This window comes from Hordeum vulgare, chromosome 7H (genome assembly GCF_904849725.1).
Source record: "Hordeum vulgare subsp. vulgare chromosome 7H, MorexV3_pseudomolecules_assembly, whole genome shotgun sequence".
NCBI lineage: Eukaryota > Viridiplantae > Streptophyta > Magnoliopsida > Poales > Poaceae > Hordeum > Hordeum vulgare.
The window spans coordinates 1,535,362-1,604,174 of NC_058524.1; the positions used below are offsets into that span (position 1 = coordinate 1,535,362).

A 68,813-nucleotide genomic window follows, 5' to 3' on the forward strand; every position below is an offset into this window, starting at 1 on the left:
GGCACTATCGGGGGGGTTCATCCTCTGGAGGCGGTCGTGGGTTTGCTTGGCAAAACAATGGTTTTCATGCACCAGTCAGTTTGTCCCGGGGCCTTCCGGTCCTGCATACCCGAGGAGAGGAGGCTTTAGACAGAATTGGATGGGCAGAGGGGGCGGCAGAAAGCCTAAGCCTCCTGTCCCCTCTCCTGAGCAGTCGACGCATCCCATTGATTCTGTTGTGGCGTCTACGGCGGTAACAGCAAAGGAGGTCGATGCCATTCCTCAGACTGATCAGACTTTGGTGAGTACCAAAGGTGAAGTTGCTGAGAGACCTTCTAAGTGGGCCCGAAAGAAAGAGAAAATGACGTGCTATAGGTGCAGTGAGATGGGGCATTTTGTTTCTGAGTGTAAGGCCGAGCTTTGCGTCTATTGCTTGAAACCTACACATGGGGCTGATAAGTGTCCTCTTACTGTCGGCACTATGCCAGTCATGACTATATATGGGGTTTCTAGCCAAGATTTGATGTTTTTCGAGTCTCCGTCTGCTAAGGCTAATGTTCATGTTCCTGAGGCTGGCCTCACGGGTACGGTGACGGTCACACTGGGAGTGTTGACGGTGGAGCAGATAGTACAACAACTAAAAGAGCTGGTTTCTTCTACTTTCAGATGGGAACCTGTTTTGATAGCAGATAACGTTTTCAAGGTCGTTTTCCCTACTAAGGAGGATCTAGCTCGTTTGCTTAAGTTCGGTATGTGCAGGGTTGCTAGCACGAGTATTGTTCTTGAGTTTGATGCCTGGAAGTGTGAAGAGCCTAAGGGGAGGCCACTACCCCAGATTTGGGTGCACTTCGCAGGAGCTCCTTCTAGAGCGACTAATGACTTTCTGGTCGCATGGAGTCTGGGATCGCTCATTGGCAAAACTAAAGAGGTGGATATGATCTACACTAGAGCCAAAGGAGTAGCGCGGTTGTTAGTTAGTGTTCTTGATATTGAGCTTGTTCCAGATGAGGTTATTTGGACCTTTGAGGGGTTGCGTTACACTCTCCACCTGGAAATCGGAAGCCCTTCTTTGTTTGATGTTCCTGAGACTGATAAAGATACGCACATGACGGATGGAGATGATACGAGAGGTTTCAAAGATAATGCGGAGGGGTCAAAGGATACAGATCCGAGTGACTTCTCTAATCAGAATACTTCGTCGCAGAAAAAACAGACTACTCCAGCTTCAGGTAATGCCCCAAGTTCGGGTTCGGCTATGCACCACGATTTGCGGTTTGGATCTTTTCAACCTTCGTCCGCGCCGGCTAAGTTTGATTCTCGGCCGGCATGCTTTGGGAGAGGGACTAGGTGTGGGATGCCGCGTTTTTGGGCAAAAATAATCGGTGCAACAGAACATATGTGCAGCCGCAGTCTACATTGCAACCACTCTCTCTCGGCGAGTTTTTAGCAGGAGCAAGAACTGCGGCTAAGCTCGGCTCGAGCGATACATCACCGGTGATACTGCCAGAAGCTGATACGTGCATGGGAAGTGGCCAACCAGCTGGCTTGGCCATGCAAACTGCGTCTTCGCAGGCTGCACATGTCAGGTGCATGCAGGAGGATGGCGATTTTTCAAGTGGGCACTGCTAGCGCTTGGGTAAACAGGTCATCAAAGCAAGAGTCCGCTAATCTTGCTGCTACAGAAAATACATCGGTAGCTTATGGCGTAGAGCTGGCCGGTGCAGGAGATGCCCAGCTGGATTCCATCCCTACGGCTGCTGTCGATGTGCCCCAGCAGGGTATGTATGATTGTTCCACTGAGGATATGCTGTACATGCATGATGTTGGGTCCGTTGGAGATGGCAGCGATTTCTCGAGTGCTGGTCCTGATGCAAAAACTGCTGTTCATGAGCCCCAGCAGGGTACGTATGTTTGTACCACTGAGGCCATGCTAAACATGAATGATGTTGGGTACTTTGGAGGTGGCAGCGGTCTCTCGAGTGCTGGTTCTGATACAAATACAGATTCTGTTCAAGTTCGGGCCAGCAGAGGAGGCGTCCAAAAGGGTGATGCCCTCACCGATGCTCAACCAGTGGATGGTTCTCTGGAGTTTGCTGGTTCTTTGAAGGATCCAGCATGTTTGCCAATGGCGGCCACGGAATTTACATCGACTGCTGCTGCACCAAAATCTAGTCTGATCTCGGAGGATGATGTCATAGCATTCGGAGGTGTTCCCAATCCGATGAGTCCGAATCGACGGACTAGTCAACGGGTACAGTCTCAGCCAGATGTGGATGACCTGCAGATTGGACGGGCGATGCGGATGGCCAAAATGAAGGAAGTTCAGAATTCAACAGGTATGAATTTTAATACTGAACATTCTATTCTTCATTTTACTCCGCAAGAGATTTTACATAACGCTACGGCAGTGGGGGTGTCTTTGGGCGACACGAGCCAACAAGTTTCAAAATCTATCAATGACTTATTAGACTTAGAGGTTGATAGGGCTTTGGATATTATTCGAAACTTAGCGGCGGTTCGACCCATGAATGATAACGACATATCGGATTTGGGGGGATTGAATTTATTATGCCAAAATTTAGTCCCTGAAGAGGAGACTACACAGTCTCATGCAGATATCGGTCTTTCAAACTTAGTTACTACACATCTTAATGATACGGCCAAGGATATTCATGGTTATACGGACCAGGAGTATGCCTTCGATAGGCCAAAACGTAATTCGAAACGTAGATTATATCCAGTATTTGCTGTTCGTAGGAGCGCTCGATTCAGGACGGCTAAAAAATTCTATGATGAGATATGAAAGGACTTTTTTGGAATAGCAGAGGTCTGAGAGACTTGGCTAAAATTAGGTTACTTGCAGAGTCTACTTTGCAACATAGTCTTGACTTCATTGCGTTGATGGAGACGGGGCGGGATAAATTCACATCGCAGTTTTTGAACTCCCTTTCGGGAGGAGTGGATTTTGAATGGCATTGTCTCCCTCCAAGAGGAAGGTCCGGAGGGATCTTACTTGGGGTACGATGCAATACACTCCAAGTGCGGGAAGTCATTATGGGTGACTTCACAGTAAAATTTAGAATTAGAAACAAGGAAGATGGTTTTCGGTGGGCCCTAGTAGCGGTATATGGTGCCGCTCAATCAGAGCACAAGCCAGCTTTCTTGGCTGATCTGGTTCAAATTTGTGATGAAAATCTACCACTGATGGTGGGTGGAGATTTCAATATCATCAGGAGAGCTGATGAGAAAAGCAATGATAATTATGACGGTAGATGGCCCTTTATGTTTAATACGATCATAGAGAGTCTCAATCTACGGGAGATTGAACTCTCCGGTCGGAAATATACTTGGGCCAATTCTTTACGTAACCAGACTTTTAAAAAATTGGATAGAGTACTAACTAGTGTCGACTGGGAGCAGAAGTTTCCTTTAGTCACAGTTACTGCTATGCAGAGGGCTATATCTGACCATACCCCATTATTATTAGACTCTGGCCATGCTACTCATAAAGGAAAGAGAGATGCTTTCTCTTTTGAGGCCAGTTGGTTCACTCGTCAGGGCTTTTTATACATTATTGCTAGAGAGTGGAACAAACCTACGGAGGGGAACTCAAGTATAGATATCTGGCAAAGCAAGATCCGACACCTTAGACAATTCTTGAGAGGATGGGCTAAGAATGTGTCCGGACAGTACAAAGATGAGCAGGACCGACTGCTTCACTTTATAGATGCCCTCGATCGTAAAGCCGAGACTATCATGTTGGATGAACATGAAAGGGCGGCAAAATATGTGGCAGAACAGCGGGTGCGTGTTCTCCTCAGGGAAGAGGAAATGAAATGGGCTATCAGGGCCAAGGTCAAGGCAATTGTCCAAGGGGACAACAATACTAAGTTTTTCCACTTGATTGCAAATGGCAAACATAGGAAAAATAAAATCATACAACTCGAGCAAGATGAGGGTACCATAGTAGGACATGAGAACCTCAAACTATATATCACAAATTATTATAAAAGGTTGTTTGGTGCTCCGGAACATAGTTTTGTTTCTATGGACGAGTATCAGACTGCGGACATTCCTCAAGTCGGACAGGCCGACAATGAGAGTCTCTCCGCACCATTCCTAGAGAAAGAGGTGTTACAAGCAATTGAGGCAATGAAAAATGGTAAAGCTCCTCGCCCAGATGGGTTTCCAGCTGAGTTTTATAAACATTGCTGGCATATTATCAAGGACGATCTGATGTCTATGTTCCATGATCTATATTCTGGTCACCTTCAACTTTTTCATCTTAATTTCGGAACGATTACGTTATTACCGAAGAAAGAAGGGGCATCCAGAATTGAACAATTTCGTCCTATTTGTCTGCTCAATATCAGCTTCAAAATTTTCACAAAGGTGGGAACGGATAGGCTAACTAAGATGGCACATTCGGTCGTGCAATCTTCGCAGACAGCTTTTATGCCTGGTAGGAATATTCTTGAAGGCGTGGTCGTTCTTCATGAGATTCTTCACGAACTACACTCCAAGAAACTCAATGGAGTTCTATTTAAGGTTGATTTCGAAAAGGCATACGACAAAATTAAATGGTCTTTCCTGCAACAAACTCTACGTATGAAAGGGTTTGGGGACATTTGGCGTAAACATGTGGATTGTTTTATAAAAAAAGGAAGTGTCGGTGTTAAAGTAAATGATGATGTTGGTCATTTCTTTCAGACGCTTAAGGGACTTAGGCAAGGAGACCCTATGTCACCTATTTTATTTAACATAGTTGCGGATATGTTAGCGCTAATGATCAGGAGGGCTAATGACAAGGACTTAGTAGGGGGACTAGTACCACATCTAGTTGATGGGGGTGTCTCGATCCTACAATATGCAGATGACACGATCCTTTTCATGGAACATGACCTCAAAAAGGCTAGAAACTTGAAACTTATTCTTTGCTTGTTTGAGCAGTTATCAGGGTTGAAAACTAATTTTCACAAAAGTGAGCTTTTTTGTTTTGGGGATGCACAAACTGAACATCTCACGTATTACCAACTTTTTGGGTGTCAGGGCGGTACATTACCGTTCTCATATTTAGGGATCCCTATTCATTATCGAAAGTTGACCATCAAGGAGTGGAGATGTATCGATGATCGTTTTGAGAAAAAACTAAGCTGCTGGAAGGGCAAGCTATTATCCTACGGAGGACGGTTAGTTCTTGTCAACTCAGTGCTGACAAGTATGCCGATGTTTCTCTTATCCTTTTTCCAAGTGCCTGTTGGGGTAAGGAAAAGATTGGATTTCTATCGATCTCGATTTTTTTGGCAGAGCGACGAGGTCAAGACTAAATATAGGCTTACTAGATGGGACATTATTTGCAGACCCAAGGATCAGGGAGGCTTGGGCATTGAAAATCTAGAGGTCAAGAACAGGTGTCTGCTTAGCAAGTGGTTATTCAGATTATCTGTCGAATCGCAAGGGATGTGGGTACAACTTCTAAAGAACAAGTATCTGCAGCATAAAACCCTAGCCCAGGTCACTGCGCGACCGGGTGATTCCCCTTTTTTGGAAGGGTCTAATGACGACAAAGACCGCTTTCTTTAACAGAACTAGATTCATTATTGGTAATGGTGAAACTACTAGATTCTAGGAGGATACTTGGCTAGGACCACAACCTTTGGCTCTACAGTATCCGCAATTATATAACATTGCACAACGAAAACAGACCTCAGTCGCAACAGTGTTACGGCAGATTCCTCTTAACATTCAATTTCGCAGAGCATTGTTCGGAAATAGATGGGTTAGTTGGTTACATCTAGTCAGACGACTGATGGATATTAACCTCTCCGATATACCAGATACTATTCGTTGGAAGTTGACCACGAATGGTACATTCTCAGTGAAATCGATGTACGAGCATATTATTAATACGTTGCCTATCCCAAAGTCCATGCATATTTGGAAGGTCAAGGTTCCCCTTAAGATAAAAATCTTCATGTGGTTTGTTCATAAGGGAGTTATTTTAACTAAGGATAACTTGGCTAAAAGGAATTGGAAAGGAAATAAAAGATGTAGCTTTTGTCAAACGCATGAGACGATTAAACACCTCTTTCTGGAATGCCCTATGGCTAAACTATTATGGCGCTCACTACAAATTTCTTTCAACATTGAACCACCTACTAGCATTCACATGTTATTTGGGACGTGGCTAAATGGGGTTAATGTTCTTTTCGCCAAACTCATTTGGGTTGGAACTTGTGCCATGCTGTGGGCGATATGGAACTGCAGAAATGATCTAGCTTTTAACAGACTGAATTACATTAACTTTTTGCAGGTCATCTTCAGAGCTACCGCCTCGATCCGCATATGGTCCTTACTCACTCCTATGGAAACCAGGGAGCCTTTGGTTACTGGGTGTGTTCGATGGGAGATGGTAGCTCAGGTTATCTTCAACCGATATGGATGGAGGCATGCTAATAGGATTGGACTTTAGTCCAGTTTATTAGAGGGTTATTCTTAGCTGTTCCGCGGACTGAGCGCCGTGTAATTTTCGTATTTTCCTATTTTCTATCTTGGGAATCCTTTGTTTCTTTTCAGACTATTTTGTTATTAATAAAATGGCTATATGCATCACTCGATGCAGAGGCCGGGGCCTCGCCTCCATTTCGAAAAAAAAATATACTTGGTGGAACAGAAGATAAGATATTCGCCACTCAATATCACGAATGTCAATTCTTGGTGAAACTTCACATGTAAGTACTCCCTCCGGTCATTTTTACTCCGCATATTAAAATTGTATCAAGTCAAACTTTACAAAGTTTGACCAAATATATATTAAAAAATATCAACATCTACAGTACCAAATACACGTTTCATGAAACTACATTTCGTAATGAATCTAACAATATTAATTTGACATTGTGAATGTTGATATATGTTTCTATAAATTTGGTCAAAGTAGAGATACTTTGACTTCGGACAAAGCTAATATGCAGACTAAAAAGGACCGGAGGGAGTACTAGGTAGAACACCGTACCCTACCAAGTGAAGCATAATTTATTCTTTGTTGCCGATTTAAGTAATGTGTCTGGACTAGACTAGATCGTCGCGTTGTAATTGGATCGAGTAGATATAAACAAGGGTTAAAGAGCTAGTGTGAGGAAGTCGACCCGTTCTACTCAGCACTACGAAGTTGTGTGTATACTAGTCAAAACATGGAGGCTAATATTCTTCTTCCTTTTTAAGAAATGGAGGCTATTATTCAGTGGAACGGAAGAAATTTATGTTCAAAACTTGCATAGCAAGAAATTTTATTACCTGAGTTTTTGACTTTGACTTGATTATATTCATCAAAAGGAAACGGGAGGAATTTTTTAGGAGGCACCGCTCAGCGCCGGCGACCAGCACGAACAATTCGGCCGGTTGCACCTTGACCGTCAGATTTGGACGCCCTTGAACGTCAGATCTCCTCATCCTCCAGCCAACGAACGCGAGCACCTCACAGACCGTCCTCGTCCAATGCACAGCCCCCCATCCACCCCCACCCCTGGTGCGGTCGAGCGGTCCTTCTCCCGCCGCCCCGTCTCGCCGGCTGTCCTCACCGCCAGTCCTTGTCCTCGCCCGCAGTTGCAGCTTCCTTACCGGACCCACGCGCGTAGCAACTTTCGTCCTTGATTGCAGCTCCCTCGCTAGCAGTGGCAGCTCCGATAGGACGCCCACAGCTCCAGTAGCGCCGGTCGCAGTGCCCCGGCCACCGTCATGGGTCGCAACACAAACGTGATGGATGTAGCAAAATGTTATGCTGGTTGTAGCAAAATACATGGATGACATTTGTCCGCACGAAAGCTAATACTACTTGGTGGAACAAAAGATAAGATATTCGCCACTCAATACCATGAATGTCAATTCCTCGTGAAACTTCACATGTAAGTACTAGGTAGAACACCGTACCCTACCAAATGTGAAGCATAATTTCTTCTTTGTTGCCGATTTAAGTATTGTGTCTGGACTAGACTAGGTCGTCGTGTTGTAATTGGATCGAGTAGATATAAACGAGGGTTAAAGAGCTAGCGTGATGAAGTCAACCCGTTGAAGTTGTGTGTATAGTACTTCCTTCGTCTTAAAATAAATGTCGTAAAATTTGTATTAAATTAATATAAATTTTATACTAGATCAACGATATTTATTTTAGGACAGAGGGAGTAGTATTTTTTTAAGAAATGAAGGCTAATATTCGGTGGAACAAAAGCATCATTTTCATCAAACAATATTACTTATGTTCAAAACTTGCATAACAAGAAATTTTATTACCTGAGTTTTTGACTTTGACTTGATTATATTCATCAAAAGGAAACGGGAGGATTTTTTTTATTAGTATATTTTACCTGGCTGAGTTTGACTTGGATTGTTGTTCCGGCCAGAGAGAGAGAGAGTGAGACCAGCCAGAGTCAAAAGGAGAATGGTCGGCTTCTGAATTCACACGTGCGTCCGCCGCCTCGTCCGTGCGACGCGTGTCTTATTTAGACTCATGTGGTTTGCCATTTTACAACTTTACGTTTGTTGCAGATTGCGTACCGCAACACGTCCTATGCTGCAGGATCTAAATCTAAATCCCTTGAGGGCAGACGCCTCTCGCTCATGCAACACTTGTCTTATATACGCTCACCTAGCTTGCATCCTACTGTTGCGGAAAAAAAATCTAGAACAAACACTCGGTTGCAAACTATTTATGCAACAAGACTTTGTTGTAGAGAAAGAATTCTACATATATTTCCGCAACACGATCTTTGTTGTGAAAATATTATATAACAAGGAAAACTCTTCCCCTCAGCCGGTCGATTTCTACGATCGCATAGTGCAAGTAGGCGCAATGACGAGTTTCTGCAACTTGGTCTCTGTTTTAAAAAATTGGAACAAATATCTTTTGTTGCAAAAAAATTCTACAGCGTGACCTACGTTGCAAAAGTTTTTTGCAACATGATCTTTGTTGCAAAATTTCTGCAACACGATCCTTGTTGCAGAAAATATTCTATAACAAATTCTATTGCAAAAAAGTATACGGACGTTTTCGCAACATGCTCTTTTGTTGCATTTTTTTTACAACATAAGCTATGTTGCAAAAGACCTATCAGTCGTTTTTTAACCCGTCAGTCGGACGACGTAGCAGCGTGCTTGTTTTCGTAACTGAAACGTTGTTTCAGGATTTTATGTAATGGACTGAGGGGACCGAGCTGGTGATCGAACGATGCACGCGTATGCATCGAACAGTTAAAAAGATGATGGATGGTTACTACAAATCAAACGATGGATGCTTAACAGTCCCCTTATTTTAAACGGAAGGAGTATTTGCCAGAATGAGTAGGACGGAGCAACCAAGCTAACCGCCAACCGGCCAACGGATCCAAAAACTATGGACGGACCCAATCTTCTCCTAAGCTAAAACATCAATTGCACGTCAAATACAAGGATTGACTGGTAGCATGCACCTCCATATCGATTGACTCTGCATGTGTAAAATATATAATTATACTACATTCGTTCTTAAATATAAGTTTTTTAGACGTTCACTACGGACTATATATAGATTTGTATAAACATGCTTTAGAGTGTAGGTTTCATTTATTTTGCTTCGTATATACTCTTTAATATTATTTTTTAAAGACTTAACACTAGTGGAGAACGGGCCTTTAGTCCGGGATCGCCAACCGGGACTATAGAGTGGGGACTAAAGGGTCTGATCTTTAGTTTCGGTTGGCCACACTCCGGGACTAAAGTCCCTCCACGTGGCCTCTAAGTGTGTCGGGGGCTGGAGAACCTTTAGACACGGTTCGTGTCATCAACCGGGACTAAATATTTTGTGTTTTTTTATTGAGTTTAGGGTTCATAGTTTATTTTTCCTTTTTATTTTGTGTTTTTCATTCATTTTTTTATTTCAAACATATTTTACGTTATTACATAATGTATACGTTGATGCATATATAATATAATTTATCATACGACCATACACACACAAACATATATATATATATATATATATATATATATATATATATATATATATATATATATATATATAATTTGGTGTATATATAATTTCTCCTATACAATTTGGAGATCATTACATGTAATGGTATTCTTCGCTTCTAGGTACGACCTCATTAAAGAAAAATCCTACAACTTCCATTTGAATTGCTCGTATGCAGTTTTCTGGTAGGAGCTTCTTCCATATTTCATCAATCTTTAAATAAAGGAGATCAATATAAATACATTAGTTGTATATATATTAGATCATCATTAAAAAAAATATGAATAGTGTTTACGTACCTAATGATGTTGTTCATTAAAGCGCCGACATTAGATCGCCATGAGAATGTTCTCGCAAACGTAGTATGCGCATAAATTAGTCCCCTGTTACTGGCTCATGCACTTTGCGAAAATAGAATTTAATCAGATAATAATCAAGCAAGACAACGGTGTTAAAACTGAAATTAAATAGATGTACAGACCTAGTTAGTATTACTTAATTAATTACCTTAACCACTTTCCAACGCAGCTCCGGTTGCCATTCACCCCTAACCTCTTTGATGAACCGTTTCCAAACCTTACCCGACAAAGAAAATGAATAAATGAGTTATTAATTACTCCCTCCGTCCCAAAATAACTGTCTCAACTTTATACTAGCTCTAGTACAAATTTGTACTAAGCTTAAGACACTTATTTTGGGACGGAGGGAGTACTTGATATCAGGAAATGAACGAAAGAGGCTGATATAGCTAGTGCGATAATGATTGAAATTACATGCGGAGCATTTTAATTATGTTGGCATAATATTTAGGATTTATATTTAGTGAGTCATCAAATTTAACAATTCCAGCATCAACTCTAATGTTTAGTAGCATCCAGTGGAACCTATGCACGTTTATGTAAGCACACATGCATAGCTCATCAACTACACTTAATATTGAGTAAGCAAAATAAATTTTGTAGTACAAGACAATAACACTCATTTGAAGTTGTAAGGCCATAGTATTTCTATTTTGGTATTTTGTGCCTTTAAGAACCTTGCAAGTTCCTCTCCGAGTTTTCGGGGTAGTCCTCTATCAATTTTTCATTAAGGGTATATGGGTCAATAAACCCAATGCATAAAGTCGCTTTTTTTGTATTCGGGAATCTTCATTCTACATAATATCAAACAAAAGAATATATGAGGATTACACGCAATGAACGAGCTGAGCTAGAGACTTAAATTATAGAAAGAAATCACTTAGAGATAATAACAACTGACGATAGATTTGTCGAGTGCATCTTGATTGTATAACTGAAACAATTCCTCAAACTCAATGTATATATCGTTTTCATAGAAATAATGCTCTTCCTTGACTTTCACCTCGAGGTGCAATCATCTGTTGATAACTTCTTTCATGTACCACTCATGCAATATTCACATTTATGTTGTTAGCCGCGGGACATGCTCAGGTTTGACCAGAGATTGCCCGACGACATATGGCTGTGCTACTTCATCCACAAGGATATCCTCGATGCCTCGAAGTTGATTAAAACTTAGACTGATGTCTGTAGCAGCGTGACTCATCACCTTGAGGGGGGGGGGTCGATTGCATTGCGTGTTCTCTGAGGTGGGGAACCGTTTTCCCGCTTTTTACTATTTGTAGGTCTCGACTCCTGCATTTGTTTTTTATGTAATATCCTAACACAGCGGTCATTGTCAGATGGCCTATTCGCCACATGTGACGGGTTGTTGAAGCTGCAAGGTCTGGAACTCTGTAGCGGGGATTTTCTTTTTTTAGCTTCTTCTTTTTTTATTTTCGTTGTGTGCATCGTAAGGCTATTAGAGCAACTCCAATGGGCCGACCCAGACGGACGGCGATTTCGTTCGCTTTTTGTCCGTTTGGGTCGGTCGCCCGTCCGACGTCCGCCCTGTTTTAGATATGGGTCGGCAGCGCGCCCAATGCGCCGACCCATATGTGCTGGCGTGGCCGGCTGACCGTCCTATTTTGCATGAATTTGCATAGTTTGAATCAAATAACATAATTTGGACTGAATAAAATAGCATAGTTATTACAAGTGGAATAAAAATAACATAGTTCTCACATCTCACATAGTTTTGCAAACGAATAAAGATAAATCTATTGGTTGCCAACATGAGCCCACATATGCTCAACTAAATTATTTTGCTGTTGCACATGAGTTCCCAATCACGCATGTCTTGATGAAGTTGGGTGAACTGTTCAAATGTTGTCGCTCCTCCATGCTCAGGCACAACATTCTCACCCTGAAACTGAAATCCTTGATCGTACAAACGTTCTGGGCGATCGTCTTCTACGATCATATTATGCATGATCACACAAGTAGTCATCACCTCCCACAGTTTCTGTGTGCTTTAGGTATTAGCAGGATACCGAACGATGTCCCATCGAGATTGCAAAACACCAAAGGCACGCTCGACATCCTTCCTAGCACTCTCTTGCTCTTGGGCAAATATTTTCCTCTTCTCTCCGATAGGGTTGGGTATTGTCCTGACAATAGTGGTCCACTAAGGATAGATACCGTCACCCAAGTAGTATCATTTGTCGTAGTTGTGGCCGTTGACAGGAATGCTCGCCGGTGGGCTGTTGCCTTCGGCAAGCCTAGCAAACACCAGCGAGCGCTGAAGCACGTTGATATCATTGTGCGATCCGGCCATGCCAAAGAAAGAGTGCCAGATCCAGAGATCTTCAGACGCCACGGCCTCTAGTATGACAGTGCAAGCCCTGACATGGCCCTTATACTGCCCTTGCCAAGCAGAAGGACAGTTCTTCCACTCCCAGTGCATGCAGTCTATGCTACCAAGCATCCCTGGAAAGCCCCTGTTGGCATTCATCGCCAACAAACGGGTTGTATCTTCAGCAGTCGGCTCTCTCAAATGCCCAGGGCCAAACACGACAATAACAACCTTGCAAAACTTATACAGGGACTCTAGGCAAGTAGACTCGCTCATACGGACGTACTCGTCAATGAGATCACCGGACACTCCATATGCAAGCATGCATTCGGATGGCGGCAGTGCATTTCTGATAAGAGGAAAAACCTATCTTGCCAACGACATATTCTTTGCACTCGAAATAGTCATCATAGCCGACCACCCTCTTTCTAATACGATTGAAAAGATGCCTACTCATATGGAAACGACGGCGAATTATTTGATGTTTGAACAACGAGTTTGTTGCATCAAAGCAGTCCTTCCAAAAAAGGAAATGCATGCTCTCTCGGTTGCAATTCAACGCCGGAAGGTGACCCGGAATGGAGCCATGGAACAACGGCCGCTCGCTGTTGAGGTGGTGATGGACCAACACGGCAGCCAATATCTCATCCTCGTCATCGGACGACGAATCGTCGGAGTCGCAAAGGAAATTGTGAAAAAAGAACTCGCCGGTGGAGTCCATTTTGTACCTTGGCAAACTGTCGAACAACTTGCCGGCGTCGACGAAGGAGACGACCGGCGAAGGGAGTCGCAGCGCGTACGGACAAGCTAGCTGCCCTGCTGGCGTTTGACGAGTGTGCCGGTGAGGATCTGGTTTGGCGGCAAGGCGACTTCTTGGTCGGGGGCGGGCTGTGTGCTGGCGGTGGGGGTGGAAAGCAGTCGGCTCCCCGGTGGCAAGACGACAACGATGGGCGACGTGAGAGTGGGCGGCGTTGCTGGGCGGATGTGGAGGCGCCGGTGGCAGAGTCGCTGGCAAAAATGGGCGACGGCGTCGGCAACGAAGTAGGCGGGCGAGGGTTGGATGGGGGAGGCCAATGTGGCACCGACCAGCGGGCCCGGGGGAGGAGAAGGCGAGTGTGCACGCGTCCATCACGTGTCCTCGCCGACGCAAATCCGGCTCAAAAATGGACCGTGAATGAGTCGTCCGCGGACGAAAACCGGACGCGCGTCCGTTTGGGTCGGCGCGTTGGGCCGCCTTTTGTGTCCGTTACGACCCAAACAAACGACGGCGGACGAAATAGGTCGCCCCAGTAAAGTTGTTTCTAGGTCATTGCGTTGTTGTAGAGGCTGGATATAGTATGTTCATGATATTAATATATTTCCTTGGAAAAAAAAATCACTGCTGCCGGCCATGTACCTACCTACCCATCCTACCACACCATCACCCGCGTGGAGGAGGAGGAGGAGGAGGAGGAGGGGAGAGACCCGTCGCAATAAGGCACGCAGCCACGCCGCGCACGCCATTAATACATACCCACCGCGTCTTCCTCCCCACAAAGAGAAAGAGGTACCACCACAACCTCGTGCTCCGTCCAGACACCACAACCTCGTGCTCCTCGCCCCGCCCCGCCCCCTCCACTCCAACCACCCACCCACCCACGCGCCGGCAGCAGCTACCGCTAACTAAGATGGCGGACGCCGGAGGGGAGCCCGACCACCTGGCCGGGGAGAGGGCCACCGCCCACTTCGACGTCGACGCCATGAAGGTCGCATGGGCCGGCTCCCAACACGCCGTCGAGGTCGCAGACCGCATGGCCAGGCTCGTCGCATCAGACCCAGTAAGCAATCAATTCCCCTCCCTCGGTTCCCTACTCCCCTCCCCATGGACGGACGACCGCCATAGATCTAGATTCGACTCGATTCGGTTCGATTAAATGCGTCTGCGCGTAACTGTTCCCCCCACCTACCACCACCACCTCCCAACCATGCATCACCATGGGATGGGACGAGGGGAGGGAAGGGATGCTTCCGATTCCGAGCAGCGACTTGTACTACATAGTATTCAGTACCCTTACAATTATCCATCAACAATTCGTCACCCTACCTGCGTTTGTTAATTCACTTCGATTTGACTCGAGAGATCTGCATAATAACATCCTATTGGACGGATTGATTCGCTAAGTCCACCGCACGCACGTTCGCTACTACTGGCTGTCAACTTCAGCCATGATCGCACACAGCTTTTGGATGCTCTGCTTCGCACCAGGAATATGCTCGCTCATGCACAACTTTTTCATTACTCCCTCTGCTTGCCGCTTCCTCACTTGCACCAAGTAGCGTTCATGAGCATGCTTATTCGGTTACCAGGAAACGCGTATGTATGCTCTGCTTCTCCTGTTCGAAGCTTGACGATAGTCCACTCATAGCATGGCCAATGGCAGGTCATATACTGCCACAACTACCTACTTATTTCTGCCTTCCCAAACGCTCTTCTTAGCAAACGTTTAACACCCAACCAAACCGTCGCCTGGTTTTGGATTCAGCATGACTTTATCAGGTTGATGACGCATGTTTTGTTGACGTGATGATGGTAGCTGGCATAAATGCTTCACCTATATTGAATTCCTTCACACAAAAAATCTATCTAGGTGTTCCGCAAGGATACCAGGACGATGCTCTCCAGGAAGGAGCTCTTCAAGGACACGCTCAAGAAAGCGGCACACGCGTGGAAGCGCATCGTCGAGCTACGTCTCACAGGTCCCCAACCTTTCCCCAGCATTTATTTGATCTATGTATGTACTCCTGGCTCATGTTTTGCCGTCTTCTTTTTTGTGGATAAACAGAAGAGGAAGCAAACTTGCTAAGGCTATACGTCGACCAGCCTGGCTATGTCGATCTCCACTGGGTATGTCTTCCATTCTTTATATACTCATTCCTCAGTATGTACAATGTTCACACATTAAGCTGTTCTTCACTTGTGTTATGTCTTATGTGCTGAGGACGTGCTTGAGCTAGCCAGGCTGCTTCCCATATATATGTTGAATCCTTGGCCGCCTCGAGCCTTCCTAGAAGTAGTTTATTTTAGAAAAACATACCACATTGGTCAGCAGATAGCTTCATCTACACTATTGAACTTTGATAAGCTTATCCTCAGAGTGCTTGAATTATCTTTGATATCTTGATGACTGCAACTGGGAATATAAATTAACTTATTTTCTCAAATTGGCAACAACACTTAATGCGATGTTTCTTTTGCAGGGCATGTTTGTTCCTGCCATAAAAGGGCAAGGGACTGAAGAGCAACAGAAGAAGTGGTTGCCAATGGCATACAAGTTCCAAATAATTGGATGCTACGCCCAGACTGAACTTGGCCATGGTTCAAATGTTCAAGGTCTTGAGACAACTGCCACATTTGATCCAAGTACCGATGAGTTTGTTATGCACAGCCCAACTCTGACCTCAAGCAAGGTAGACACTTTGTAAACCTGCTTATTTATTTTAGGACTTTGCTTCCTTAGTTATATTTCCTCAGCAATCTGGTGAAATTTCTCAAGGGCCTCCTTTTGCATGGCTAATGATTTTCCCTCTCCAATGTGCAGTGGTGGCCTGGTGGCTTGGGAAAAGCTTCCACTCATGCAGTCGTCTATGCTCGCCTCATAACGGAAGGAAAAGACTATGGCATACATGGTAGAGCCTTTTGCATTTTTGGTGACGTTTAAGGGGCTTTTCCTTTGCGAACTGTAACTCATGGACATCCACATTTCAGGTTTCATTGTGCAGTTGCGAAGCTTAGATGACCACTCTCCCCTTCCTGGCGTTACTCTCGGTGATATTGGTGGAAAGTTTGGCAGTGGGGCGTATAACAGCATGGATAATGGTGTTCTGCGCTTTGACCATGTGCGCATCCCAAGGGATCAAATGTTGATGAGGTTGGTCCGTTGGCATGCTTTTTGTTCTGCCACTTTATGTGTTTACCAGTATATCTTGTTAGTTTGCTGTAATCCTCCTAAAATATGCCATGGTTATTTCTTCTAGGCTTTCCCAAGTTACAAGGGAGGGAAAGTATGTGCACTCAGATGTACCAAAACAGCTGCTATACGGGACAATGGTTTATGTCCGTCAGACAATTGTCGCAGATGCTTCCAAGGCTTTGTCACGTGCTGTTTGCATTGCTGTAAGGTATAGTGCTATACGGAAGCAGTTCGGTTCCCAGGCTGGTGGCCCTGAGACTCAGGTACTACAGTCGGCCTTTCTGATTGTCATTCTCAAGTAATCTGTTACTCTTGCCAACATCCGTAACTAGAAGTAAAGAAATTTGATAAAATGTAAAGACAACCTCTCACTACCAACAAGTGGCTAATGTATTTACACTGTTTACAGGTCATCAATTACAAGACTCAACAGAGCAGGCTCTTCCCTTTACTGGCTTCAGCTTATGCATATAGATTCGTGGGCCAGTGGCTGAAGTGGCTATACACGGATGTCACACAGAAGCTGGAAGCTAAGGATTACTCAACACTGCCTGAGGCTCATGCCTGTACTGCTGGGCTCAAGTCTGTGACAACATCTGCCACAGCTGTACGTGCAATCAATTAATTCAGCAATGCCTTAAACAGTTATATGTGTTTGCTCGTTTGTACTGATTTGTCCAAATGGAACCTTCCACTTTATTCAGTTCATCTTTATCATTTATTGTTTATACCATGTCAACCAAGAACTGAACTCTAAATTTCCCCTTTTGTTTTCATTTTGCTACTAGATCTTGTCAATGTAGTTGTGTTGATGAAGCTCCATTGGAACATACAAAATTTACAGACTGTCTTGTAACAACTTCTAATTAGGATTCCACATGCATGGTCTAGCCAGTTTGTACAATGGATGCATTTCACAATTTGTTGTTCTGTAATAATAAAGCTAGTCTCTCTGCTATGCAGGACGCGATTGAAGAGTGCCGAAAGCTCTGCGGTGGACATGGTTACCTGAACAGCAGTGGGCTCCCTGAACTGTTTGCGGTCTATGTTCCTGCCTGCACCTATGAAGGAGACAATGTCGTTTTGCTGTTGCAGGTTAGTGTCGTTTGGCACCTGATCCGCTTTAACCTGTTTTTTGTACCCCGGTTCAGTATTGGCCAGTAGTAGTATAATCACAACCTTGGATCCTCTCTGCAGGTTGCAAGGTTTTTGATGAAGACTGTCTCTCAGGTGGCCACTGGGAACCAACCTGTCGGCACCGTAGCTTACATGGGCAACATACAGCACTTGATGCAATGCAAAAGCGCTGTAAGTACAGGTATGCAGCTACATCTTCAGGCAGACTTCTCTTTATAACATAACTTCTGCAACTGCCTGAGACGTTTTGTCTGGAGCTTCTTTTTGGTGAAGCGATTGACCTTGTGATTGATCGTCATACTGATTCATGCATCAATGATTCTCTGCAGCCGAAGACTGGCTCAATCCTGCTGCCGTAAAGGAGGTGTTTGAAGCTAGGGCCCTGAGGATGGCCGTGAACTGTGCCCAGAACATCAGCAAGGCGCCAAGCCAAGAAGAAGGTTGGTGTTGCACATAGTCAGTAATTGAAAACATCAAAACAGCTGAAGACTGGCTTAACCTTGGGTGTTTTTTGTAGCATCTCTTAGTGAATTTCTTGGTGCACTCACTGACATGGATGATCTCGTTCCTTTGCAGGTTTCTCTGAGCTCTCACCTGATTTGCTCGAGGCTGCCGTGGCTCACGTCCAGCTGATCATTGTGACCAAGTGAGTTGTCGGTCTTAGGCTGGGGTTGATGCATATCTAGTTTCTGGAACAATCCAATCATTCATTTATCTTCGGCCTCCCCCTCTCTGCCATAGGTTCATCGAGAAGATGCAGGAGGACATCCCTGGCCCTGGGGTGAAGGAGCAGCTTCAGAAGCTGTGCAGCATCTACGCGCTCCACCTCCTGCACAAGCACCTGGGCGACTTCCTGTCGACGGGGTGCGTCACGGCCAGGCAGGGCGCGCTGGCCAATGAGCAGCTCGGCAAGCTCTACGCCCAAGTAAGAATCCGTGTGGCGGCAACGTGTCCGACATACACAATCGGTGAAGCTGCCTGCCTTTCCACGGGCCGAACTGAAGTGAATGTGATGGTTTGTGCAGGTGCGTCCTAATGCCGTGGCGCTGGTGGACGCGTTTGACTACACAGACCACTACCTGGGGTCGGTGCTGGGGCGGTACGACGGGGACGTGTACCCGGCGCTGTACGAGGAGGCGTGGAAGGACCCCCTGAACGAGACGGTGGTGCCGGACGGTTACCAGGAGCACCTCCGGCCGCTGCTCAAGCAGCAGCTCAAGCTCTCGAGGCTATGATATGATGGACCCTTCATCTCTGAATCTGTCTGCCTATCCATGTTGGGCTGTGGGTGCGAAGCAGTAATTAAAAGGTAGAGTATCAAGGAGAGCGTGATTCGTTGTTATTCACTTGGCAAGGCACTGTTGTTGGTAGAAGAATAAAAGGATTTTTACTCCCTCCCTCCTGGGTGGTATATTATTAATAGGGCTAGTACGGTTGCTGTGGTTGTGATTCGGTTAATACTACTTTGCATGTTTAGCAAATGTGTTGAGATACGTACTACTAGTAGCAAAACGTGTGGATGGATGGATTCTTTTCTACTGTGTACAAGGAGGAAAATGGCAAGAATAATTGAATGGTTTGTCTTAGATTTCTCATTGACATGATTGCACTTGAAGGGCATTATGCTTGCATACTTAACTGAGTTCATTATCCCCACATCTATCGCCAACTCCACGACTCTGAAATTCTGAATCCGCTCAAGGATCCATAGTTTGGGCAGGACAATGGAGATGGCGACAGATGCCGGGACGTACGTAAAATGGGTACCATAGCTTTATAGAAGAAAAGAATTAAACAAACCAGACCATTACAGCTTAAATTTTTTTTTAGAGTACGTAAAATGAGTACCATAGCTTTATAGAAGAAAGAATTAAACAAACCAGACCATTAAGCTTTCTGCGAACAAACCATTACAGCTTTCTGCGAACAACAAGAGTAGCAACCACTCCACATCTGGTATTCCAAAGACAGCCAACAACAACCACACAACTACAAAGCAAAGAGTTTGCCCAAAAACGAAAACCTCGCCACGTCTCTACCGACATCGATCACCTTCAAAGAACAGTAGCACCCACCAAATTTTCCTTATCAACGCATCATCCCTCCTTAATGCCTAAAAGGAGGTAGCAAGAGGATGGCATGACTCGATCCAGCTCAAAAAAGGCACTCTCTTGGATTCACCAACGACTACCGTACATTGCACCGAAGAAGAACAATCGTGGGCCATGGCCAGCACCGGAGAAGCGCAACACATGACTCCATGCCATGTCTCTCGACACAATGCTCCCAACAGAGGAACGACGTCAAAGACGCCGCCATCGTGCCAATCCTGCACCGATTCAAGGCTTTCGCCCGGAGACAACTGCCAACACCAAAGGAGTGAGTGACATGACGACACACTCGACGATGCCTCCAACAAGGAAATGACACCCACGGGCATCACCGTCACCGACCCGATCAAGACCGGACAAGATTTTCATCCATAATGTAGCGCATCTCCACACCTCCAGGTAAGGCAACCTTGCCCAATGAAGCCTTGCACCACCGACACCGTAGCAACTTGCCATTAAAGCCGTGCAGTCGAGGTCCATCCACACCCGCGCTGCCGAGGGAGCATGCCACCGCAACCACCATCAAACCAGACGAGGAACCGCAACCACATACCATGCCGTGCGAGGGCCAGGACCACCACCCGTACCAGGGGACTGCCACGCACAGGAATCAACACACAGGCCCAAACCAAAACCAAGATCGGATCTGGATCTGACCCACACCACACCTCCACCGACCGCTCCAACGCCAACGCCTCCGAGGGCATCATCGCCCGTCCATCATGCGAAGACGGCCAACCGCCCGCTGCTCCGCGCGAAGGGGTCCATCAGGGGCGCAGCCAGCACCCCTGCCTTCGATAGTCGGGCGCGACCGCCATCGCCGGCGCCGACAACGGCAGCGGCGGGGGGGAGCAGATCTGACGACCTCCTGTACTAGGGCCTCGGGGGCCTCCGGAGCCGCACGCGCGTGCGATCCGGGAGGGGAAGCAACTGACCCCCCCCCCCTAATAATCGGTCTGCGTCTAGGGTTATGCCGGGACAATGAACTCAATTAAGAAGATGACGATAGATGACAAGACCCATATTATATTGAAAATAAACAATGGCACAACGAGAAATTACAAAAGGCACTCAGGGGAACCAATCTTGCCCTGTTGCCACCCTGGTCTTTCTTAACATCCCTGGTGGTATATTATCAATTGAAGATGTCGAGAAGTTAACATCCCTGGTCTTTCGACTCTCTCATATGGGATGGGAAAACAAAGCGAAACGATAGCTTCGACAAACGTTTTGAAAATTTTCGCCCCGAAACAAACATTCGTGGAAGTCTTTGCAAAACAAAAAATAAAAAATGACATTTTAAAATGGTCTATAAAATACTTTTTCTATAAATTAATATAAAAATGTTTAGATTATTAAAATTCTTTCTTTGATTCGAATCAAGACGTGACCTCTTTATATAATAATGTTTGTATAGGAGGAAGTGATTAAATTCAGAACCAGGCCAGATGGTTCATATAATACTCCCCCCATAAATTAATATAAGAATATTTAAAACATTATTTTAATAATCTAAACATTTATATATTACTTTTTCGTTTTTAAATATAAGACCTTTTGAAAATTATATTATAGTCTACATACGATGCAAAATAAATGAACCTACATTATAAGATATTACTTCCTCTTATACTACTTCCTTCGTTTATAAATTTTTTAGAAGGTCTTATATTTTGGAATAGGAGGGAGTAATAATAATAATGAAACAAAGAAACAGGTTGGATAGATTTGGCGGTTAATTAACAGCATAAAACTCTTCCCGCCCCAATCCCATCCACCCCCTTATCCTCTCCTCTCCTCTCCTTCCTCGTCGCCATGGCCGCGGCCACGGGCATGGCCGTCGCCGTCGCCATGCCTACTCCCCTCCTCTCTCCGCCCCCCGCCGCCACTCACCCCTTCGCCCTCACCGCTCCCGCTCCTCCGTCCACCCGCCCACGTCCACGCCGTCTCCTCGTGTCTTCCCCGGCGGCCCACTCCGGCTCCCACGGGGCGCCGTCAGCGCTCTCCTCCTCCTCCGGCTCCGGCACCAAGGGGGGCGGCGCGCTCACCTTCCAGCAGGCCATCCAGCGGCTCCAGGAGTACTGGGCCTCCGTCGGATGCGCGGTCATGCAGTGCAGCAACACCGAGGTCTCTACTCACCCGACCGTACCACCAAATCACAAACTTTTTCCTCTCTTCTACTCCTACTCCTACTTGTATTCGCTAGCTAGGTAGCTTCACCAGCAGCAGCATCAATCAATGGCTGATAGATGTGACGATTCTGAATTTTCCCAATCAATCCATCGAGCAGGTCGGCGCCGGGACGATGAACCCCCTCACCTTCCTCCGGGTGCTGGGCCCTGAACCGTGGAACGTCGCGTGAGTAACCCGACCCTGCATCTTATCCATCCAAGTTCAATGCACATCTCCTAATGCAGCACCGTTCAGACAACCGAGTTACTACTGAATATACTAAGTAGTACTCGTAGATGCTTGCAGTTCAGATAATGCATTTGCCCCCATTTGTGATTTTGCTAACATGACGCTCTCTGTTGAATTGAAATGAAGCTATGTGGAGCCGAGCGTGAGGCCCGACGACAGCCGCTATGGCGACAACCCCAACAGGCTCCAGCGCCACACCCAGTTCCAGGTTAGTTGCCAACATTGTTCTGTCCCACCACACATTTTTATTTTTGCTTGCTCAGGCTCGAACCAATTACTGATTGCTGACCATGCCTTTTGGCCAACAACAGGTGATCCTGAAGCCTGACCCGGGGAACTCGCAGGATCTCTTCCTGCACAGCCTTTCAGCGTTAGGTATCATCATTACTTCTTCTGAATCTCACTTGGCTTAATTCAGCTCTATCGGGAGCATTATCTTTTTATCTATTTTCTCAACAGAGGAAGCCAGTGGTTGCCTATAAGCGGTGTTTTCTCTTTTCTTTTCTTATCTCAGGCATCAACGTTCCCGAACACGACATCCGTTTCGTCGAAGACAATTGGGAGAGTCCTGTAATGTTCTTTCCCCTTTTTCTTTGCTCTCTTCATTGACTTCTGCACATGTCCTACTTTAAATGAATTCTGATGAAAAATCATACAACATGTCCACTTACTTATACCCATAATGACAGTCGTTGCAGTGAAGTGCTCTCCAGTGTTTTTTTTTTTTTTCCCGAGTCGTTTCAGTGTGTTATTTCACCTGCTTGATGTTTCTTCCCATTATCGACAGGTTCTTGGAGCTTGGGGGCTGGGCTGGGAGGTTTGGATGGACGGCATGGAAATCACGCAATTCACATATTTTCAGCAGGTAAAGCTAACCAGATATGTACAAATTATGTCCTTCTCTTTAAGGTTGCTGCGTATGTCCTGCTTGAAGCACCTAAATCCCTTCTAATCTTAGATTTTTATTTATCCTCATAAAATTTCATCACTCTAGTCTGGAAGCCTCCCCTTGCTGCCAGTTTCTGTCGAAATAACATATGGACTTGAGCGTATCCTCATGTCACTTCAGGTAAGTCCACTAGTGCGGTTGTATATTTTACTCCATACGTGTAGAGTGTTAGTACAGTTCAATTTATTTTTCTAGATCTTGCCTCCTTTATCTGTACGCTCATGTGAAAATCCAATTTTTTTTCTGACATCATAAATCATAAATCTAATAGAGCAACCAAATTTCTCTTCTAAACCCCTCAGTTTTTTTCTCTACTAAGATATTTTCCAACTTACTCTGCTAGGCCGTATGCACATTGAAAGAGCTGACCTTACTTTGTTTTAGATGCTCTGACAGGGAGTAGATCATTTCAAAAAGATTCAGTATACCGAAGGAATTACGTATGGGGAACTATTCCTCGAGAATGAGTATGTTTCCTCTCCACAGTTTTGAAACTATACATGCTCTACTTCATTATTCATGTTCTTGTATTTTTCTTTCTTATCTATCATTCTTGTTGTTCCTGTTGAATTAGATGAGTTGACAAGTATCATTGTTCCAGTCTATTACGACTGTGCTTAGATCTTAGGACCTCGTTTTTCTGGTGTCCTTGTGCAGGAAAGAGATGAGTGCATATTATTTAGAGCACGCAAACGTTGATCACATTCAAAAGCACTTTGACGATTTTGAAGAAGAGGCTCGCTCTTTGTTATCACTTGGGCTGCCAATTCCTGCGTATGCTTGACTGATATATTCTTCCTCTTCTTCTGCACTTTCTGTGAACCCTTAAGAATTGATAAGGTTGTCTTTGATTTGCAATGGATTAGGTATGACCAGGTTCTGAAGGCCTCTCATGCTTTTAATATTCTAGATTCTAGAGGCTTTGTTGGTGTAACTGAGCGTGCAAGATATTTTGGACGCATGCGGAGGTATTTACTTGTTTTCTTTCTCTGTTTTCTCATCATTGATCCTGGAAAATTTTCTCAATGCAACAAAATTTGTTTATTACCTAACCTCATCCATATTATATTTTTCTTATTCTGTGGGAGGCTCTCCCACTGTCTTAAAAGTTCAGAAAAAAACAATTTTCTTGTTCTAGTGTTTTATTCAAGCAGCAGATCTCTAGCCGCCAGACAGTAACAGATCGCATCTCACACGTTTCCCCCTCCACTCCGCTGCCCCCGCGCGGGCGGCCGAGGGGCTCCAACCCTAGCCGCCGGTCTCTCCCCATCCCACCCCTCCCCTCCGCCGCCGCTGGAGGAAACCGCCGGGCTAAGCCCAGGCGGATGACGGCGGTGGCGGAGGAGCCTCTCCTTCTCGCGAGCGTGGGTGGCGCGGGGCATCCAGGCGCGCAGATGTGCGTCCCTAGATCCGAGACTCTGCGCGGCGGTGGACCGCTCCCGGCGGCAGATGCAACTGCTGCATCTGGTCGTGGCGTTGTCTCCTCGGATCAGCGACGGCATGGAGGGACTTGGTTGGCTGGTCAGTTGGAGGCGTAGTTGGCCCTTTGGTCAGATCTGATCTGGCCTGAGTGGCTAGCTTGCTCTGCGGTGGTGGAGATCGGTGGTCGCCTGTGCGCACGATGTGAGACGGAGATTTGTCGAGCGGATCCGGGAGAAATCCTTGTTCTTGGCTTGTTGCCAAGTCCGGCGATGGCGACACTCTTCTATGTCGTCACCTTCTTGGGGGCATCGACGTGGAGAAGTTCAAGACCTCTATCCGCTACCTCCGGGGGAAACCCTAGATCAGTAGATCGGATGACGGCGGCGCGCAGGTGTCGTTTTCCTCTTGGGGACGTCATTCTTGGAGGTGTACATGGGCTTGAGGGACCAGTGCACGGCTTTTTTGGTGGAGCGGTGCTTCATCTTACTCATTGATGGCGGTGGATCTCGGCAGCGTGGCGCAGCGGAGACTCGGTGTCTGATGCGTGGAGATGGACTCGTGCAGGAGGTGGAAGCTCTCTGGCGTCATGGTGGCGTAGATGGCAGAGAGGTCTAGCAAGTCGGTGTGTTAGTTTCTTCTCTGAAGACGGATTGGTGGAAGATGACGGCAACGACACATGAGAGTGCGTCGGACTGGTTTGTACCCTAAACCCAGTATGTGGCTCGGTTGGGGCCTCCGGCTTTAGATGTTAGGCTTTGGTGCGATGTCTGTTTGGTATATTAGGCTCGGATTATTGACACACCTTCATCAAGTGGTTAGGAGTAGCGATAGTTGTTGCTAAGATGGTGGCTTCGGACAAACTGATGTACTACTTGTAAGGTCTTTGTGAATAATTAATAAAATGGCTGCATGCATCGTCCAGATGCAGAGGCCGGGGGTAATCCTCCTTTTCTAAAAAAAACCCATTCTTTATTCTTTGTTGGCATTTATCGAGTAATTTCCTGTTTTTAGCTTTAATCAAAATATAATTCTAACCCTGGTGCCTCTTTTTGCGCAGTCTTGCTCGTCAATGTTCTCAGCTTTGGTTGAAAACACGAGAGGACATTGGTTATCCACTGGGCACTTACCAAGAGGCTAATCTTATCTACCCCCAAGTCTCTGAAAAGCTTAGTAGAAAGGTATCTAATTTAAATTGCTATGTATTACCGAATGTTATTTTGAAACACCTGTACATGTCAGAACATCCAACAAACACACCTTCTGACCTTGGCCTTTGGTTTCTGTCATTTAGGAAGTGCTGGGGCAGGCACAGACATTTGTTCTTGAAATAGGAACAGAAGAGTTGCCACCCCATGACGTGGTAGAAGCAACCGAACAAGTAAATCTCTATTTCAACAGTGGTTTTGCATCCTTGTACAAACAACATGGTGACACTTGCTGAACATTTAAATTACGATTTTACTTTCTTTCCCTTTTGATCTTCCCCAGCTTGAGAAATCTCTAGTTCAAATACTAGGGAAGCGTAGACTGAGCCATGGGAAGGTGCACACCTATGGGACTCCACGAAGATTAGCGGTATCACTACCATCTTGACTCCTTTGTATCTTACAGCTAATTTCTGAACCTGCTTTCAGTGGATTATTTTTATATCATATTAAACCCAGGTGCACAGTTTTGAACTTTTGATGCTCTGAGACAAAAATAAGTTTTGATGAGATCGGATATCTAGTGCAAACTGTATGATGGAGAAGCATGAAATCAGTCAGTAGGGTTATCTGTCCTTTCTTTAGTAGCAACAGAACTGCACACAGAGTTAGCAATATATCTGTATATATATGTATATAAGGGTTAAAACGATGCATGCAGCCACTTTATTTAAGCAATCCAAAAAAACATCCAGAGGTTCCGAACAAGCTCCAAAATGACAAAGAAATCCACAAAGAGATAATAAAAATGCCAGAACCGGCTAAAAAATAGACATAGATGTCTAACCATCTATCCTATTACTGGACCGCCATTCAAACCGGTTGTAGATATCCCGTGCTACCCCATCTCCCATCGGATAGACCCAGTAACCAAAGGCTCCATGGTTTCCGCAGGTATGAGTAACGACCATATACGGATCAGCGCCGACGCCCTGTGAAGTACCTGTAAGAAATTGACATTTGATAATCTGTTAAAGGTCACGTCATTCCTGCAATTCCATATAGCCCAAATTAATGCACATACTCCTATACGAATATGTCTGGCAATAGAAATGTCTACCCCATTTAGCCACGTCCCCAACAACCTATCAATGCTATCCGGTGATATGATATTGAAAGCTATACAGACTGTTTGCCAAAGAATTTTAGCAAGTGCCCATTGCCCCCCCCCCCCCCCCCCACATGAAGGCTTTGATACGTAAGGGAACTTTGACTTTCCAGATGTAATTGGACTTGGGAATAGTTGTTGTATCGATGAGGCTTAAATACATAGACTTTACAGAGAAGATGCCATTGGGCGTTAGCTTCCAAAGAAGCGTATCAGCCTCCTCCGATAACTGGACATCCATGAGTCTTGTAGCTAAATGCAACCATGCCTCCCATCTATGACCTATTAAAGATCTCCAGAACTGAATATTTAGAGGATTAGACTGTGATATTGTGGCAACTGAATATTTAGAGGATTAGACTGTGATATTGTGGCAACGTATGCCTCCTTACGTTGAACAATATTATAGAGAGATGGATATTGTATGGCTAGAGGCGTATCCCCCAACCATGTATCCTCCCAGAATCTCGTTGACTTACCATCACCTACAATAAATTTTGCTTTTTGGAAGAAGGCTGCTTTCACTGTCATCAAGCCTTTCCAAAAAGGTGAATCATTGGGCTTCACGGTAACTTGAGCTAGAGTTTTAGTTTGTAAGTACTTATTATGCAAAATTTGTACCCACATACCCTCTGTCTTCACAGAAAGTCAGAACAACCATTTGCTTAGCAGACATCTATTCTTTACCTCTAAATTTTCAATCCCCAAACCTCCCTGGTCTTTAGGTCTGCAAATAATATCCCACCTAGTAAGCCGGTACTTCTGCTTAACTTCATCACTCTGCCAGAAAAAGCGTGATCTATAAAAGTCCAATCTTTTTCGTACCCCGACCGGTATTTTTTTGTTGTTGTATGGTGATGAATAAAAAGTTGATACACATTAAGAAGAAGGAATCTATCAAAGAGGAGATAACTTGGTAGACATCATCTACCTATGTTTGCTTTGTGAAACTATAAGTTCAACTTTGATTTGCAGGTTGTTGTTGAAAATCTGAGTATGAAGCAAATGGAGGAAGAGGTTGAGCTACGTGGTCCACCAGTTTCGAAGGCATTTGACCAAGAGGGAAAGCCTAGCAAGGTTAGCTATCCATTGAGAAGCTGTACTTCTCTCTGTCATCCTTCTATTGCTTATTCTTTGCGTCCTCTGGTTAGCTGTGCTGTTTTGATTTCGAATATTTCTCCATTCTTATGTAGTCTGATTTGGGACAATGTTTTGGAAGTCTTCTCTCTGTTCTAATTCAGTCCGAGGGATTTTATGATTTTTTCCCTGTTCTTTTTCAGGCTGCTGAGGGGTTTTGTCGAAAGAATAATGTTCCCGTAGATTCTTTGTATAGAAAAATTGACGGTATGCAATTCAATGCTTTTGACTTCAAAAAGTTGGTTGCTCATTTCTAGCTCTATGTTTTTTTTTTTTCTGAATTTTCCTTGATGTACCATATTAGCATTTGTGTGTAGCTTATTTCTGAATTTTCTGGTTTCTGGTTTCTGTGTAAAACCACCATGTAGGATCCCTCGTTGTTCTCATTTTAGGTTCAGCTCTGAGTTGCTTATTATGCATAAACTGTTTGGTTCCAAACAACCGGGGTAGTATTTGATTAGATTAATCCAAATAACTAGCACAAATTGTAGGCCTTGTAAGTATGTTGCCTAATGAAAAGATGTGCAAACACGCTTGTATGTCTATGTTAATTCTGAATTACTGTATGGCTGTGCTGAGACTCTTCGCTGGACTAAATGTCTATATTGATTCCTGTTCCATGATGAGGTCTGAAGTTGGTTGAGTTTTTTTTCCAGGTAAAACAGAGTATATATATGCCCGTGTCAAAGAGTCTGCACGCTACGCTGACGAGGTTAGTTTTATTCTTTATATTTTTGGCAGATAATTGTATCAGGAAAATGCAGTGAGTAGGACCTTTGGTTGTTGATAAAAGCATATGATTCCTTGACTATTCCTTCATTAACAGCATTTGATAGGAATGAGCTTTTGTGTGGTGGGAATGAGATGATAATTTGTCTGTATTTCTATGTGGTACCTGTCTGTATTTCTGGTCAAGAAATCAACTTAGCCTGATTATATGGTACCTGAAGTTAGCTTGTTTAGCAACTCTTGGGAAATCCTCTAGATAAAGCAATTTATAGGTACTTCATCACTCAGCATTAAGGAGCCAAATTCCACAGCTCACAATAAACTTAATGCTGTGCTTGTGCTGCCGCGTTAGTTGAATTGACTATTGATGATTGGCAATAATTTAAATAACTTGCTCAGCACCCGGGATAACCTCCTAAGAGGCTAGTACAGAGGTGTTACAACCGGATCAATGCACGTCCCAGGAGGGTGGCAGGGTGACCCTAAGCCATTTGGCCCCTGCCTTCGCCCAATTCCTGGACTTGTCCTTGATCGCATCGGCGAGCTCAACTAGCGATGGGGCTACATGGTCAAATACGCACGTGTTCCTATGTTTCCAGATCATCCAAGGCACGAGAAGCACAGTCGAGGCCAGCGCTTTGCGAAGCGGGTGGGGTGTGGCATCGCGAGCGCGCATCCACCAGTCCTGAAGCGTGGCGTCCTGGTCGGGCACCGGTGCCGGGAGTCGCAGCCAAGACATGGTCCCGTGCCAAGTCTGCTTCGCGAATGGGCAAGAGAGCAGCAGATGCTGTATCGTTTCCGGTTCTTGGTCGCAGAGAAGGCACCGAGGGTTATGCGTTAGGCCATGTCGAGCAAGGCGCTCGGCAGTCCAGCAGCGATCCTGATTAGCGAGCCAGTGGAAGAACTTGACCTGCGCAGGGGCCCAACCCTTCCAGATCAACTTCCAGGACCGGCAAGAGATGGACCCGTGAAAGGTGGCTAGATAGCAGGAACTGGCTGAGTAGCTGCCGCTGGCTGTCCATTTCCAGGAAAGCGTGTCCGGCTCTGAGGAAAGGGTGATGCTGGACACCAGTTGCCAAATCTGGAGATACTGCCCAATCTCCTGAAGGCCAAGAGTGCCGTGAATGTCTCTCGCCCAAGCATTGCCGGCGATGCCCTGAGCCACCGTCCGGGACTTTCTGCGATGCTTGGGGATGCAAGAGTACAGCGAGGGCGCGTGCTCGCGGATGGAGAGGCCGAGGAGCCATCGGTCCTCCCAGAAAAGCGCTGTCAAACCGTCCCCAATCTGCATGGTGGTGGAGGCATAGAAGAGGCCGTGCTCCTTGGGGGTGAACTGCAGGTCCAGGTCATGCCATGCGCGGCTAGAGTCTGTCCGCGAGAGCCATAGCCATCGGAGCCTAAGGGCGAGCCCTGTGCGCTCAAGGTCGCGGACACCCAGGCCGCCGTACTCAAGCGGCCGGCATACCCGGCGCCAGTTCACGTGACAGTGCCCGCCGTGGGCGGCCTCGCGTCCTGCCCAGAGGAACCCACGCTGAATCTTCTCAAGCTGCTTCAGGGTTTTCTTCAGGGGCGCAAGGGCAAGCATTTGGTGGATGGGGATGGCGCTAAGCACAGACTTGACGAGCGCCAGCCGCCCAGCCTTGTTCATGAGCCATGCCTTCCACGAAGGGAGGCGGCCGGCCACCTTGTTGACTAGAGGTTGCATCTGAGCCGCGGAGGGGCGGCGTGTGGAGAGGGGGATACCCAGGTACGTGATGGGCAGAGCCGCCGTCTGGCAGCCAAGAATCGCTAGCGAGTCGGCGGTCGACTCATCTCCATAAAGCGCAGTGGCAGAGCTCTTGCCGTAGTTCACGTGCAGGCCGGAGGCGGAGCCAAAGACCCCTAGGATGCCCTTCACGGCGAGGACCTTGTCGGTCGAGGCGTGACAGAACAACATCACGGCATATTGTAGTTATTGGCTTCCATTTTCTCTGGCCCTGTTCAACAATTGTAGCATGTGAAATGCAGGTCTTATCTGAAGATTTACCTACTATTATATCTGGCATTTCATTCCCCAAGTCAATGCGCTGGAACTCAAATGTACGTGTAGATCACATAACAGGTTTAATTCACATTCACATGCTATTTAAGTTCTTTCTATTCAGTAAAATTTTGGGGGTTGTTTCACTTGCAGATTGTATTTAGTCGCCCTGTACGCTGGATCATGGCACTTCACGGAGATCTTGTTGTGCCATTTTCTTTTGCTGGCATCTCAAGGTAATATTTTAGTGCGTTATACGCTTAATTTATATTTTTGTAGTGTGATGATATTCATAAAAAATAAATGGAATAAAAGTCCTATGCCTTTTGTTGTGTGCTCTTCCGTACAAAATCTTGAAATCACCATGATTTGCTATTGGGACAGTGGGAGCCAGTCATGTGGCCTTCGTAACTCCTCTTTGGCGAATTTTAAGGTACAGATTGGGCTATCATGTATATAAGTTTATTTTGGACTCCAGTTCTGACTTTTATTTTGACATAAATATTGCTGTGTAAACTGTCAAGTACCATATCAAGTTATCCACATTGTATTGTCAAGATCAATATTGAAAGGCTTTAGTTCCATCTCCCTTTTCAGGGTAATAATATCTGTGCTGGCTCTTGTAGCGGGCAAAAACCATGTTAATTACAGTAAAATCTAACCAGTTCATGTTCTTGACAGAATCTCCCTCTTTGTTGAGAAAAAAAAAGTGCTACTCCAATGAACTAACAGCTGCGTCCTCTTTGGAGTATCTTATTTTCTGTAGAGGGATTTCGCTCTTAGGTGTGTGACAGACTAACAGTTGTGTTTGCTGTGTCCATTGTTCAGGTGGAAACTGCAGAATCATATCTGCACACTGTGGAAAAAGCTGGGATCGTGATTGATATGCAGGTTAGATAAGCAAATATAAGGCTTTCATACGCAGTCCGAGATCTCATGTTATTTTTGTTGATCATTGAACACATTCCCTTTTGGTAGGTTTCATAGCAGAATGTTATAATTTTGTGTGCAATCTGTTTCACTTGAGAATATTGCTGTCTGTTGCTAACTTGTTTAGCCTACAGAAAACAGGGAAAACATGCATTCGGCCCATTAATACTTTTATTAGTTAATTAGTATTCCAGGTTTCATTGTGCCTCAATTTTTATATAACACTCCATTGCAGGAGCGCAGAGCAAAAATCTTGGATGACTCTAGTACATTGGCTAAAGGAGTTGATGGGGATTTCATTGCACCTGATAGCATGCTGCAGGAGGTAGATGATTTTTTTGGCATATTTTTTTGGTTGACACCGGAAGTTATCCTGAAACATTTGAAACCACAATGCAGGTTGTCAATCTTGTGGAGGCACCTGTGCCCATTCTTGGACGATATGATGATTCCTTCCTAAAACTTCCGAAAGATGTGTTAACAACGGTATGCTCAGATTTGGACGGTGATACCTATAAAGTGCACTAAATTTTGCTGGTTCTGATGATGCAGTCGCAAAATAATAAATCCAATCACATGTTCTGTTGTTTTCAAAATTACTCAACTGAAAGGAATTATCTCATAATATGCATGTTCTCTAATGAAAATTATTCGACTGAAAGGAATTATCTCATAACATGCATGTTCTCTACAGGTTATGCAGAAACACCAGAGGTATTTTCCTGTAATCTCCAAGTCTACAGGCGATCTGCTACCATATTTTATTACTGTGAGATGGCTTCTGTACCTCTATATACTTCACAGCAGGGTAGTGATTACCGTCTTTGTTCTAATTCTGCGTTTATTGTTAGGTTGCCAATGGTTCTATTAGTGAAGAAGTAGTCCGTAAAGGCAATGAAGCCGTACTCAGGTTATGCAAAGGCCCAATGAAAACTTTCTGAATCATTATTTTTCTGTGCAAATTTTCGTTTTAGAGCCAAAGTTTTGGCATGAGCAAATACTAGCATAGTCAAGTTACCAGCATTGTTTTTGAATTGTTCATTTTTTTTACAAAAAAAAGAAGTGTTCTTTTGTTGCCATCTGCCCTTTTGTTTGGAAAGGGAACTTTGGTCAACCGTACATCCTGAATTGGCATGCAAATACAGGGCAAGGTATGAGGATGCTAAGTTCTTTTATAAGATGGATACACAAAAGAATTTATCTGAATTTCGAGGCCAGCTCAAGAGCATTCTCTTTCATGTGAGTTGTGCTTAATTTTCCTTTAGATTCTTGTGTTTTTCTTATTCTTTTTCGAAAAAGCGCAAAAGACTTTTGCGGTTCATTGTATTGAAAAGAAGGTGTTTAGTACAATCCTCCTAGGAGGCATATTTACAAGGTGAACACATGCACACTAGTGGACGTCCCATGTTTGTGGCAAGATGGCCCGGAGCCCCAAGGCGCCCGCTCTGGCCCATAGGCCGGCCTCTTCCTTAATCGTAGCCGCCAGGGAGGTAGCCGACGGTGTGGCACCCTCAAACACGCATCCGTTGCGATGCTTCCAAATCATCCAAGGGACGAGCAAAGCAACGGAAGCCAATCCCTTGTGCATAGGCTTAGGGGTGTCCTGCCGTGCAGAGCACCACCAGTCGTGTAGAGTGGCATCGTTGTTGGGCAGCGGGCAAGAGAGGCGCAGCCATGAGAGGATCTCGTGCCACACTTCGCGGCTGAAAGGGCATTCCAGGAGAAGATGATGAATCGTCTCCGGAGCCTGATCGCAAAGAGGGCAGCGCTGTGGGTGTGGCAGGTTGTGCCTCGCGAGGCGGTCGGCCGTCCAGCACCTATCAAGGTTGGCAAGCCAGTGGAAGAAGCGCACCCGAGGCGGTGCCCAGCACTTCCAGGTAAGTTTCCAAGCCTGGCATCTCGCGGAGCCGTGGAAAGTGGCGAGGTATGCGGACTTGGCGGAGTACTCGCCGTTCGCGGTCCACTTCCAGCGAATGTTGTCTGGTGCGTCAGTGAGGACGGTTTCGGCGATCGTGTGCCAGAGGCGCAGGTATTCTCCAATCTCCGGGATGCCAATCATGCCGTGGATGTCCGCGGCCCATTGGTTCTCGTGAAGGCCGTCCGCAACAGTTCTTGACTTGCGACGCCGTTTGGGGATGAGATAAAAAAGGAGAGGCACGATCTCTCGGATTGCACACCCGTTGATCCATCGGTCCTCCCAGAACAGGGCGCGCTGGCCATTGCCGATAGCCATGGTGGTAGAGGCGAAGAAGAGCGCGCGCTCCTCGGGCGCGAAGTGCAGGTCTAGGCCGCTCCAGGCCCTGCCAGCATCGACTCGGCTGAGCCACTGCCACCGCATGCGAAGGGCGAGGCCAGTGCACTCAAGGTCGTGGACGCCGAGGCCCCCAAACTGGATAGGCCGACAGACGCGCCGGCAGTTGACATGACAATTGCCGCCGTGGGCCTCGGCGCGACCAGCCCAGAGAAATCCTCGCTCGATCTTCTCCAGGAGTTTGATGGTCTTCTTTGGCGGCGCAAGCACGAGGAGCTGATGAATGGGAATCGCGCTCAAGACAGCCTTGGCGAAGGCAAGGCGGCCGGCTTTGTTCATTAGCCAGGCCTTCCAGGAGGGCAGCTTCCCAGCGACCTTATCGACGGCGGGTTGCAGTTGGGCAGCCGTGGGGCGACGCAGTGTGAGCGGGATGCCCAAGTAAGTAAGCGGGAAGTCGACGATGGGGCAGCCCAGGTGCGCTACAACATGAGCAGCGTCCTCGGTGTCGCAGCGGATGAGGGCCGCAGCGCTCTTCTAGAAGTTCACGTGCAGGCCCGAGGCACGCCCAAAGAGCTGCAGAATCTCCTTCACCGCCGCGATATCGTCCGGCGACGGGTGGCACAGAAGAATTACGTAGTCGGCGTAGAGGGATATGGCGGGGATGGCGCGGCGCGGATGCAGCTGCTGCATGACTCGGAGCTCGACCGCGCGATGGAAGAGCCTGTCCAGCGTATCCACAGCAAGGACGAAGAGCTGCGGGGAGATGGGGTCACCTTGGTGCAGTCCACGGCGGTGCCAAATCGCTGGTCCAGGGTTGCCGTTGAGGAGAACCTTGGTGCTGGCCGACGACAGGAGAAGGGCGATCCAACCAAGGAAGCGGTTGCCGAAGCCATGGCATCGCAGCACCTCGAATAGGAAGGGCCACGAGACGGAGTCGAAAGCCCGTGCTAAGTCAAGCTTCAGCAGCACTCGAGGGGCACCCAGCTGATGCAATAGCCGTGCGGATTGACGCACTAGGATGAAGTTGTCGTGAAGACTTCGCCCGGGGATGAACGCGTTTTGGACGTTGCTGACGAGGTGTTGAGCCTGGGGGCTAGGCGGATCGAAAGCAGCTTGGCCAGGACCTTGGCGACGATGTGAATTAGGCTTATGGGCCTATAATCCCCCAGGCCAGTGGCCTCGGCGCGCTTGGGGAGGAGCGTGATCAGCGCCTGGTTAAGGCAGCTAAACCCTCGTCCACGCAGCGCGTAAATCTGGTCGAAGACGCATCGGAGGTCATGCTTGATGATCTGCCAGCAGTATCGGAGGAACTCCGCAGTGAAGCCATCGGGGTCGGGCGCCTTGCGGGACGACATGCTTTTGATGGCTTGCCAAATCTCATCCTCGCTGAATGGCGCGTCAAGATCTTCTAGGTTTGAGGGCTCGATGAATTGTGACAGGTTAATGGTGCAGTCACGCTGCATGTCTGTCCCAATCCGGCTGTCAAAGTGCTCGAAAGTGGCCGCGGCCATGCTGGCAGGATCGGTAATAGCGGCGCCGTCGACAGAGATGCCATGGATCCGGTTCTTCTGCTTGCGGCATGCACACTGGCGGTGGTAGAATGTCGTGTTCGCGTCGCCATCTCTGAGGGAGGCAATGCAAGCGCGCTGCCGGGCGATCGTCCGCTCGAGGGAGGCAAGGCCAAGGTAAGAGAGCTTGAGTTGACGACGCAGCCAGTCCTCCTGTGGTGATAGGGCCCGTTGCTCTTGTGCGGCGTCGAAACGGAGCAGCAGCTCACGTGAGATCGCGAGCTGGTCTCGCACGTTGCCAACGGAGCGCGCGCTCCAGCTAGTGAGCTTGCGCGCTGTGGCCTGCATGCGCCGCATGAACCGCTGGAACGGGTCGGCATCGTCCACCGAATGCCACGAGGCCGCTACGATCTTCGGGAAACCGGCGAGACGAGTCCAGTACTCCTCGAAGTGGAATCGTCGACGCGTTGCTGGGAGTGGCGAGCAGTCGAGCAAGAGGGGGGAGTGATCCGAGACGACCGAGGCCAGGCAACGCAAGTGGCATTTGCCATGCCGCTCCTCCCAGTCCGTGGAGCACAACACCCGATCAAGATGGACCAGGGTGGGCGGGTTCTGCTCGTTGGACCATGTAAAGCGCCGGCCGCTGAGATAAATCTCCTTGAGCGCGAGGTCGTTGAGAACGCGACGGAACCGCCCCATCATTCTCCGATTGAGATTGCCGTTGTTCTTGTCTTCGTCGCGATAGATCATATTGAAGTCCCCGCAGATGAGCCATGGCCCGGGGCATTCGTCGCGGACGTCGCGAATCTCCTGCAGGAAGGCTATCTTGGCGTTGTTGTCCTGGGGGCCATAGACGATAGATAGCCACCATGGCAAGCTCGTGCTACCAGTTGTGCGAACCCGGGTGGAGATGGTATTGGTGGTGAACATCGGGTCCGTGATCGTCACGTCCCGGCTCTTCCACGCCAGTAGTATCCCTCCACGGGTGCCGTTCGCTGGGAGATAAACGTATTCATCAAACTCAGAGCCCAACGTCTCAAGGACAGTCGACGAGTAGACGAATTCCATTTTAGTCTCTTGAAAGCAAGCGATCAAAGCGCTGGAAGTTACAACAAGCGAGCGAACTGCCGTACGTCTGGCACGGGTGTTGAGGCCCCGAACGTTCCAGTTGATGATTTTGAGGCCGTGGTCCATTAGGCAGAGGTCGACAGATGGGCACGCGACGACTCAGCTAGGCCTCTATCGGGCTGCCCGATATCACCGTGGTGACAGGCGCCGTGGACGGGTCGGCGGGCAGCGCGCGGCCAACGAGCGCGGCAATGGCCGTCAACACAGCATGCGAGAGGGGCGCAGCAAAGACCCCATCATAAGCCTTCATGGCCTCGACGGAGATCACTTGATCAGTGCCGATGATGCCGAGGGTGCGCAGTATCTGAACCTGCGCACGACGCTCAGCGGTGGGTGGCACGCTGGGTTTAGTCTTCACAGCGGCGGCAGATCTTCCTCTGCGCGGCGAGAAGTTGAGGGGCTGTCGGCGACATTTGCATCCGGGGTTGGGAAGGGCAGAGCAAGTTTGCTTAGTTGCCGCGGCGAGGAAGTTTCCAAGGGTCCAGGAGCTGACAGAGGCCGGCTGCCTGGCACGTCGCAGGGTGATTGGCGGCGTGGCAAACCGTCCTGCGCTGCGCACGAGAGTCGCATGGGACGCAGGGGTGGATTGTGGCGTGGACGGGCTTGGAGAAGCGGGCGTGGGCCTTCGCAGAATGCTCCTGGGCTCCTGGGCCGCGGGGGAGGGGCAACCCAAGTCAGCGTTTCCGAGAGGCGCGGTGGAAGGCGAGATGCATGGTGTCCCAGCACTCGCGTCCCACGATGGCGAGGAGAGGTGGCCATGCAGATCCGGCAGGGCCGCAGGGGTGGACATGGGCACTGCATCCTGTGTAGTAGTGGCGGGGCCGGCATGCAAAGCAGTAGGTGACAAATCAGCCACAGGAGCTGACGAGGGCGAAGCATCGCTTTTCCCCGACAGCGGATCAGCCTCAGGAGCCACAGGTGGTGAGGATGGGCCGTCCTGATCCCCAGACGCGCAGACATTGGACGTGGTGGGTCCATCGCCCGAGGGGGTGTCTCCCTGTGCGCTAGGCGACGCGCACGACCGGGGCTTTGCGGGTCCGGCTGCAGGAGGAGGGCGGGCGGGCGCCAATAGGCAGGTGCCAGCTGTCGTGGTGGGAAGGACCAACGGTGGGATGGGCGACCCGGCCGGCCTGGGATCCGCTGCAGCTGCAGCTTTGGCCAGCGCCGCCTGAATCCTGGCGCGCTTTTTCTTTCCCCCACGCTTTCCTCTTTTGGCTTTGCGACGAGGCAGGTGGGTCCCAGCCTGGGGCCATGCATCCATGCATCTGGCACGGGATGGTACGGGCGGGGGCGCATGCACAGCCGGGGCGGCGCGGGGCGCCGGCCAGCCAGGGTCGACCGCCTCGCCATCGGCCCGTAGGCGGCCCCTGGAGCAAGTCCAGCCGGCAGCGTCAACTGCCATGCCGTCGGCGCGTCCATCAGGGGCGGAGGTTGGTCGGCGACGTTTCCGGCCACGGCGACGTTGCTGCCCGCGTCCACGACCATGGCGTGCGGGGTCAGGCATGCTGCCATGAGCCTCTCCATCTCCAGTGCCATTGCCATTGGTAGCATCATCGACCACCCTGGGAAGGGCGGCGGATCGCACCAGCCGGATGGAGATAGGATACTCCAGGGTGCGGACGGCCGGAGGCAGGTCAGTCCGGTCGGCGGGGACGTGCTCGACAATCTCCAGGATGGCATCCCTACGAATGGAGGCCAGGTCTCGCACGCGCCCGGTGAGCCGGAATACGGCAAGGTCCGCGCGGGAGCGCGTGTCTGGGTGCAGCCGCTCAACCCAACAGCCAGTCCCGAGGATGTGCTCGGCCGTGGACAGGTGCCACGCCTGCGCCGGGATGCCGCGGAGCTCGAGCTGCACAGAGTATGCAAAGCTCCCAGCAGTGGCGTGGGCGAGTTTGCACCAGGGGCGGAGCAGCAGGGAGACGCGGGCGGCGTTGATGAGGTGGTCGCCGGCCATCCGATCCATGATCAGCCGCGAGGAGAAGATGATGAGGAAGTCCTCCGGGGCGTGCTTGTGAACGGTGAAGTCGCCGGGCTGCAGGTCGAACATACCATGCAGGGAAGCCTCCACGTCGGCCGGAGAGACGGAGGGCCTGGTGCCGGTGGTGGTGGCCACCATGCCACGCGCAAGCACCTCCTCCGCTTCCTCCATCTCGATGGAACGAGCGATGGTGATACGCGCTGGCGCAGGGGCGGGCGGCTGGGGCGGTGCGGCGTTACGAGGCTGCGCGGCGTCGCGGGGGAGTCGAGGAGGAGGGTTGCGCAGCGGGGAGTTGGGCACCTGCCGGTGAACCGCCTGAGGCTGCGCACGGTGGTCGCCGGGCAGCCGTGTCTCGCAACAGTTGGACTCGTGGCCGGAGATGAGACAGCGGCGGCAGCGCACGGGGTTGGTGCAGGCACGCACCCGGTGTCCGCCTTCCAGGCACCTGAAGCACAGGCCGGCGACTTCCTCGGGCGACGGGCTGCGGCGGCGGCGCTGGGAAGGAGGGGTGGCCGCGCGACGCACGCGCGGGTGACGGTTCCTCCTCCGCGGCTGCTGGAATCCATCGACGTCGAGTACAGGGCCTCCAGACGCACGGTGGACTTCCGAGCGCGGTTCCAGGCGGGCGGCGGCAGGAACGCGGGCGGCCGGCGCGGTCGAGCGGAGCGGCACCAGGGCCGAGGAAGCAGGGGCCGGGCGCGGCGCGGCCGGCGACGGGGGGCCGTGCGGGGCCGGCGGGGTGCTGAGGACCTCGCGGTAGGAGCGCGAGTCAGAGGATTCGCCCGCAGAGCCGCTCCAGCGGATGCGACCGTCGGGGCTGGAGTCGCCGGAGCGGGTGTCGGCGAAGACCATGGCCGGAGGGAGGGGGAGGAGGAGGGCTACCGGTGGGGATTCGACGACGGCGAGGCTGGTGGGCTAGGCTAGGCTAGGGAGCGAGCGGGGAGCGGGGGCGCAACATTACTATGAATTCCTGTTAAATTCTCGTTTTTCTTATTCTTATTCTATCTACATCTCATTGTATAGGAAAAACTTGGTACGATGCTCGACAAAATGGCGCGTGTTGAAAATGTTGTTGCAGAGTTGACCCTTGTTCTGGGAATAAATGAGAGAATGATCCCAGTTCTCAAAGACGCAGCTACCTTGGCTATGTCAGATCTTGCCACCTCTATTGTTACAGAATTCACTTCACTTGCTGGAATTATGGCACGCCATTACGCTTTAAGGGATGGTCTTCCAGAACAGGTTGCTGACTCTTTTCAAATGTGATACATTTCTTGGCAGCTCTTAATAGGGTAAGTTAAGCGGTTCCTCAACTTTGGCTGACTAAATTTTCATGTCAAAGATTGCGGAAGCACTGTTTGAGATAACACTTCCAAGGTTCTCTGGTGATGTATTTCCAAAAACAGATGCTGGTATAGTCCTTGCAGTTGCTGATAGGTACTTCCCTCACATATATTGCCATTGTTATTCAGATGTTAAATTAAAAAAAAATAAAAAGTTGTTAAAATTAGAAACCTTGACTTGATAATGATATTTTTTCAGACTGGACAGCCTAGTGGGTCTGTTTGGAGCTGGATGCCAGCCAAGTTCTTCGAATGATCCATTTGGACTGAGAAGGATCTCTTATGGACTGGTAAGGGAAGTTGAAACTGCATATATCATTGCATGTAAAATGTTCTCATAATATATGTTATACAGGTCCAAATATTGGTTGAGAACAAGAAGAACTTTGACCTCACGAAGGCCTTGACCTTGGTGGCAGAGGTGCAGCCTATCAGAATAGACGGTGACATTATAAATGAGGTCGGTATATATTTCAGATTCATCACTATGTAGTATGTTGATGATACATAGTTTTGGCAACCCTGATCAAACTATTCTTAGGTAGTACAATTTGTAACACGGAGGCTGGAACAACTTCTGGTACGTATCTCCTTGACCTGTCATAACAAATATAGTTACACAAGATTCTTGTATTCTACCCTCTCGGATGGAACCTATATGTGAGTAAATTGCATGTCCTTTTCAAATGACTTATTATTTCCTTATCTTTTATCAGGTGGATGAGGGAATTAACTGTGAAATAGTTCGGTCGGTGCTCATCGAGCGTGCAAACTGCCCTTATCTAGCATCACAAACGGCAGCTGAAGTAAGAAATCATATAGTGCTAAAACTTGAGATCCTTCAATTCTTATGAGACCTTCATGAAATTTATTGAAGCGTCTTGAGTTTTTTTGGTGATGATCTTGCTATGTGGACATTTCCAGATGGAAGCTTTTTCAAGAACCAAGGATTTCCCAAAAATCGTCGAGGCATATTCAAGGCCAGTTCGAATTATACGTGGAAAGAAAATAGAGTCTGCTTGGGAGGTACTAGCTGTTTTCTACGTCGATACGTATCGTCATTACAACTCAGAGTGCAGCTTGAATTATGAAGTAAGCTTGCCGATGTAGTATCCATCAATGGCCTGCTTCACCGTGAATGCGACACGCAGGTCGATGCAAGCGTATTCGAGAAAGACGAAGAAAAAGCCCTGTGGAGTGCCTACTTGGAGGTTGCTAATAAGATCCATCCTGGTACACAAGCCTATCTTCATTCCTCAATGCGGCAAGCTTCAGATCCACGGTTCATACAGCTCCGCTCACATGTGCTCTGTTCACCCCTCTTGCAGGCGTCGACGTCAAAGCCTTTGCCGAGTCTTCTTTGCTCTTGATACAACCCCTGGAGGATTTCTTCAACAACGTTTTCGTCATGGCGGTGAGCACAAATCTATGCATTTCAAGATCTCATGATTTATTTCATTTTTACCATTAAAAGAACAGTTTATATATGCACATTTACCTTGGCTAATTAATCTTGTTTTTATCTGGTGATGGCCCATGAAACAGGAAGATGAGAAGATCCGTAACAACCGCCTGGCGCTGCTACAAAAGGTTGCGAGTCTGACAAAGGGGATAGCCGACCTCTCGGTTTTACCAGGGTTTTAGTTATCCTTTGAGCGAGCAGGCGGTCGAGTTGGAGCGTGCGTCCTATTTTTGAAGTTTTAGTTATCTATGCATTTTCTTCTTCTGTGTTGTGTTGCTGACATTATAATCTTCTTTATTTGGAGGGTGGTGAGCGGAAAATAATAATACTTATTTGGTATTCATCTAGACCTAATTATTTGGCATTCATTTAGATCTAATTATTTCCTTCCTCTGTGTTGTGTTGCTGATATTATTATCCTCTTTGATTGGAGGATGGCGACCGAGAGAAATCCCGAGGGCAGCCATATTGAACTGTTGCTTCCTCCGGCAACAATGTCTGACTTACTTTTACCTATGTATGATATGGTTGCCTGTAGTATAAAAAGCTTAAGATTCTTCTTAACAATAATTTCTTTTGGACCTTCGTACTGTTGGATTATAGATGGGCTTAGATCCATATAAGATGATAATCCCTGATTAATCTCTATGGCCCATGTGAGTGTATGGCAAATGATGGAAACTTTAGTACCATGCGGCTACAATAATAAGAGTGAGACCCCTTTACAAAGGTTGCTTTATCACTTGCCATTGAAAGCTTGGGAAGATGAGTTGTACACGCGCGCTTCTCCTTCACCGTCCGCCATGGCTCACTTCCTCACGACGAGCACGCATGCCGTGGGTTGCGTGGATCCGGCCATTTGGTACTCCATTCCACTCATTGTGCACCGGAGAATATGAGACTCCAGGAACACTATGACATTCAGGCAACAAAATCGATGAAGAAAGCAGAGCATAAACGGGTCGCCTCCTCATGGCGTTCCTATCTCTTATCACAACTATACGTGCATATGTAATTCACCTTTTGTAGTCGATCAAAATTGATGAAAAAGAAAGAGTATTGCAAGTGCAGTAAAAGCAGGAAAAACACGTCCGGCCTTTCCTTATTTCCGGTTGGACGTTGTTCAAACGACTGTAAAGAAAAATAAACAACTGGAAAGAAAAATCATAATTTTACACTCTTAGGGCAGATTAATCTATACCAAACTACGAGTAAATACACTTTCATAACAGCTGACTGAAAGGGTCCAAATTGTTTTTTATTCAGAGTTTGAAAAATCTTGAACAAAATTAGAGGGAAAGCTAGAGACTACATTCGATGTTCGAAAAGTAACCGAGAGTTCTGTTTTACTGTAAAGATAAAGTTGGATGATGGAGATCAAGATCATCAGAACGCCCGTAGGAAGCGTTAAAACATTATTGGAACACAAACATGAAGAAAAATGGGATGTTTCTGCAGGCACTTTCTCTCCAACTCTTTCATCCTTGATTATATTGGACCAGGAAATTCAGACTGAGATTGAGGCACAGCCACAACTGCATGGAAATATGAAGAGTCATTCAAATCATAGAGCAAACTTGATAAAGAAAAAAATTATACAAAGCGAGTACGTAACTACGTACTCCCTCCATTCTTAAATATAAGTCTTTTTAGAGGTTTCAGTAGTATGTAGACATACTTTAGAGAGTAGATTCACTCATTTTGTTTTGCATGTAGTCCCCTAGTGAAATCTCTAAAAAGACTTATATTTAGGAACGGAGGGAGTACAAGGTAAGTAACTTACTCATATCTCGCATGCATGCATCCAACCTTTATTCAGTCGACCGACTCAGCAGCCCATCACGGCGCACAGAATCCCGTTGACCCAGGCGGTTGGCCGTGTGGCAACGAAATTCCACACAGGCGGTTGCCCATCCGGGGTCCATGAATGAAGCTCAACCACCTCCTCATCAGTTGAATCGTTTGGACGCCCAATAACAATCAGCCGGTCACCACACGCTCGGAAACCCATGTCCCAGCAATATCTGTGCCTAGACTGTACAGGCAATTTCCCAAGAGTGATCCACTTGTTGTCCAGCTTATCATACCGCTTTAAATCATTATTCTCAGTGTAATCAGCAGCATAAAGCTCGTTGTTCACAACCGCAAGGAGCAGAGGAGTTCCATAGACTGTCTGGTTGAGCCCCAGAGACATGTTGTTGATGACTCTCCATGACCGCAGGTTCAAGTCATACTCCTCACCGCATGTCAACCGCTCGCGGCTACTGCTGCTAAGACCACCGATGACATAGAACTTGCCGTCCATGAAGGCGCCAGAGCATCCGTACCTGGCCCTATGCATGCTGGGAAGGGGTGTCCAAGTATGTGTCTCCGAGTCATACATCTCTGCCGAACTCAATGCATTAGTAGTACCAGAATGAAGATCAAGGCCTCCCGCGACGTACGCCTTCTCACCGACACTTGCTGACCCAAACCTGTACCGCGGGGTGTTGATCGCATCAGCATCAGCCAGCCCTGTCCATGAATTGGTAAGGATGCTATATCTCAAGGCAACGCTTCCGTTTAATGGGCTCCCAAACACCAGCAGCTCGGTTCCTACAGCGATCGGCTCCCAGAAGTTGTAGCTTTGAGCCGGTGGCATCTTGGGCACGTGGATCCAGCGCCCAGTGGACGGGTCATAAGCGTCCCACTCCGGAGGATCGTTACCGCAAGAGAGGTAGAGCCAGTGCTCTGCGACTCCATTCTTGCGACGCAGGCGGTAGATGTCCCCGTTGCGAACCACCGAATTGAATTCACGGTTGAGGGAGGCGATGACGCCGTAGTCCCGCCTGGGCACAAGGTGCAGGCAACGGAAGAAGAGTTCCCGACCTATCACATCAATGGTATTGCTCCACGAGACCACGGTCTGCTCCTTTCCACCCTCCTCTACACCTGCCAAAAGCCAACACTTCATCCATCGTCTTACTAATTTCTACGAGTAATTTATCACCTCATGACGAAACGTCTCAATTACAACTGAAAAGCATACCTGGAGGATTCAGCCGCGAAGAGGACTCTGATGGTATCCTGCAGGTTACAACAACCATTTAGAGCATGAATACTCAAATCAGGTTTAATTGAATAACTCAACAGCAACAAAAGTAATTTACAACAGCAACAAAAGTAGTACCTTTTATCGCCATGGGAACCGGAATCCACTAATTTCACCTCGATTACAGGATTGCTCAGATGATTGCTAACTATACCGGTCCTGGAGACATACTGCAGATCAGCAGCCGCACCCCCAAATTTAGTGGAGACCTCTCTAAGGCCTGTCATATGCTCGATGCTGATTAATGCATTACCATGTCGATATTGTCTCCATTGTTCACACACCGAATAAAGTTCAAGTCGTTGGTCCATTTGGGGGATGGCGTCAAAAACAAGCCTGAGCTTCCAGAGATTAGGCATTGCGTCCGCCTCAAATCTTAGCCAAGCTATTCCACTCATGAACCTCAGCTTCAAGTACTTGAGAGCTGTGAATCCAGCAGCCGTGCCAAAGATTATCTTAACATTAGGTGACTTCTCCACATACAAAGACAGGGCAGTGAGGGCAGGCAACCGGCTAAGAATACCAGCATCATCTACTGACAGTCCATCCACTGCAATCTTCACAATGCATAGGTTGTCAAGTTGGATATTCCACAAATGCAGACCAGAAAATACGAAGGGGCTGTGCGATGAGACCTCAAATCTCTGGATATGCTGGATAGGATTCATGATCCACTCAACTCTTGCTTTTGAAGCGTCACCATAGCTAACCGAGGATCCATGGGCCACCACTTTTACAGTTTTCAGGCTGTCATGTTCATACATTAAATACTCAAGAGCACACATGCTTCTGTGCAGTTGGTCTAAATCTGAAGAAGGCGATGTACAAATGCAAAGATCCTGCAGGTGGTTCGGCCTGCAAAGGCTCATATCATCACCGACAGACCAATCCAGCAGATTTGTGTCAGGAGGAAGACTGAGGTGCAACAAACGTGTGAGATATATAATGTCCCATGGAACGTAAGTGCCTCTTGGTGTATCCATAACATCCAGTGTTTCCAAACACTGCAGCCCTCTCATCCGCTTCGGAAGTTTTATGCAGACATCACAAACAATCTTCAGATATCTCAGATGGAACAGTTCTGATACTCTAGAGAGGTCTATGGACAGGTCTTTGTTACCATGAGAAAGACCGGATAGCTGAAGGTTGAGAACACGAACAAGCTTGAACTCTCCAATACAAGGCATGCACTCTACCAATCCAAAAAATCCAAGTGACCGTACTTGTGACTTTCTGATGTTTGATGGTATCTTGGCATATTTTGCATCACCGAGTTGGAGAGATAGCCGATGGACCTTATGAGAAAGCGTCAAATTCTTTCGATTGTAATCTACTACCACAAGGAAATTCTTTTCAGCAGACTTGTGTACAATAAGATCATGCACCACGGCATAAACTGTGCATGACACCACCTCATTGTTGAAGTTGATAGACACAGGTTGGATGAATCTTCTATCAGCAAGTTCATCGAAATACATCCCTGCAACTTCCTCTATGTCTTGCCCTTCTCTTGCACAAAAAAACCGTTCGGCCACCCATTGCCTGACCAGATCACGTTTGAAGATTATGGAACCCACTGGATACATACTAAAATAGAGCAAGCATGTCTTGAGATGATGAGGAAGGCTGTTGTAGCTGAAGTTCAGTACATGTCTCGTTCTTTCTGAAGTTGAATTTGATGAGAAACAAGACAGTAATGAATCATGTATGTGTGTCAATAAATCCGTTGATACGGAAGGCTGGTTTGCTAAAAGACTTGCTATGCTGATGGTCGCTAGCGGCAATCCACCACATATTTCTACAATTTGGCTTGAACTTAGTTTGAATTCTTCAGGGCAGTCACTTTCAGAGCCAAAAATCCTGTCAAAGAATAGTTTCCTTGAGTGACCATCATCCAAAGGTTTCATCTCAAAAACTTGTTCTGGGTGATCGCAGCAACATGCTAGTGCAACATCTTCAATCTGTGTAGTTGTTACTATTCTGCTGCCTTGACTAGCCTTGGGGAAAACCTGATTAATAACGTCCCATGCCGATGTATCCCATAAATCATCAACAATAATTAGATACCTGCATGCCAAGAAAGTCCACACATGTCACATCTATGTGTCAGGCAAATGGCAACAGCACTGAGATATGCTAGAAAAGAATGGACTAGCCTGAAACTAAATGTTACTGCCAGCATCATTTGCTAGCATCATTGTAAAGCTTGTCTGAAAAACATCTTTTCAGAAATTGACTATATATCATCATGGCTTTTTTTTTTGAAAAACAACAGATCAACCTGTAGCGATTTAATGTAGTACATGCGATTCTAGACCATGTGGAAAATAAGTACATTATTTTCTAGCTCACTGTAAAGCTTGTCTGAAAGACATCCTTTAAAAGATTGACTATATATCACTCATCATCGTGCCTTATTTTTTTTGTGGAAAACAAAGGAGGAACCTGTAAGGAATTTATGTAATACTTGTGATTCTGGACATTCATGGATACAACTAGTACCTCTTCCCATGTAGATAATTCCTGATATTGTCAGCAGTAATGCAAAGTTCATCAGAAGCCTTTTGGCTTGCTTGGGGCTGCTTCCTATGGATTTGTGATAGCATGTCATTCAAAAGCTTCTTTATATCAGGCTTTTTGGACACCTGGATGAAAGCTCGGCAATCAAATTTTCTCCCAATTTTGTTGTACAACACTTTGGCAAGCATTGTTTTACCAAGACATCCAGATCCATGAATGGACACCACCTTGAGCTGCTCATTCTCATCATTAACCAGCTGAGAGTTGATAAACTTGCTCATCCGACCATCAATTACTAGGCCAGAACAAGTTTTCTCACAAGGTGGTGGAGGCATTGGCATTATAGGCCCAATGGCAGAAAATCTACATGCCACCGAGGTACTATAATAGAGGACTTGGTACCTTTCGTACCGTCGGATAGCCTCGAGGGCATAGATCCTGAATTCTGATACCTTTTCAATCATCTGCTGGTACCACTTGAGCCTCCTGGGAGCACGAATGACATCAACACAAATGGTTTTGGGGATAACGTGTTCTAGCACATGAGGAATGACATACTCAATTTGCTTCTGCCACTTGAGCTTCTTGGCAATCTTAGTAAGACCCATCTTGCGAACGGATCTGCATTCCAGAAGCTCAAGGGACACATGGTTGTCAATATAATCAAGGATGTCATAGGATAACTCTTGTGCCTCTTTCATCCAGCACCTCACCGCCATGGGAGGGTCCTCCACCTCTAACAGATCTTCAAGGTATGCACTTATTTCTTCAACATTATCTTTTAGGAGGTGAAATCTGTCATGGAGCCCCTTGGCTAGCTTGCATCCTTGAGGACCTAGCATAATGTCGAGCTTGTTAAGGAGGGATCCCATGGCGCCCAGTGAAACACTGAAGGGGGCCTCCACCTCTCCGTGCTTGCCTTCCATTGAAACATCTGGATGAAAGATAGACAAAAAAAAAATGTTCACTAGCACATTGAAACAGGAGAGACAGCAGAGAGAACAAATTGCAGAAAGACATGGAGTAACACTTTGATTGGTCATAAAGTAAAAGATTAAATGTTGCTTTGGAGTTAAAGTTTGTCAATTAACTACCAAATTAAAGAACTAAAACTTCCTCCTACCTAAAGAAAATAACCGTGTAACTAAATACAGAGCACATGCCTAGCTCTGCAGCTGAAGGGACCAAGGAACTCACAAAGTGTTTATTTCCTTTGACGTGCAAGGCAGGAGCTCTGCCGATTTCAAAAAGAGAAGAAAAACATTCAGAGTGATCGGGTTTATAAGGGAACTAGGCCGGCAAACACAACAACTACAAAAGAAAAAGAGAAAAGAACAACCACCAACGACAACCCAAGCAGACCATGACCACCTAGCATGCAAGCTTTTGAGAGAGGTCGAATGCAAGATCTTCATCAATAGCTTCAAGAAGAAAAACAATGTCCGAGTATGTCGCTGTCACCAGCATCACCCACCCTGGACCATAAATCTTTCTCCCAGACCCTCGCACGACTACCCCACCGAAGCACGAAAATGGTCACCCTATCCAACAACCTCCACACCACTTCCATCCAAACTGGCCACAACCATATATGCACTCTTCGAAAATGCCTCCACGGAGGAGAACGCCCACGAGCGGCAATATCAATGACAAAGACCCCCCCCCCCCCATCGAAGAACAAGGCTTTCGGCCAAAGTCTTATGCTTTGCCACCTCTGACGTTGGTTGACGCCAGGCCGCTGTGAACCTTACTTTCACAAAAATGTGACAAGAGCAAACCAGACCAAGAGGAATAGAAAGTTGCAATGGCCACCACATCATGAATTATCGTTGGCACCACAAACACCACTGCTACTACGACGGCTTTGTTAAATTACCACATTAAAACAGGAAATGTCTGACGATGAATATTGGGAGTGCGAATATTGCGGCGACTATCAAGTTATCTGCGACGCGCCGCACCTGCGAGACGACAGGTTCTTCAGCATGAAGCTTGACGAGACCTTTAAAGTTTGTATGGTACGCAATGATGACAAGTGTTTTTTCGTAATTAAGCATGCATGACTTCTATTTTTTTTTGCTTCAACGTGTAATTTTTATTTTATACAATTCGACTAGTTCCTTCCTTGTCATGCAAGAATATATGTGTTGGAGAGGCTCGGTTTTGAAGACCACGAGCGTATGGAGACGAGGAGCGCTAACCTGAGGACTATACATGGTCACACATTTGTGATCAAAGTATTTAATTCAGTTTTTAACACAGAAATAGGGTGCTCAAAGTGGGAAAAATCTTTGCAATGCAAATGGATTTCAGGAGGGTATGGAAATAACCTTCGATCTTTGTCCTGAAGATAATATGCCAGGCAACATCAACATTTGGGTGGTTGTCGATATGCTTCCTGTTTTACCTCCATGTGGGTTCCTCAACCATATTTGTCAAGTAATTTGCATTCTATAATTAAAAATAATTGGTGTTCATCCATATACTAAATTTGTCAAATTATAATTTACATCTTTAGCACAATTGCTTTATATGCTCCAGCGCTACTGCTAATATGTATATCAAATATTAGCTTCAGCGTTACTGCTAACAGATTAGCTGTAGCGCAATTGCCGCCTTTCTTCTACTAGTGCACCCGCACAGCGAGCTAGACGGACAAATTAACCATTTGTTGGGACAAACCCACCGGCGACCCAAACGTCGGACGAAGGTAGATGAAGGAGACACCATGATTTTTCCGGCGACGAACGCCGCGGCGCACCAACGCCTGTATCTTGGCTTTATTTCTGACAACGACTCGAACACATACATGAGGTACACACACACGCACGCGGCACAATCCAGAAGAACTCTCACGTCGACCCGACACACATCACGGTACCGACGGAGACTACATCTTCTAGCCCCCTCACATTTGGCTCGACACACCCCGTTGCTCGACAACACACCGAAACACGGCTACACACACCGGCGCACATACGCTCCTCCCAGGGGCTACATCTTTTTTCTTGCTAGACTCCCCTGATCCTAACAAACTCTATCACAACTGGTTTTATAGACAACCTGGTACGCAGCACCCACACACCGAGCTTCACGCGCACGAATGCCCTGACGATCCGGTCTACCTTGATCGTGAGCCTCCTGCTCATCCGCGAGACGTGGACGCCAACGCCCTTCCGTTGCGCCAACGCCCTTCCGTTGCACCCGCTGCATCCCTTCTCCATCGCTACACACGATTGCAGAGTCAGCCACATACCAGCCCGACACAACCTGATCACAAATGCGGCCACACCAGCCCTCGAGCTCGACCTAAACAATGATCCAAACACAAGCATGAACTTGTGCAGCTACAGCACTACACATACGCATGGCTTATTCCTAACGATCAAATTAACCATTCACTACATCAGGCAAACGATCGATCCAGGCAGCAAGCACACGTGCCAGCCGAGAGATCGATCCGGCCGAAAGCCGACGAGCAATCTCGGCTGTACTCTCCTCTGGTGCGGACGGCCGGGACCGGGAGGAAGCGGTCCAACCGGCGACGTACGTACGCGAGTAGCGCGTGCATCAGCGGCGACCATGCCGATCGTCTTCTCCCATGCATGCAAGCTCAGCATCAAAACTAATGTATATCTTCTTCCATCTAGGAGTATATCTTTTTCCGTGCTGGTCATCCGAGTAGAAAGGAGAATTATCTCTTGTATATTGATCCTTCCTCACCTCTCTCTTATATACACATGAGTTGGTTACATGGCCCTATCTAGGTGGCACGCAGGCCAGGGCATGGGAGTAGTGGATGATATATACATGGAGTGTAGCTACAACACGTAGTGGTACATCATGTGTTAACACCCCCCCTCAGCCGGAACTCCATGTGGATGGATGTTTAGGCTGGTACGAAACTCCTGGAATAGCTGTGAGGGAAGCCCTTTCGTGAAGACATCAGCATATTGGGAGCTTGAGGGGACATGGAGGATGCGAACTTCACCAAGGTTGACACGGTCACGCACGAAGTGAAGATCTATCTCAATGTGCTTCGTACGTTGATGTTGCACTGGGTTTGTGACAATGTAGGACGCGCTCACATTGTCACAATAGACCGGCGTGGAACGTGTGGGAGGACGGTGAAGCTCATGTAGGAGTTGGCGGAGCCAGCATGATTCGGCAACACAGTTAGCAACGCCACGATACTCCGCTTCGGCGCTGGAGCGAGAAACCGTGTTTTGCCGTTTGGATGACCAAGAGAGCAAGTTATGGCCGAGGAAAACGCAAAACCCCGAAGTGGAACGACGGGTGTCCGGGCAGCCAGCCCAATCTGCGTCTGTGTAGGCGAGGAGATCATGCGATGATGATTTGTAGAGTTGCAACCCGAAGTGAGTAGTGCCGCGAATGTACCGTAGGATTCGTTTGACGAGCTGCATGTGAGAATCGCGCGGCGCATGCATGAAGAGACATGCTTGCTGAACGGCATAAGAGATGTCAGGGCGTGTGAGTGTTAGGTATTGCAGGGTACCGGCAAGGCTGCGGTAGAGAGTTGGGTTGTCGAGGAGGTGACCAGCATGGGCGGAGGCTTTGGATTGTGTGTCGACAGGGGTGGAGACGGGTTTGCAATTGAGCATCTTAGCACGCTCAAGGATCTCAAGGGCGTACTGTTGTTGGTAGAGGAAGAGGCCGGAGGAGTTGGGGGTGACGTTAATGCCGAGAAAGTGGTGGAGCTCGCCGAGATCAGTCATGGAGAACTCCCGTTTGAGGGAGGTGATGACATGGTGGAGAGTCTGAGGTGTGCTGGCGGTGAGGATGATATCATCGACATAAACCAAGAGGTAAGCAATGGAGCTGCCGTGGTTAAGGATGAAAAGAGAGGAGTCACATTTGGAAGAGTGAAACCCAAGAGAGAGCAAGAAGGACCGAAAGCGATGAAACCAAGTGCACGGGGCCTGCTTTAAGCCATAGAGAGACTTATGCAGAAGGCAGACGTGATCTGGTTTGGCTGGGTCGACAAAACCAGAAGGCTGAGCGCAATATACCGTTTCCTTGAGATCGCCGTGGAGGAAGGCGTTTTTGACATCGAGTTGGTGTATCGGCCACGAGCTGGAGGTGGCGATGCTGAGAACAACCCGAATGGTGGCCGGTTTGACAACCGGGCTGAACGTTTCGTCGTAGTCGACCCCTTCCTTTTGAGTGAAGCCACGAACCACCCATCGTGCCTTGTAGCGCGCCAAGGAGCCGTCGGTGTTAAATTTATGACGGAATATCCACTTGCCAGTAACCACGTTGACACCCGCAGGTTTGGGCACCAAAGACCAAGTCGAGTTTTTGATTAAAGCATCATATTCATCACACATTGCGTGGTGCCAATGGGGGTCCTTGAGGGCGGAGCGGTAAGTGGGAGGAATGGGCGAGATGGTGCTGGTCGTGTGGGACAGAAAGAGGCGACGTGGTTGGTAAAAACCAGATTTAGCTCGAGTGCGCATTTTGTGGGAGTTGTGCGGCGGTGGAACGGGCTGGGCATTAGCAGGTAGACGTGGCACACGAGGAGTGGATGGCGCAGGAAGCGAGGGAGATTGTGTGGGGCCAGGGGCGGCAGAGGAATGTCCGGGATCCGAGGTGGATTCGCTGGCAGAGGCGACAGGGGCGGACGGCTGGCGTGTGGGCGGAGTTGATTGGTTGGTGGCGGCAGATTCGGTGGGATGGGGGCGATCCGAGAGGAGTGGGGTCAGTACGGAAGGCGAGGGAGATTCGGTGGGTGGGCGCGCGTCGGGAGGCGATCGAGGGGAAGGTGGGGCCAGGGCGGGCTGGCGACCCGTGATTGGCGTGCATGGGGGTGTAGCACCGGTCAGGGGCGGGAAAACCGGGTACGAGGTAGGTGGGAGAGCAGGAGAGATGCTGGCGGGATTTTCTGTGGCAGGGGAGTGATCAACCGAAGGTGTGGGTGTGTTATCATATGGAAAAACTTGCTCGTCGAAAACAACGTGACGGGAGACAATAACTCTGCGGGAGGATAGGTCGTAGCATCGGTAGCCCTTGTGCTCGAGGGGGTAACCGAGGAAGACGCAACGGGCGAAACGAGGAGCGAGCTTATGTGACGACGTGGCGTAAAGGTTTGGAAAGCATAAGCACCCAAACACGCGAAGGTGATCATATGTGGGGTGCACGCCGTGAAGGAGGAAGTATGGGGTTTGATCGTGAACAGCATGAGACGGGCGACGGTTGAGTAGATACGTGGCGGTGTGAAGGGCTTCGACCCAAAAAGGAGGTGGAAGATGAGCTTGGAGGAGAAGGGTTCGAACAATATCATTTGTAGTGCGAATGAGCCGCTCAGCTTTACCGTTTTGTGGCGATGTGTGGGGACAGGAAAAGCGGTAGGTGATGCCATTGGTGGAGAAGAACGAGCGTAGGGTGGAGTTGATGAACTCGCCACCATTGTCGCATTGCAAGGCCTTGACGATCACGTTGTATTGGGTGCGTATGTAGGAGAAAAGGCGAAGAAGGGTGGTCGATGTGTCGGACTTGTTGCGTAGGGGAAAGGACCAGGAGAAATGCGTAAAATCATCCAACACAATTAAGTAATATTGATAACCAGAGAAGCTTACAACGGGACTTGTCCATAAATCACAATGAAGGAGCTCAAAAGGAGCAAACGTGCGGCTATGAGAAGAGGGGAAGGGAAGGCGAGGTTGGCGGCCTAGTTGGCATGCCGGGCACGGTGAGTGCATGGGTTTATTACAAGGAGAAAGAAAATCGTTCGACGCTAAGGAAGAAATGACATGGGGGCTTGGGTGGCAGTGGAGACGGTGGTGGAGAGGGCGGTGCGCCAAGCCTTATTGTTGCCGAAGAAGGGATAGAGGTCGCCGGAGCTAGCGGAGATCATGATGACCCTCCTGGTGCGAAGATCCTTCACAAGAAAACCAAAGGGATAAAATTCAATGGAGCACGAGTTATCTTTGGTGAATTGCCGAACAGAGATGAGACTTGTAACAATATGGGGAGAAAATAGAACATCTTTGAGGTGGAAGTTGTGGGGCGGAAGGGTGGTGGAGCCAGAGGCCTGGATAGGGAGGTGGGTGCCATTGCCAACAACAATGCTAGACGAATGATGCTTTAAAGAAGAGCTCGAGAGGTCGATGTTATCAGGGTTGCCGGTGACGTGGGATGAAGCGCCGCTGTCGAGGTACCATTCTTGCGGTGCGGATTGGTCGTTGGAGAAGTTGTTGGCGCTGTAGGCAGCTTGCAGCATGGCGAGATGATCCCACGACGACTGCTGCGGGGAAGGTGGTGGTGTGTAGCCGGGCACGCGCATCGGATACGCGTGGGCGTGGGAACCGGGGGCAGGACCGAGCACGCCAGCAGAGTTGGGAGGAACCCAGCCAGGGCGCGGGTTGGGAATGGCCATGCCATATGGAGCGAAGAACCCCATGTAGGGGTTATAGGGCATCGGTGGAGGAGCGCCGCGGCCCCCGTGATCGCCGCGGCCACGGCCACGGCCGCGCCCGCGCCCGCGCCCGCGTCCACCCGAGTCGGCGCCGTCCTGACGATTGCCGGAGCCACGGCCCGGTTGGGAACCAGAGCCACGGTCGTTGGGGCGGAAGCCAGAGGAGCCGCCGGAGGCTGGAGGGGGACCGGAGGGAGCACCGCTCCCGGTGACGGCGAGGACGGTGACTGGTTCGTCGGCGATGCGTTGGGCGAGGTTCTCCTCGGCGAGCTTCAGGCGGGAGAAGACCGTCTCGAAGGGAGGAAGAGGGACGGTGTCCCCGAGGACGACGCGGATGGTGTCGAGGCGCTTGTCGATGCCGTGAAGAAATTGAGTGGTGAGATCCACCTCAGTGACCGCATGATCGATGTCAGCCAGCCCGACGGTGAGAAGCTTCATTCGACGGGCGTACTCGGTGACGGAGAGGTCGCCCTGCCGGAGATTGCGGTACTGCCGGTTGAGCATCATATACCGGGCGGCGCGATTGGCCAGGAAATAGTCACGGATGCGATGCCAGAGATCGAAGGTGGTGGTAGCCCCGACGACGTGGTCGACGAGGTTGTCGGCGAGGGTGGCATAGATCCAGAGGACGATGTGGGCGTCGATCTCGCGCTGTTGGGGGGTGGCGGTGGCGGGGAGGGGCTGTTCGATGAACTGGGCGACCCCGTAGCGGATGAGGACGAGCAGGAAGAACGACTTCCATTTGTGGTAGTTATGGTCGTCGGGGTTGAGGAGGAACTTGATGTGGTTTTGAATGCTGTCGAGGAAGATTGGATGACGCGGAGCCGGCGGTAAGGAGGACGACATGGAGGCTGGGGGAGAGGAGAAGAGGGGCGCAAAGTGGGAGGGTGGTGAGGCGCCGCTGTGAGATGAAGGAGCAGTGCCGAAGATGAAGGGGGAGGCGGCGGCGGCAGTGATGCCGTCGCCGGTGGCCGAACTGGAGGAGAGCGCCGGCGAGGGGGCAGAGCTGGTGCCCTGGGAGGCGGCGGCGGCTGGATCGGCCATTGGGTTGGAGTCTGATACCAAGTAGGAAGGAGAATTATCTCTTGTATATTGATCCTTCCTCACCTCTCTCTTATATACACATGAGTTGGTTACATGGCCCTATCTAGGTGGCACGCAGGCCAGGGCATGGGAATAGTGGATGCTATATACATGGAGTGTAGTTACAACACGTAGTGGTACATCATGTGTTAACAATCCGAGCTGCGGCCACACAGCCGGCCGGAGACTAGTCTGGCTGTCGGCTTCATCTCATGTCGTTCAAGACGACGACGCGCCGGGCGGGCTGCCCTTCATGTCTAGCCCCCGGCCCGGTGCACTACTCATCGACGGCGACTCACGAGGATCACGACGTACCGGGGCCGTCATCCGTGCACTACTCATCGGCGATGACGCGTCGGGGTTGCCGTCCGTGCGCAACCCCCGGCGCGGCCTCCACGCAAGGCGACGATGTGTCCTGACGGCCGTCCGGTCCCGTCGAGTCCGTCGGCAACACCATCTCGGCGGGTCTCGGCGACATCCGTCGTTCGTCACGACGTCACCTAGCGTGTCCTTCCTTGCACCTACACCATCAGCGGCACCTAGCTAGCGCGTCGCTCCTTCTACCTACACCATCAGCGGTGCCCTACCAGGCGGACTCGGCAACATGGTCTGTTCGACGCGCTGATGACTCGTCGTAACTTCAGCGGCGACACATCACCTGGCCGTGGCCGGGACAATCTCGCCCGTCCGAAACCTTTGTGAGTTCGGGGAAGAGCAACCACACATCCAACACAATGTTAAAAGTATAGGGGCTAGTGGGTCACACCGATGGAGTCCACCTTCGTCATCGATTTTTGTAGCCACCTCACCTCAAGAGCATCTTCAACAGCCGCACAATTTCTCAGAGCATCTTCAACAGCCGCAAAAAAAGACGCGCGTGCTAAAAAACGACAGTTTACCGTGCGCGGGACTGAAATGCGCGCTCCAGCGGCGACGGAAAAACCGCGCGCGCGGTTCCCACGTGCGCGAAAAGGCGGCAGCCCGCGCGTCCATAAAAGGCAGCGCGCTGCCCTGCCTCTCGCGCCGCGTTCTCTCTCCCTCTGCCGTTGGCGCCGCCGCCGCGTTCTCCCTGCCTCTCGCGCCGCCGACGAGCCACCATGCCGCCGCGCCGCCGTTCTGCGTCGGGCTACCGCGGCGTTCGCCAGCGCCCCAACGGCGGGTTCTACGCCGAGATACGCTCCGGCGATCTCCGTCTGAGCCTCGGCACCTACGACACGGCGCACGAGGCCGCCCGCGCGTTCGACGCGGCGGCGTGGCGCCTAGGCAGGCCGCGACTGCAGATGAATTTCCCCGACGTCCGCACGCTCCAGCAGGCATTAGACCTGGTCCCGCCGCCTCGTCTAAACTCCGCACAAGACCGTGCGGAGCACACTGCGCTGCAGCGCCGCCTCCTCGTCGCCCAGGAGGACGAGCGGGTCATGGCGGAGTGGCGCCGGCGCCACCCGGAAGACGTCGCCTACGAGCAGGAATACTGGGAACGGCGCCGCGAGGAGGACACGCGCCGGCGCCGCGAGGAGCGGTTGGACAGACGTCGTCGGAAGGCTTTGGCATGTGCGCAGGCCGACCTCGTCAATGCAGGCGGGAGGTCCTTCTTCACTGAAGAAGATGAACGTTGGTTTGACATCTGACTGTGAACCTCCGACGACACCGACGATGATGGTGGTGCAGATGACTGGAGCGACTAGGATTAGTATTTTTTTTATCGAACTATCTAGCACCAAACTATCTATCTATGTTTTCGAACTACCTATCTAGTTGCTATCTATGTAAAATAACTTTGTATCTTTTTTATTTAAATGCAATCTATTTATTAAAAAAAATTATGCGCGCGCTGCATTTTTGGGCACTGCTGGAGCTGCGCGCGCTGCATTATAGCGCGGCTGTTGGAGCCATCGCTGCGCGACGCGCAAAACCAGGCGACCAGCGCGCGGCAAACTCGTTTTTTAGGCACGGCGCGAAGTGCGTCTATTGGAGATGCTCTCACAAGAGGCCTTCATTCTTATATATAGTACCTCCTTTGTTTTTAAATATAAGTTTTTTTAAATTTTTATAATACGGACTATATATAAAGTAAAATAAATGAATCTACATCCGTATGTGAACTATAGTGAGATATTTAAAAAGCAAGTAGAAGATAAGAAAGTTAGCTTCCATCCAGCGAGTTTTCTTACGTAGCACATGAACTATTGCTTGCCAAAAATGGACAGTAGTGTAGATGCATGTATTACTGCCAGTAGTTTCAGGTTCAGCACGAGTTATGCCCTTGATAAAATTGTCAAGAAAATAATGCAGCATTTATTAAGAAAAGGGAAGCGGTTCTAAGCAAATTCTTGTGTGCATCCGACTATATATGTTATATGTAGATGCGAAAGAGTAATAAAGTGCAACTCAACTAAAAAAGGAAGGAGAGAAACCAAGAAGAAAAGTGTTTACCTTGGGTTGGATAAAAAAGGACGACCCTCTCCTGCTCCTCCTCCATAACACCATCAGCCAGCATCTTGTTGCGGGACTGCCTGCATTTCCAGCAGGGCGCGGAGCCGACCCTCTTACAGGCTTGGCAGACGAAGGCGCGGCACGGCCTTGGGGCGGCGTCGAGGAGGGGCCGCAGCCCGCCGGTCTGGTGTAGCTTCCTGACATCGTCAGGGCCGCCCACGGGCCGTCCGCCGACGAGGAGCTGCGGGAGGGAGAAGGCGCACCCCCGAGCCGCGAGCAACGACTTGAGCTCGCTGCGGTGCGCCTTGCTCATGGACACGTCGCGCTCCTCCATGGTCAGGCCGTACCCACGCAGCAGGGCGCGCAAGGCGTAGAGGTCGGCCGAGGTGCGCTCTCTGCGGCGAGACGCCGACGCAGACGCCGTGTAGAGAACCACCTCCGGCTGCAGATCCTGCTTGCCGTGCGGCCGGGACGACGAAGAGCTGCCGCCGGGGTCATACATGTCCGGCGGCCTCATCGATCCGGAGTAGAGTGTGGATATCTAGGGTTCCGACGGCCTGATCCGAAGAAGAGTGTGTGTGGCTATCTATCTAGGGTTCCGGCGGCCTCATCGGAAGAAGAGTGTGTGGATATCTGTAGGGTTCCGGCGAGAGGAGAGGAGAGGAGAGGAGAGGAGAGGAGAGGGAGAGCAGATGGAGAAGAGCGGGATGTCGTGGCTCTGCCTGTCTCCTCTTTTTCACATGCGCCGCACTAGCTTTTGCCTCTCTCTTTCCTTTTTGGTTTGGCCCAGACATGCATGCAAGTCATTCCTCACACGATATGCGTCATTGTGAATTACCCATGCATGCTGCGTTACCTGTGCGTCTCCGTCCAAACAATGGACAATCTCATTGGATTCTCGATCCTACAAAAGAACACCATTTTTTCCAACTTCATACAGTGCGTCCGTGTTTTTCAAGATTTCAATTTGATCATACATGTAACCAATGAGATAGATTACGAGGGGAGCAAATTTTATACCACCGAATTCATATCGAAATTTTTCGATACCAATTCAGTCATAGTATAATTTTTGATCCCACTAACAATCGGAACTAGCGTATGGTCAAGTTTAAATATCGAGCAACGCAGACGTATTACAATATTGTAAAATAAAGGAAGTATATGCTGCACGAGAGGTGAACATGTGCGTGCGTGTGGCTGAGTGTGTTGCCTGTTTTACCACATCAACTTTGTATGCAACTCATATGATTGTGACAAGAAATTTGAGGTCATGAATTAATGCATGGCTCGTCTTGGTCGTTCACATTGTCACGGCATTTATCATTCTACTGTACGGTGTACTGGTACTACTCCCTTCTTTTTTGATTTATTTATATGGCTTAATCTCTCCTTGTCCAACATGTCCATTATGATTTATCACGGCATTTATCATTCTGCTTGTCCTATTGCGTGAAAAAGAATCTCTGCTTGTCCAACATGTGCGTGTTCTTTTGAAGCGGGGATGCAGCCGGCAGCCGGTCACATGCATCTAAGTGACTGGGCAGTAAGGCCTCGTCTTTTATCACGTTATTTTAAAAGTATTAATAATTTAGAATATAAATATGTCAATGCTTTATTTTTTATGAGTTATATTTATGTTTAATAATTTGAGATAATGTATGTATATGATTGGGCTAGAATATTTTTTGTCTATGATCACGTGCAAGGTTTGTATGTTATCTAATATATAACCTCACTCTTTTTCTTAATTAAGAGCATCTTCGAGAAGGTGTATGTTCAATCATTGGTATAAGAGCAACTCTAGCAGGCCCCGCATCCCGCCCCGACCCGTAAAATAACCGTCAAAATGCGGGCCGGGGCGAAAAAACCAGCCCGATCAGACCCCACAACCCACTCCGGCCCGCAAAAAAATTTAGGGGCCGCGGCAAAATCCTGACCCCAAACCGGGAAAACGCGGGTTTCCCCCTTGCGGCTGCGGTGCCCTGCATATATGCAGAACCGGTTGGTGGGGGACATTTCATCCCACGCTTTCTCTCACCAACCACCTCTCCTCTCCCCTCCCTCGCGCCGCCGCCGCCCGCCGCCCAAGATTCTGGCGACAGCAGCCGGCAGGAGCACGCCGGAAGGCCGCCACGCGCACGAGGCCTCCCTTCCCTTCCCCCCTTCATCGGCGAGTCGCCGCATTTGCGGATCTACGACACTTCATAGCGGGCCGCCGGATTTGTCTTTTTCCGGCCGCCGGTTACTGCCCGAGGCGATGGAGTGGTCGGGGAGCCTCTCCCGCAACCCAGGCAAGGGCACATCGCCGCATGCAGTCACGGGTTCGTTCGCTCGCCGCTGCCGAAGGTTTGTGGGCATGGACTCGTCCGACCGTTTGATAACCAACACGTATAGGGGATCACAACAGTTTTCGAGGGTAGAGTATTCAAGCCAAATTTATTGATTCGACACAAGGGGAGCCAAAAAATATTCTCGAGTATTAGCAGTTGAGTTGTCAATTCAACCACACCTGAAAGACTTAGTATCTGCAGCAAACTATCAGTAGCAAAGTAGTGTGATAGTAACAGTAGCAGTGGTAACAGTAGCAGCAGCAAGTAACAGCAACAACAAGTGTGACAGAAGTAGCGGCAAAGTAACTAGCAAGGACCAGTGTAGGAAAGCTCGTAGGCATTGGATCGGTGATGGGTGATTGTGCTGGATGGCATTCATCATGCAATAGTTACAACAGAAAATGATACGCAACTAGCTCCAGTTCGTCAATGTGATGTAGGCATGTACTCCATAAATAGTCATACGTGCAAAGGGAAAAGAACTTGCATGACATCTATTGTCCATCCCTCCCGTGGCAGCTGGGTCCTAATGGAAACTACAGATATTAAGGTTCTCCTTTTAATAGAGAACCGGAACAACGCATTAGCACATAATGAATACATGGACTCCTCATACTATGGTCATCACCGGGAGTGGTTCCGGCTATTGTCACTCCGGGGTTGCCGGGTCATAACACATAGTAGGTGACTACAACTTGCAAGATATGATCTAAAACACACATATATTGATGAAAACATAATAGGTTCATATCTAAAATCATGGCACTCGGGCCCTAGTGACAAGCATTAAGCATAGCCAAGTAGTAGCAACATCAATCTCAGAACATAGTGGATACTAGGGATCAAACCCCATCAAAACTAACTCGATTACATGATAAATCTCATCCAACCCATCACCGTCCAGCAAGCCTACGATGGAATTACTCACGAACGGTGAAGAGCATCATGGAATTGGCGATGGAGGAAGGTTGATGATGACGATGACATCGATTTCCCCTCTCCGAAGCCCAGAACTGACTCCAGATCTGCCCTCCGGAGGAAGAACAGGCGGTGGCGGCGACTTCGTATCGTGAAACGCGATGAACTCTTCTCTCTGATTTTTTTTCCGGACGAAAGGGACTAAATAGAGTCGGAGAGGGAGGCTGCGGAGCCCCGATGGCTCCACAAGCCTGCCAGGCGCGCCCTAGGGGGGTAGCCGCGCCTGGTGGGCTTGTAGGCTCCCTGCTCCGTGGCCTGGTGTAACTCTTGCGCCACTATTTTTAATATATTCCACAAAAAATCCTCATAAATTTCCAGGTCATTACGAGAAATTTTATTTCTGCACAAAAACAACACCATGGCAATTCTGCTCAAAAAAGCGTTAGTACGGGGTAGTTCCAATCAAATCATGCAAATTAGAGTCCAAAACAAGGGCAAAAGAGTTTGGAAAAGTATATACGATGGAGACGTATCAACTCCCCAAGCTTAAAGCCTTGCTTGTCCTCAATCAATTCAGTTAACAAACTGAAAGAGACAAAAAAAAACTTTTACAAACTCTGTTTGATCTTGTTGCTGCAATTATGTCTAACTCACATTCAGATTTTCAGCAAGATCAAAAGCTAAACACATAAGCAATAACACTTAGGTCTCAAGGTAAACTAATATCAATGGCATAATCAACTGGCGATCAACAATAATAAGTTTCAGATGTCAACACTTCAATCAAAACAATCATGAAGCAATATGAACAGATGGCATCTCGCTAGCCTTTTCTGAGACCGCAAATCATAAATGCAAAGCACCTTCAAACATCAAGAGCTGACTGAACATTGTAATTCATGACAAAGAAGATCCAGTCACAGTCATACTCAATAACAATTAATAGCAAAGCATAAAGACGACGGAGGTGCTCTCTAATTGGTGACTTTTGTAAGAAGGGGATGACACAACAGAAAAGTAAATAGATAGGCCCTTCGTAGAGGGAAGCATTGATTTGCAGAGGTGCCACAGCTCAAGCTTTTAAGACAGAGACAAATAATTTTGAGTGGTATGTGATACGTCCATTTTGCATCATGCTTTCATGTTGATATTTATTGCTTTATGGGCTGTTATTACACATTGTGGTACCATACTTATGCCTTTTCTCTCTTATTTTGCAAGGTTTACCTGAAGAGGGAGAATGCCGGCAGCTGGAATTCTGGACTGGAAAAGGAGCAAGTTTGAGACCCCTATTCTGCGCAACTTCAAACACCGTGAAAATCAATGATGATTTTATTGGGAATATATAAAAAATACTGGGCCAAAGAAGTGCCGGAGGAGCGCAACCAGGGGCCCACAAGCCTGGTAGGCACGCCTTACCCCCTGGCCGCGCCTAGGGGGCTTGTGAGCACCCTGGTGGCCGACTGGCTCCCCTCTTCTTCTACATGAAGGGTTTCATCCAGAAAAAAATCAAGGAGGAGCTTTCGGGAGGAGTGACCACCGCCACGAGGCGGAACTTGAGCAGAACCAATCTAGAGCTCCCGCAGGACGATCCTGCCGGGGAAACTTCCCTCCCGGAGGGGGAAATCGTCGCCATCGTCATCACCAACACTCCTCTCATCGGAGGGGGGGGTCATATCCATCAACATATTCATCAGCACCATCTCCTCTCCAAACCCTAGTTCATCTCTTGTAACCAATCGCCATCTCGCGACTCCGATTGGTACCCGTAAGGTTGCTAGTAGTGTTGATTACTATTTGTAGTTGATGCTAGTTGGTTTGCTTGGTGGAAGATTATATATTCAGATCCATTATGCTATTCATTACTCCTCTGGTCATGAATATATCCATGTTTTGTGAGTAGTTGCTTTTGTTCCTGAGGACATGTGATAAGTCTTGCTATAAATAGTCATGTGAATTTGGTATTCGTTCGGTATTTTGATATGTTGTATGTTATCTTTTCCTCTAGTGGTGTTATGTGAACGTCGACTACATAACACTTCACCATATTTGGGCCTGGAAGAAGGCATTGGGAAGTAATAAGTAGATGATGGGTTGCTAGAGTGACAGAAGCTTAAACCCTAGTTTATGCTTGCTTCGTAAGGGGCTGATTTGGATCCACTAGTTTAATGCTATGGTTAGACTTTGTCTTAATTCTTCTTTCGTAGTTGCGGATGCTTGCGAGAGGGGTTAATCATAAGTGGGATGCTTGTCCAAGTAAGGGCAGTACCCAAGCGTCAGTCCACCCACATATCAAACTATCAAAGTAACGAACGCGAATCATATGAACATGATGACAATTAGCTTGACAAAATTCCCATGTGTCCTCGGGAGCGCTTTACCTCCTATAAGACTTTGTCGAGGCTTGTCCCTTGCTACAAAAGGGATTGGGACACTTTTCTGCACCGTTGCTACTTTTCTTACTTGTTACTTGCTACGTATCTCACCTCACCACACAACTACTTGTTACCGACAATTTCAGTGCTTGCAGTTATTACCTTGCTGAAAACCGCTTATCAGATCCTTCTGCTCCTCGTTGGGTTCGACACTCTTACTTATTGAAAGGACTACGATTGATCCCCTATACTTGTGGGTCATCAGGACTCTTTTCTGGCGCCGTTTCCGGGGAGTGAAGCGCCTTTGGTAAGTGGAATTTGGTAAGGGAACATTTATATAGTGTGCTGAAATTTATTGTCACTTGTCACTATGGAAACTGTTTTTTTGAGGAGTTTGTTCGGGGTATCTTCACCACGAACGGAAGCACGGGTTGTTGCTCCTCAACCTAAGGTACCTATTGAAAATATATTTTATGAAATTCCTTCGGGTATGCTTGAGAAACTGCTGGCTAATCCTTTTACAGGATATGGAACATCACATCCAGACTTGCGTCTAATCTATGTAGATGAAGTTTGTGGTTTATTTAAGCTTGCAGGTTTGCCGGAGGATGAGGTAAAGAAGAAGGTCTTTCCCTTATATTTGAGGGATAAGGCGTTGACATGGTATAGGCTATGTGATGATACTGGATCATGGGACTACAATCGGTTGAAATTAGAATTTCATCAAAAGTTTTATCCTATGCATTTAGTACATCGTGATCAAAATTATATTTATAATTTTTGGCCTTGTGGCAGGGAAAGCATCGCTCAAGCTTGGGGGAGGCTTAAATCAATGATATATTCATGCCCCAATCATGAGCTCTCGAGAGAAATTATCATTCAGAACTTCTATGCTCGGCTTTCTCATGATGATCGCACCATGCTTGACACTTCTTGTACCGGTTCTTTTATGAAGAAAGATATTGACTTCAAATGGAATTTATTGGAGAGAATTAAATGCAACTCTGAAGACTAGGAGCTTGAAGAAGGTAAGGAGTCAGGTATGAATTTCAAGGTTGATTGCGTTAAATCCTTTGTTGAAACAAACACTTCTAGATATTTTAGCGCTAAGTATGGACTTGACTCTGAGATAGTAGCTTCTCTATGTGAATCATTTGCTGCTCATATTGATCTCCCCAAAGAGAAGTGGTTTAAATATCATCCTCCTTTAGAAGTCAATGTAGTTAAACCCAATCTACCTGAAGAGAAAGTCATTGCCTATGATGATCCTATTGTTCCTAGTGCTTACACTGAGAAACCACCTTTCCCTGTTAGGATCAAGGATCATTATAAAGCTTTACCTGTGATACGCCGAGGCTACATTAGACGACCTACACCCCCTGAGCAAATTAGAGTTGAACCTAGTATTACTATTATCAAAGATCTCTTAACCGAAGACGTAGATGGGCACGTTATCCAATTCTGTGAGGATGCCGCTAGAATTGCTAAACCTCACGCTAGAGACAAACATAGACCCGTTGTTGGCATGCCCGTTGTTTATGTGAAGATAGGAGATCACTGTTATCATGGTTTATGTGATATGGGTGCTAGTGTTAGTGCAATACCCCAATCATTATATAATGAAATCAAAGATGAGATTGCACCAGTTGAGATGGAATTCATTGATGTCACTATTAAACTTGCTAATAGAGACACTATCTGCCCTGTGGGAATTGTGAGAGATGTCGAAGTCTTGTGTGGTAAAATGAAGTATCCTACTAATTTTCTCGTTCTTGCCACTACACAAGATAGCTTTATTTAGTCCCTTTCGTCCGGAAAAAAATAAAGGAGAAGAGTTCATCGCGTTTCACGATACGGAGTCGCCGCCACCGCGTGTTCTTCCGCCGAAGGGCAGATTTGGAGTCCATTCTGGGCTCCGGAGAGGGGAAATTGACGCTATCGTCATCATCAACCTTCCTCCATCGCCAATTCCATGATGCTCTTCACCGTTCGTGAATAATTCCATCGTAGGCTTGCTGGACGGTGATGGGTTGGATGAGGTTTATCATGTAATCGAGTTAGTTTTGATGCGGTTTGATCCCTAGTATCCACTATGTTCTGAGATTGATGTTGCTACTACTTGGCTATGCTTAATGATTGTCACTAGGGACCGAGTGCCATGATTTCAGATCTGAACCTATTATGTTTTCATCAATATATGTGTGTTTTAGATCCTATTTTGCAAGTTGTAGTCACCTACTATGTGTTATGATCCGGCAACCCCAGAGTGACAATAGCCAGAACCACTCCCGGTGATGACCATAGTATGAGGAGTCCATGTATTCACTATGTGCTAATGCGTTGTTCCGGTTCTCTATTAAAAGGAGAACCTTAATATCCCGTAGTTTCCATTAGGACTCCGCTGCCACGAGAGGGATGGACAATAGATGTCATGCAAGTTCTTTTCCCTAAGCACGTATGACTATTTATGGAGTACATGCCTACATCACATTGACGAACGAGAGCTAGTTGCGTATCATTTTCCATTGTAACTGTTGCATGATGAATGCCATCCAACACAATCATCCATCACCGATCCAATGCCTACGAGCTTTCCTACACTGGTCCTTGCTTAGTTACTTTGCCGCTACTGCTGTCACACTTGCTACTATTGTTACTTGCTGCTGCTGCTGTTACTGCTGCTACTGTTACTATCACAGTACTTTGCTACTGATACTTTGCTGCAGATACTAAGTCTTTCAAGTGTGGTTGAATTGACAACTCAACTGCTAATGCTCGAGAATATTCTTTGGCTCCCCTTGTGTCGAATCAATAAATTTGGGTTGAATAATCTACCCTCGAAAACTGTTGCGATCCCCTATACTTGTGGGTTATCACCTTGCAAAAACAAGTTAGACGTCCTCTAATTTGTTGTTGCATGTTTTATGTGGCTGTTATGGGTATCTAGTATGATTGCATCTTACTTATGCAAACACCACAGCGGTGATGTGAAAATTCATATATAACCTCTCTCTAAGGACCGCCTCGGTCAAATCCAATTCAACAAAAGTTGAAGAAACAGGCACCCGCCAGTCATCTTTATGCAACGAGTTGCAGGTTAGTCGATGAAACCGGTCTCTCGTAAGCGTACGAGTAAGGTTGGCCCGGGCTTCTTCAATCCAACAATACCGCTGAATCGAGAAAAGACCGGTGAAGTGTTGGAAATATGCCCTAGAGGCAATAATAAATTAGTTATTATTATATTTCTTTGTTCATGATAATCGTTTATTATCCATGCTATAATTGTATTGATTGGAAACACGGTGCATGTGTGGATACATAGACAAAACACTGTCCCTAGTAAGCCTCTAGTTGACTAGCTCGTTGATCAACGATGGTCAAGGTTTCGTGGCCATAGGCAAGTGTTGTTACTTGATAACGGGATCACATCATTAGGAGAATCATGTGATGGACTAGACCCAAACTAATAGACGTAGCATGTTGATCGTGTCATTTTGTTGCTACTGTTTTCTGCGTGTCAAGTATTTGTTCCTATTACCATGAGATCATATAACTCACTGACACCGGAGGAGTGCTTTGTGTGTATCAAACGTCGCAACGTAACTGGGTGACTATAAAGATGCTCTAGAGGTATCTCCGAAGGTGTTCGTTGAGTTAGTATGGATCGAGACTGGGATTTGTCACTCCGTGTGATGGAGAGGTATCTCGGGGCCCACTCGGTAATACAACATCACACACAAGCCTTGCAAGCAATGTGACTTAGTGTAAGTTGCGGGATCTTGTATTACGAAACGAGTAAAAAGACTTGCCGGTGGACGAGATTGAAATAGGCATGCGGATACTGACGATCGAATCTCGGGCAAGTAACATACCGAAGGATAAAGGGAATGACATACGGGATTATATGAATCCTTGGCACTGAGGTTCAAACGATAAGATATTCGTAGAATATGTGGGATCCAATATGGGCATCCAGGTCCCGCTATTGGATATTGACCGAGGAGTCACTCGGGTCATGTCTACATAGTTCTCGAACCCGCAGGGTCTGCACACTTAAGGTTCGACGTTGTTTTATGCGTATTTGAGTTATATGGTTGGTTACCGAATGTTGTTCGGAGTCCCCGGATGAGATCCAGGACGTCACGAGGAGCTCCGGAATGGTCCGGAGGTAAAGACTGATATATAGGAAGTCCTGTTTTGGTCACCGAAAAAGTTTCGGGCTCATCGGTAGTGTACCGGGAGTGCCGGGAGGGGTGCCGGGGACCATCGGGAGGGGTGTCACGCCCCAAGGGGTCTCATGGGCAATGGGAAGAGATAAACCAGCCCCTAGTGGGCTGGAATAAGTTCCCACTAAGGACCATAAGGTTTGAGAAGGAAAAAACACAAGGTGGAAAGAGTTTCCAAGTGGGAAGGTGGAATCCTACTCAAAGTAGGATTGGAGTAGGACTCCTCCACCTCCAATTTCGGCCAAACTTGAGGGTTTGAGGTTGCCTCTTCCCTCCCCCTCCCTCCTATATATACTGAGGTATTAGGGCTGATTTGAGACAACTTTTGCCACGGCAGCCCGACCACATACCTCCACGGTTTTTCCTCTAGATCGCGTTTCTGCGGAGCTCGGGCGGAGCCCTGCTGAGATTAGATCACCACCAACCTCCGGAGCGCCGTCACGCTACTTGTCCTTCGGTATGTTACTTGCCTGAGATTCGACCGTCGGTATCCGCATACCTATTTCAATCTCGTTTACCGGCAAGTCTCTTTACTCGATCCGTAATACAAGATCCCGCAACTTACACTAAGTCACTTTGCTTGCAAGGCTTGTGTGTGATGTTGTATTACCGAGTGGGCCCTGAGATACCTCTCCGTCACACGGAGTGACAAATCCCAGTCTTGATCCATACTAACTCAACTAACACCTTCGGAGATACCTGTAGAGCATCTTTATAGTCACCCAGTTACGTTGCGACGTTTGATACACACAAAGTATTCCTCCGGTGTCAGTGAGTTATATGATCTCATGGTCATAGGAATAAATACTTGACACGCTGAAAACAGTAGCAATAAAATGACACGATCAACATGCTATGTCTATTAGTTTGGGTCTAGTCCATCACGTGATTCTCCCAATGACGTGATCCAGTTATCAAGCAACAACACCTTGTT

General features: G+C 47.9%; 3 protein-coding genes across 6 annotated transcripts; 2 read left to right on the forward strand and 1 right to left on the reverse strand.

The window, feature by feature from the left end:
• The first annotated feature begins 14,112 nt into the window (after positions 1 to 14,112).
• LOC123413442 (peroxisomal acyl-coenzyme A oxidase 1-like) lies at positions 14,113 to 19,349 on the forward strand. Its single transcript, XM_045106376.1, has 14 exons — positions 14,113 to 14,493; positions 15,304 to 15,412; positions 15,499 to 15,560; positions 15,914 to 16,123; positions 16,255 to 16,342; positions 16,422 to 16,584; positions 16,691 to 16,889; positions 17,036 to 17,233; positions 17,590 to 17,721; positions 17,824 to 17,944; positions 18,093 to 18,203; positions 18,340 to 18,409; positions 18,505 to 18,688; positions 18,789 to 19,349. The coding sequence occupies exons 1-14, from the start codon at positions 14,344 to 14,346 to the stop codon at positions 18,996 to 18,998; spliced, it is 2,007 nt and encodes a 668-aa protein (XP_044962311.1). The 5' UTR covers positions 14,113 to 14,343; the 3' UTR covers positions 18,999 to 19,349.
• A 2,306-nt stretch (positions 19,350 to 21,655) lies between these two features.
• Positions 21,656 to 41,851, forward strand: LOC123413444 (glycine--tRNA ligase, chloroplastic/mitochondrial 2). Of its 2 annotated transcripts, none has more exons than XM_045106381.1 (35): positions 21,656 to 22,001; positions 22,165 to 22,232; positions 22,422 to 22,503; positions 22,607 to 22,670; positions 22,810 to 22,865; positions 23,083 to 23,160; positions 23,290 to 23,364; positions 23,641 to 23,711; positions 23,902 to 24,018; positions 24,111 to 24,212; positions 25,724 to 25,844; positions 25,958 to 26,044; positions 26,155 to 26,241; positions 27,955 to 28,056; positions 28,260 to 28,323; positions 28,773 to 28,828; positions 30,853 to 30,924; positions 31,019 to 31,101; positions 31,250 to 31,298; positions 31,694 to 31,756; positions 32,031 to 32,120; positions 32,195 to 32,281; positions 32,490 to 32,564; positions 32,647 to 32,705; positions 32,941 to 33,034; positions 39,684 to 39,902; positions 40,003 to 40,097; positions 40,203 to 40,293; positions 40,359 to 40,463; positions 40,545 to 40,583; positions 40,720 to 40,809; positions 40,928 to 41,029; positions 41,114 to 41,236; positions 41,332 to 41,417; positions 41,549 to 41,587. In XM_045106381.1, exons 1-34 carry the CDS (start codon positions 21,690 to 21,692, stop codon positions 41,371 to 41,373), a joined length of 3,120 nt encoding a protein of 1,039 aa, XP_044962316.1. In that variant the 5' UTR covers positions 21,656 to 21,689; the 3' UTR covers positions 41,374 to 41,417; positions 41,549 to 41,587. The 2 variants fall into 2 exon arrangements, with proteins under 2 accessions (XP_044962316.1, XP_044962315.1); XM_045106380.1 differs by having other exon boundaries at positions 21,659 to 22,001; positions 41,155 to 41,236; positions 41,549 to 41,851.
• An 851-nt stretch (positions 41,852 to 42,702) lies between these two features.
• On the reverse strand, positions 42,703 to 58,808 carry LOC123413443 (disease resistance protein RGA5-like). 3 transcript variants are annotated; one of them, XM_045106379.1, is made up of 7 exons: positions 58,028 to 58,804; positions 47,635 to 48,010; positions 47,059 to 47,562; positions 44,635 to 46,623; positions 44,494 to 44,531; positions 43,249 to 44,396; positions 42,703 to 43,000 (listed from the first exon to the last, which is right to left on the reverse strand). In XM_045106379.1, the coding sequence occupies exons 1-6, from the start codon at positions 58,542 to 58,544 to the stop codon at positions 43,294 to 43,296; spliced, it is 4,527 nt and encodes a 1,508-aa protein (XP_044962314.1). In that variant the 5' UTR covers positions 58,545 to 58,804; the 3' UTR covers positions 42,703 to 43,000; positions 43,249 to 43,293. The 3 variants fall into 3 exon arrangements, with proteins under 3 accessions (XP_044962314.1, XP_044962313.1, XP_044962312.1); XM_045106378.1 differs by having other exon boundaries at positions 43,275 to 44,396; positions 47,059 to 48,010; positions 58,028 to 58,808; XM_045106377.1 differs by having other exon boundaries at positions 47,059 to 48,010.
• Positions 58,809 to 68,813: the final 10,005 nt, after the last annotated feature.

What these genes read in the sequence shown, in the direction of transcription:
- LOC123413443 (XM_045106378.1), bottom strand. Translation starts at nt 58,544, where the DNA reads ATGAGGCCGCCGGACATGTATGACCCCGGCGGCAGCTCTTCGTCGTCC. An exon ending in CCTTTTTTATCCAACCCAAG is followed by an intron (nt 48,011 to 58,027) that starts GTAAACACTTTT and finishes TCTTTCATCCAG; the next exon opens with ATGTTTCAATGGAAGGCAAG. An exon ending in TTCGCGGCTGAATCCTCCAG is followed by an intron (nt 44,397 to 44,493) that starts GTATGCTTTTCA and finishes GGCTTTTGGCAG; the next exon opens with GTGTAGAGGAGGGTGGAAAG.
- LOC123413444 (XM_045106380.1), top strand. Translation starts at nt 21,690, where the DNA reads ATGGCCGCGGCCACGGGCATGGCCGTCGCCGTCGCCATGCCTACTCCC. An exon ending in CTTGGGCTGCCAATTCCTGC is followed by an intron (nt 24,019 to 24,110) that starts GTATGCTTGACT and finishes GCAATGGATTAG; the next exon opens with GTATGACCAGGTTCTGAAGG. An exon ending in ACGGTGACATTATAAATGAG is followed by an intron (nt 40,464 to 40,544) that starts GTCGGTATATAT and finishes AACTATTCTTAG; the next exon opens with GTAGTACAATTTGTAACACG.
- LOC123413442 (XM_045106376.1), top strand. Translation starts at nt 14,344, where the DNA reads ATGGCGGACGCCGGAGGGGAGCCCGACCACCTGGCCGGGGAGAGGGCC. An exon ending in CGTCGAGCTACGTCTCACAG is followed by an intron (nt 15,413 to 15,498) that starts GTCCCCAACCTT and finishes GTGGATAAACAG; the next exon opens with AAGAGGAAGCAAACTTGCTA. An exon ending in GCTATGTCGATCTCCACTGG is followed by an intron (nt 15,561 to 15,913) that starts GTATGTCTTCCA and finishes TTTCTTTTGCAG; the next exon opens with GGCATGTTTGTTCCTGCCAT.